Source organism: Typopeltis vanoorti, chromosome 13, assembly GCF_054136105.1.
Source record: "Typopeltis vanoorti isolate ZY-2024b chromosome 13, IOZ_Tvanoo_1.0, whole genome shotgun sequence".
NCBI classification, from domain to species: Eukaryota; Metazoa; Arthropoda; class Arachnida; order Uropygi; family Thelyphonidae; genus Typopeltis; species Typopeltis vanoorti.
In genome coordinates, this window is record NC_143561.1 from 105783430 (window position 1) to 105844377 (window position 60948).

The 60948-nt window shown below is 35.7% G+C and overlaps 1 protein-coding gene across 1 annotated transcript; it reads left to right on the top strand.

Moving 5' to 3' along the window:
- The first annotated feature begins 21781 nt into the window (after positions 1-21781).
- LOC150100440 (vasoactive intestinal polypeptide receptor 1-like) lies at positions 21782-53800 on the top strand. Its single transcript, XM_090402654.1, has 14 exons — positions 21782-21829; positions 34224-34341; positions 36698-36808; positions 37187-37329; positions 37642-37736; positions 39276-39396; positions 39766-39922; positions 41210-41270; positions 41503-41572; positions 44490-44581; positions 45456-45600; positions 48413-48454; positions 51629-51767; positions 53320-53800. Exons 1-14 carry the CDS (start codon positions 21782-21784, stop codon positions 53553-53555), a joined length of 1578 nt encoding a protein of 525 aa, XP_090258780.1. The 3' UTR covers positions 53556-53800.
- Positions 53801-60948: the final 7148 nt, after the last annotated feature.

Below are 60948 nucleotides of genomic sequence, written 5' to 3' on the forward strand. Positions count from 1 at the left end.
GGTGGGTTTTAGGATGGACTGCAAAAGGGTGCTGGTTAGCAGTGGCTCTTGTTCTAATGATATTTTAGGGGCGTGGAGGAATAATAGTGGCCAATTCAGCAGAGATTCCCATGAAAGTATCTGTAGAAGAGGCACAAAGTAGAAACTGACCATCTATGAGAGAGGGATCATTAATTGGACGGACTGTCCTGCTTTTTGTTAGAATCGAGAAGTTTTGAGAGGATTTTGGTGCACCACCCAAAATATGGGAGCAATGTTCCATGGTTGGGAGGAATTAGTAGACAAAGGCTTTATATACACAGTTCGGATTAACTCTGGTAAGAGGCGTTCACCGGGTATCCCCCACACCCGTCCATCTGCATGGTAGAGGGTGTAGCGTGATGCTCCCTAACACAGCTTTCCAAACTTCCATGTACCACTGTGCATGCTCATTGCCTAGATTCCGAGTGTTTGTGTGCAAATTCGTGTTCCAATCGATGCCTGGAACTCCCGTTCAACGTATCCACCGGCAAATGGAGGTAGCACCCTACTGTCACGTTCGGTGAGTATAGTGGGTCATCCACTGCGGGTAGTCCTGCAGTTGACTTTCTGTGCTTCCATCTCAGTATGACATCACTGATTGCTGACTTGGGATGACTCAATTTGTCAACAATTTGCCGAACTGATAGTTCTGCAACATGACATCTTATCACAACGCCTCTTTCAACCCCGTCAGTTCCCCTTCTCGCAGCTATTTCACCAGGACTTGGGAGCATAAATATTACTCCAATTATATCGGCTACAAACACATGATTCGTTACATGCCACGATGCACCTTGAGGTGTCCGTTAACTTCTTTCCAAGCAGTGTATTAATGACCGAGTGAGTAACAATATCGTGGATAAAAATATTTTCATTAGCTGAAATGCTGCTTGTTTTAAGTGTCATGATCAATAGAGGTGACCGAAATATGACCCGCTAAAATGCAAAATTATATGATAATGAAGTATCGCTGATATTCTTACACGCATGCGTTAAGCTGTGCTTGTAACTTTTATAATTCCACGCAAAGTTACACCACTGCTCGTCTTTCATTAAATATATTTGCTGTTCTTCCTCCCCCCCCCATGAATTCACTTCTACTACGCTAATAACGTTCCAAGATGCGCTTGTATTAAAAACATGTAACAAACATTTAAAACGATGTCATGTTGTCTTAAATTTGTCTGAATTTAAGATATGTAACACTAAGAAATACGGTGGGGAAGTGGTCTAAGCAAGAAAGATAAAAACATGAAATAACACCCTATCGTTAGCACAAAAATATCCACAGAGATCAGTGAACAAGAAACCATTCACATGTCTGCCTTTCCTGGAAGATATCTTAAAATATTACAATATATTTATGTCTTCTTACCTCTAATATACACGGCAAGCAACGTATTCTCAGATTTCATAAAAGGCGTATCCTTCTATCCATGACATATTTCAATTTCTAATAGACACACACAAACCTGGCACCAGAAACATCAATAGTAACGACACCACGAGTTGCTGACTGAAATAAAAAAAGAAGTTATTTTTCAGTTTCACATTTTAACGACAGAGCGCGCTGAACAATACCTCTTTCCCATTCTAACATTACTAAACAAAATGGACAGATTGTTACGTCACACTTGATGACGTAAACAATGACTAGCCATCTCATTTAATGTAAAATCCAACATGATTTATGCTATTTTAAACTAATATTTATAATGAAGAGTTAATAAGTCTGGGAAATATAAATAAAGGGCAGATGCGGAACTTTCCTAATTTTATTTCCTTCTAGATCTACAAGAATCGCTTTCTCATTGTTACTATTTATAATATATGGTCCACCTAAGGGACAAAACATTTTTTTTGTCCCGTAGGTGGGCTATATTTTATAAATAGTATTTTTTTAAGAGCAGATATCCGTGAAAAATGTTCACTGATAACTGCGCTTAAAATAACGAAATATTTAAGTACCAGTGATGATGAGTTAAAAGACACGTAAAGAAAAGGTATTTATAACATTCATAGCTCATTTGGTACAGAAGATGTCCTTTGGTTGGAAATTGAAATCTGTATAGAGAGCAAAGAATCTTGATCAGGGTTTTTAAAACTGAAGGTTAGTTTTGCGGTCTCATATAAAATATACGATTTTCTCTCCAGTTAAACAGATAATACCATAAGAAAGTATGCACTGAATTAAAAAACATGCTGTACACATAATCTAAGATGCATATGCCATAATTTAAAATAGTAAGTCGCAGAAAATAAATCAAATAAAGAAATAATGTGAGACACTATTAGAAATCTAACTTATATTTATTATATGTAAACCACACGAAAATTTTCACGCATTTTGCATTTTGATGTCGTTGTCACTGAGTGGAGCCAACGCTGAGTTGGACGGTCTTTCAGCCAGTAATGGGTGATCTAGGGGTCGTCCTAATTTTTAGAGATAGCTTTACTTATACAGTAGCCAATGAAGTTCTAACTGAGGCTCGGCTATTGCTGTTACCCTCCTGCCATGATCAGAGCTTTAATAGCTCAATAACGCCTTATCCCTACACTGTCCTCTACGGATAACGAGGAAGATTAAAAGCATTCTTGCTTCTCCCCTTTAAGCCAGTCCTTATAAGGATAATAAGGACGAACATCAAGGGTGGAATCGACCGTGAGATGCGGTGATTAATACCTTTGGAGGGTAATGGATGGCAATGCTGTAGCCAATGAAGTTGTAGCTGAGGCTCGGCTATTGATGTTATCCTCCTGCCATGATCAGAGCTTTAACAGCTCAATAACTTATCCCTACACCGTCCTCTACAGATAACGGGGAAGATGAAAAGCATTCTTGCTTCGCCCCTTTAAGCCAGTCCTTATAAGGATAAGGTGTTTTAACTCTTCATTAAATTTCGAGTTTTACAATCTTAGAAACAGTGAAAAATTGTAGATTTTCACTGTTTTTAGTGCTAACTAAGCGAATGTTATAGTTTATCTATTCGGAACTTACCAATATTCTAGCATACATATTTTATCTTTATGTTTGATCTTTATTTTCTTTTAGTGAACTTTCACTAGTTGAATGAAACAGCTAATAATATTATTTAATCTGAACAATTATGTAAAACTTAGACACAGACGACTTGTCCAAGCTCAATACCGCAAAAGCACTCAATCCTTTTTGAAAGCTGCTGACGATGTTTCAGGTCGAGTGGCCGAGATACTTAAACCTGTATTCATTAACATCTGATCCTTAAGGTGACGTTATAGACAGAGAAGACATTAACTTAGCAGTCTCTCCACTAAAGGAACTTCACCAGTTGGAAACACAAGACGAACATGTAAACAAAAAAACGCAAGACCTGGGATGTTCACACGGACGATGAAATTTCTGAAAAAGATATTCCAAGCACTAATAAGGAGAGGATTCCTCCAGTCATTCTGCGAGACAAGGGCAGGTGGACTTCGAACACCCCGATTATCAAGAAATAAAATATCACGTACTCCTGGGCAAAACACACAGATGAGGGTATAAAAATTCAACCCAATACAGATTGGGGTGAATTTTTATTCAAAGTTGAATACTGATTCACAGATTACCGTAGTATAATCAAACTTATGGATGGTTTGAACTTGCAGCTTTGATACTTGTGCCCTGAGTAGCGAGAGAAACTTGAAGATTGTGCTCAGAGGAGTCACTGAGCACAATCTTCAGATAAGTAACAGTCAGAAGTAAATATATGACATAACTTCAATCTGTGGACTCCAAATTACCCCTGAACCGCTTCGGAAGAGCATCATCTGGGCAATGTCGCAGATGCCAGAGATTTAGTCATACCCACGCGTAGGGTGATTACAGATGTGTGAAATGTGGCGATAGTGATCCAAACCAAGTCTTGTATTAAGCCTAAACTTCACCTGCCAATTGCGATGGGCCTCCTCCTGTTAATTATAGCGAGGATGCAGTTTTTATCCAAATAACTGAACTGCTCCTAGAAGAAATACACAAGACTCCCTCCCAAACTTCCCCTTCTGTTAAACAAGCTGATCATACATCCATTCAAAGAAAACCTAATAAACAGGACGGTAATTTAAAACCAAATAAAACTCAAGGAGATATTGTACGTTCAACGAACATCGAGTCTTAAACAAACTAATCAGAACTTAACTGTAGTCATAACCAGTTTATTAGCTACCATGTGACAGAACTTCACCATAGAAACAAAATCCTTCCAAACTCACTACTGATCGCCGCTTGGAATACCAGCGGCCTCACCAACAAATTTCTTGAACTGCAAAAATTCGCAGTCAGACGGAACCGAGAAGTAATCCAAAATAGCGAGACACTTTCGGCCAGCAAACAATCCAAAATTAAGAGGTTACAGAAACGACAGATTTGATGCCGGAGGTGGTGGCACTGCCATTTATCTTACAAAACGTACCCCAAACCTAATGCTACAACAAACCCTAAACCAAAAACATACAAATCACGGGAATTGAAGTTCATGCCAACAATGCTGGAAAACTATGCAGCCTACAATTCAACCTAGCAAAACGCTATTGATGCCAGATCTAGACGTCATTCTAGGCACCAAACATTCTACCATCACAGTTGGTAACTTAAATGCCAAAGCCAGCATGGAATTGCAATAGAAATGGTCGTATACTAAATAATTCTATGATTTCCAATTACACTATAGTAACCGGCCCCACCGAATCCACTTATTGTGGTCCTCTTGGCAGTCCAGGTGTTTTGGATATTGCTATCGGCTACAAACGATTAATGAACTATCATCAGACCACAACCTTATCTTACTTGAATTAGGCACTCAGGAACTACTTACTCTGGGAAAAATTATCCAAAGTAACAGGGGAGAATGCTGGTCTTGAAATTCACGCTTGCTCTTGTTATCATTCAGGGAGTGAGAGGTGTAATTGAAGTCTGATTAGCGGAATAATGAATTACTGACCATTTAAAACTATATGTTTAGAAATTTATGTACATTTAATCATACAAATACAACATTTATTTTACAAATGATATTCTATCTTTTTTAATTTAGCTACTGAATACAAATTCTACCCTACGGTTCTTCTTTATGAACTGGTCAATAACATCGTCATAAAAAGTTGGTTGTAACTTAATTTTCCAAAGCAACACGCACACTTGTAAAGCTGGCTGAAGCTCACTGGCTAGAGCTACTTTGACTGCGTATGGCCTTGTGTTTATGACGACATGAAGGGAGCGAAAATGGCTATGCGCGCGCATGAAATTACAGTGCTGCAGCGAGGACCTGGAAGCTCCTACAACCGAGCAAGCCAAGGTAGCTTTGACTAGACGAGCAAGCATCGGCCTTCGATACACAACGCAAAGCTCAATTATTGCCGCGCAAGCTTAAAACGTCTTCTGTCTACAAAAATAAAAGCCTAAATGGAATGCTTATAAATGCATGCATTTATTAACAAATAAATAGTACTTCTTTCTCAATTAATGAGCTTGCATAGCAAGCATGGAGAATTCGCCCCTTGCAAAGTAATCTCTGAACATACTGGTCCAATGCCCAAAATAAGAAAAAAGGATGAGATAGTGGAAGCAATAGCCAACATCACTAATCAAATCAACAAAGCATTAGCAGCAGTCACCAAGACCAAATCTCTTTATAAGCTTCACTCCCGGTTGACATCATGAATTTAATCAGAAAAAAAGAATAAAGCCCGGAAAAGATATCGCAATACACGACCTCCACAAGTTCTCAGAAACCACTGAAATCATGAGTGGGAAAATACTCTCACATCTCCTAGTCCCGAAGATCAGTCAATATGAAATTTCTTAAGACTCTTCGTATCAAACACAAATCTACTCCCCCCCCCCATTGCAGGTCAACAGGGCATTCTATTTACCGATGCAGATAAAGCTCTTGTCAGCGATCTTGTAAAACAGGGTTTCCCAAACTGTGTTCCACGGAAGGTGAATAAATGTTTCGCGAGAAGTTTTCCTGGAATTTGTCATTTTAGTTTTTCTAAGCATTTTTCATGAATAAATAATTTATAGTGGAAATATTCTGAGGAGAATAATATTCGTGAATATGTCGAAACGCTCAGAACCAGAACGTCTAATAACATCTGCGTAGCAAATGTTAGTGACCAAGCCGTGTATTTTTAAACGTGGAAGTATTCATGAATTATTACGTTAATTTTCACACATCGAAACCTTTCAACATTTGAGAAAGGGAATACCGCAGTTTATGCGGTATTCCCTTTCTCAAAAAAACCGGTCATAAAAACTGCCTGCAAGCGGATTATAACAATGGGCGGCGTATCCTCTGTTCTCAAAACTGAAGGAAATGACATCTGTGTAGCAAATGTCAATGAACCAAGCGGCATACAGTATTTTTAAACATGGAAATATTCATGAATTATCGTTAATTTTCACACATCGAAATCTTTTAACAATCGGGAAAGAGAATACCGATGTTTATGACCGAACATAAACATTGCCTGCACACCGATTACAACAATGAGCGGCGTATCCTCTGTTCTCAAAACTGAACGAAATAACATCTGTGTTGCAAATGATAGTGACCAATCAGCAAGGAAATATAAAGAAACACTTTCCACTGAAATTGAGGATCAAGGTAGTCTGTATCCGGTTCTCAAATCTATTAATACTGAATACTTTCTTCGCAAGTTCGTACTGATACAAAATTAATAACGGAAAACTCACGTACAAAGATTATTTAATAGTATAATTTTCGCCTGTGTGTCACAAGCATATTCAGTACATTTTAAGCTCAAATTAAACAATAATTTGACAATAAACAAAAACCACCACCTAAGTAGTTGGTGTAAGATAACTAAAAAGGTCAATAAATTTCCTAAAAAAAAAAAATCAATACGATAAAAAGTTAGGAAAGATTAGCTGATTTGTAAAGTACTATCTCCCATAAAGGGGATAGACGTAAGCCGTCGGATCTGTTTAAGTTAGGAGAATGAAGTAGAGTTTCACATGTTTCTTTATAGAGGCGTTCCATGAGGAACCGACTTTTGTGAAGAACTCTTGTCTTTCTCCAATGAACTCTGTGTCTAGTGAAGATGGCATGTTCTGCAAGTCCATACTTTTCAGGTTCAAAGTATTCAATATAAGATTGGTGTTCTTCTAGCCGAATAGAGGCAGATCTTCCTGTTTGTCCGAAATAAGATAATCCACAAGAGCACGGAATCTGGTAGTCACCTGGATGATTAAGATGTGGAAGCTTGTCCTTAGGAGAAGTGAGAAAAGTGAAGATTTTTCTAAACGGTCGAAATGCAACAAAAATATTCCGTGGTTTTAAAACTTTTGCTATACGTTCACTGATGCCTTGTACATAAGGGATAGGAATGCGCGTTATTTCTTCTGTGTTTGAAGAGGAAGACATATTAAAACTACTCAAAGTTCTTTTAATGAAGCAATTCTTATAACCATTAGATAGAAAGGAAGAAGTTATATATTGTAGTTCTTTCTGTAAAAGATCGTCTGAAGAATAAAAGGAGTGTGCCCGATGAACCAGTGTTTTAATAGTTCCTGCCTTTTGACTGGGATGGTGATGAGATTCCGCATGGATATAATGGCCTGTATAGACTGATAAATGTAGGTTACCATCTGGTTGACGAAGAATTAAAAGATCTAAAAAGGCTAACTGCTTATTTGATTCTACTTCTAGGGTAAACTTGATCCTATGATGAAATGCGTTTAACTTAGTGATAAATTGTTGAAGTGCATCCGAAGATCCATTCCATATAGCAAAAATGTCATCGACATATTTGAACCAACGAGTAGGTGTGGGAGAAATGTTCTCAAAGATACGTTGTTCAAAATGTTTCATAAAGAAGTTGGAGATAGTAGAAGAAAGAGGATTGCCCATTGCTGTTCCTTCAATTTGTTGATACAACTTATTTTTAAAGGAAAAATAACCAAAATGTATTACGAAATCAAATACGTTTACAATGTCTGAAGGAAATTCCTGTTGTAGTAATTCAATGCTTTCAGAAAGAGGCACATTTGTAAATAAAGAAACAACATCTAAACTGATCATGTTATCAGAAACGTCCAAATGAAGATCTGAAATTTTATTTTTGAAATCCGAAGTATTTTTTATATAAGTATCAGTTCTTCTAGTTGAAGAGGAGAGTAAATTTGATAAACATTTTGAGATTTTGTAAGTGAGGCAACCTATACAATCTACGACTGGTCTTAACGGAATGCCTGGTTTATGAACATTCGGAAGACCATACAATCTAGGTGGACGACCGAAGAAGGTTTTAAGTTTTTTCTTTTGATCTTCATTCCATGTAGATACATTATCTATAAGAGAATTTAGTCTCTTCAATTGACTCCCGGTAGGATCCGATGTAAGAGGCCTATAAGTTGAATAGTCGTGAAGTAATAGACCTTTTTCTCTCATATTGAATATGAGAAAAATCTCCACCTTTCTCACTTCTCCTAAGCACAAGCTTCCACACCTTAATTATCCAGATGTCTACCAGATTCCGTGCTCTTGTGGATTATCTTATTTCGGACAAACAGGAAGATCTGCCTATTCGGCTAGAAGAACACCAATCTTATATTGAATACTTTAAACCTGAAAAGTCTGGACTTGCAGAACATGCCATCTTCACTAGACACAGAGTTCATTGGAGAAAGACAAGAGTTCTTCACAAAAGTCGGTTCCTCATGGAACGCCTCTATAAAGAAACGTGAAACTTTACTTCATTCTCCTAACTTAAACAGATCCGACGGCTTACGTCTATCCCCTTTATGGGAGATAGTACTTTACAAATCAGCTAATCTTTCCTAACTTTTTATTGTATAGATTTTTTTTAGGAAATTTATTGACCTTTTAGTTATCTTACACACTACTTCGGTAGCGCTTTTTGGAATGGTCAGTTATTGTTTAATTTGAGCTTAAAATGTACTGAAGATGCCTGTGAACACACAAGCGAAAATTATACTATTAAATAATCTTTGTACGTGAGTTTTCCGTTATTAATTTTATATCGATATGTCTACTCACGGTATACCTCTTTTAAAAAAGTTCGTATTGTAGGGTGAAAATTTCGAAATTCCGTAGTGCCGTGATTGTTTAAAAGTAACAGGCCTGCAGATTTAAATTTCAATATGAATAAGAGACAAGGGACGTTGTTTAATTTTGGTATTAAGAAATCTCTGATTGAAGGTGTGTTTGAAGCAGCAGATAGTGAGTCATCCACCACCAACCTACAAAGCGATCTCCAGGATGTACAAAGGGAGGGGAAAACTACCCAAACACAGGAGAAAAAAATCTGCATTCACTCCTAAGTACTTATAATATTATAAATTTTTGGTGATCAGAGTGGGATATGTCAAATGAAAATCAGCACAAATTAATTTAATGATGTTTATGTTTAATTGATGTTTAAGTAAAATAATTAATAATTAATGATCAATTATTAATTAATAATAATCACCTAAATTAACAATTAATTATTAATTAATACATTACAAAATAACCAAGGTGTTCCGTGTAAATTTCAGGATTTGTGAAGTGTTCCGTCGTAGGAAAAGTTTGGGAAACGCTGTTGGAAAGCACTGCAGTCCAGTATATGAAAACATAAATATCAACCTTGTTTACAAGGTTTCATCAGTATGTCAGACACAACTTAAGACAATCCAAAAACAACTTGGAAGTGATTCCCTCTACTTCTCTGGAAGAAATAACGAGTATCATCGAGCATCTTAACAACAAAAAAAGCACCAGGTCCGGATGGAATCACAAACAAAATCATCAAACTGCTCCCATGCAAAGCTCTAATGCACCGTGTCAATATAATAAACGCAATACTAGGATTGAAGTATTTGTTTCTCCAACATGGAAAATTGTCGACATTATTCCGATACATAAGCCAGAAAAAGTTCAGCAGTTTCCTCAAAATCGACCCATCAGTTTACTATCCAATTTAGGGAAAACTTCAGAAAAAATTATATATTGCAAGAAACAACAGACAAATTAAACATAATTCCAAATGAACAATTTGGTTTCAGAAAAGGCCACAGTACAGTTCAGCAAATTCATAGACTCGTCGAATATATTACCACAGGATACAACTGAAAACAACACGCTGGTGCTGTATTACTGGACAATGCAAAGCCTTTTGATAAAATCTGGCTCCAAGGTCTTCTGTGTAAGCTTATTAGAGCATATCCTAATAAACATTACACATTTAATCAAATCTTACTTCGGTGATAGAAAAATGCAGGTCAAGGTTAATGGCACAAATTCAACCCCCCCCCCCCCCAAACACACAAAAAATATCATCTGGAGTTCCACAAAGTTGGCTTCGGTTTTACACTGGCAGATATCCCATAAAATTCTTACGACGACCATCACAGCTCTATACGCAGATGATACTGTAATATTAACAAGATCTCTTCATCCTTGTCTGGTAACCAACAGACTCTAAGACAGTATCCTAACGTTGAAAAGATGGTTCTCCGATTGGAGACTTCAAGTAAACCCACAAAAAAGCACAGCGATTCTCTTCAACAGAAGGCTATCATCGCCCAAAGGAAATAGTAAACTGTTTAATGCTAAAATCGCGTGACAAACAGGAACAAAATACCTAGGTATACAATTAGATAAAGGACTTCGATTCACTTATCACGTCAAACTCATCTGTATCCAAAGCTATCGCCCAACTTTATCCCATGATGAACCGACACAGTAAACTAAATATAAGAAACAAACTATTACTTTATCCGATGGTGATACTTCCCAGCTTGGAGCCACACTTTCAAATGTAACATCTTAAAACTACAAAAAGTGCAAAACAAAATAACTGAACAGATTCACCGTGATACCAACATCCCATATCTCTTCTTTTCTTCAATCTCTAGCAAAGTACTTTTCAAAGGTGGCCACTCACTGAAATCAACTGATCAAACAAGTTGCAGACTACAACAAGTACGATCACTACATGCATAAAAGACCTGAGGCTATTTTACTGTGCACTGACTGCACTTTAATCTCACCGCTCCCAAAGGGCAAGCTTAAAGCTCACAAACTACTCATACCAGCGTGACTTCCTCCACAGATAAAGGGGAATATGAAAAACGTACGCTTCACTCATCATATCAGTAGCGTTGTTGATGTATTTTTACTCAGATATTTACTAAACATTTGGCTCTGGTTTCTGCTAAAGTTCATGAAAAATTCACGAGCTTCATTAGTTTAAATTTTAAAAGAACATTTTTCTGTAAATTTTTAGTTTAAATTTTTTAAAAAAGAGAATAATGTTTTAGAGTAAACATTTAAAAACGACAAACGATATTACCATACAGTAAGTGATTTTTTTTTCCAAATTGCCATCTTTTCTCTAAATAAATCCTTTATAATACCTTATCCTTTTTAGAGATAGATAAGCAGCGGTGTCTCACCACGTCAGTTGAATGCATTTTTGGTTGTGCTACCTGAGAAGAAACCTATTAGTGTGTGTTCTAAATCAGACCCCAATTTCGGAGTGAAAACGCGATTTTTTCTCTCATGAACGTACAAAAAAAAAAAGGAAGTCAAGAAAGTGTTCCTGTTACGTAGAAAAATATTTGGTGGCGCGAGAGTGACAGATGGTTGCTTTTTTTTAATTTATAAAATGATGAAAAAATATAAATTCTAGTAGTTGACAAATGTGTTTGTTTTTCAAATGTAATTATTTTGTTTGTTCAACTTTCGCGAGGATACCAATGCATTTCTCGGAAAACTTAAAATTGCGTGCGATTGTTGTCTCGCGTATTTTCTATTCCTTCCTGGAAAATTTCTTACAAGGGGGGGGGTGTTTCTGACAGTACGCATTACTGCTTTAGTAAGTTACTATGCAACGTTGAGGGTTTAGTAAAGATCTGCATCGATCGACGTAATCCATTTTTCGCGCGCCTGCTCACATAATTTAATGTAACATCAACATTTCCTTTCATTTGGCTTCTAATTTCTAATTATAGTAGGCCGTATATGATTTTACAGGCCACTCAGACTTTAAATGTAGTTTATTAGAACGAAAAATGAAATTCTGAGCATAGTGATATTTCATATCAACAAAAAAGAGCAAGAAGACAGCTGTAATAAATCCTTGGCTTCCATAAAAAAAAAAAAAAAAAAAATGCAAACTGCTTCCGATGCAAAAAAAAAGGAAAAGCGACATCTACGAGTCAGATACTGAACTATTATAGAAATGGTAACCCTACTAATTTAAAGTTGGTATAAATTTGAAAAATAATAAAAATGAAAACAACACATAATTTCATTTTCCTTTGATAAGTTTGGAGAAATAAAAGACAAACTCATCCATTTCAATACGGTATGGATTAATTCTATACCTGAAGTGAGTACTTGAATACACATCTTCAGATAAGAAATCGTGCATCTGCTTATCCAAGAAATCTTTTTTTCTTTTCTCAATATGCAAAAGTTCCAAAAAAAAAAAATGCGAGCTAAGAAACAAGATCGCTTTGAATGCAGTTAGCTTTTTTTTTCTTCTAAGGATGACTTTTTTCTTAAGTTCAAAAAGAGACAGAATAAGGTTGCGATGTCTTTCGATTAAAATTAAAAGAATTAAAAAATTCACTCATAACTTAGAATAATTATAATCGATCTGTTGGGTTCTCTAGTAGAGATTAATGTGTGACACAATTTTTTTTTTTTTTTTTTTTTTTTTTTTTTTTTTTTTTACAGAAATAGCAGCATTTTTAGTTGGAGTGGAATTTATGCAGAATGATGGAATGATACATAGTTTCTCTTAATATATGAATGCATAGACAGAATTCCCAACCTATTAAGAGTGTTCAAAAGAGTTAAAACAACTGTGTACTTAATTAAAATAAATATTTTTAATAATACTAAATATAATAATATATATAATATAATAATATAATACATAATAAATATTTAATAAACAACTTTTTAAAAAAATGAAATAATAGAAGAATATTCTTGGACACAATTTATTTTAATTAATAAAAAATCTAGATAAATTTTCAAGTGGGACTGATGAATGCTGATTAAGACCCACTTAATTTTGATACTTCTTATTTTGTCATAATTCATATTTCTATAATTTCTATAATATCGCTTCTGATAAAAACTGATCTTAAAATTGTAATGTTTATACAGTCAACACAATAAAATCTCTGTTTAGTTATTATCTCAGTGAAACATGATTCTTTATTTGAATTACACGGGTTTAGTATAAGATTGCCATTTCGCATATTCAGTATTGTCAAGTAAATATTATTGTAGCAATTTGTGTGCAAAGTGTGATTTTAATTCGGAAAATTACACGTTTAAATAATCAAGTTGGATAAAGTTCAGTGTAATTCGATTATTTCACGCTACCTCAAGATAACATGTGTGATAGAATGGTTAATTCTTTTATAGCCACAGTAAAATGGCCGTCATCTAGTATTCTTGGTCACGGACATGAAAATTTGGATTACAAAAAAATAAAAAAATAAGGACTGAATCCCTGAAGCATTACATTACAGATGGTGAGTTCTATTCTTTACATAGCTTTCCAAGAATTTGTTGTTGATTAAACAGGTGAAATTTCTTACAAAGTGGGTGCATGAATAGTAAGTGGCTATTATTCGCTATGCATTCCATAATCTGAGCATGACGGGCCAGGTTGCAGCTGCAGATCACGTTGCCTCTGAAGAATTTCATGATCTCTTCAAAGCGATCATGAAAGCAGATATTTAACTTAGACGAATCTAGTCTGTTTTGGGATAGCCGGTAAAAAGTACGGAATAACATCCCAGATCTTCAAGGAATAATTTTCGTTGTTAAACGATGTATTAATCTTGAAAATACAGAACTACTTTATAAGTTATTTGTTTCATACATACACAATATTTTTATTTACTACTATCATGCCTTAATATGCGTGAAAAATAGGTGCGCGTTTTCAATTAAATTAATCTTGAAAGATCGAAATCTCGCTGGTTATACAAGACTCCCGTTTTGTGCGTTTTCGTTAGACGCAGCGATTCTCTAGAACGCAATTTCTACGTATAACCACGTAAGTTACCAGTAAAAGTATTGATGTGACATAATGAAGAATGAATATAACAGACAACATATATTATTTCTATAATTCATTATTGTTATTAATATAATTTATTATTGTTATTAATATATTATTTCTATAATTCATTATTGTTATTAATATAATTTATTATTGTTATTAATATATTATTTCTATAATTCATTATTGTTATTAATATAATTTATTATTGTTATTAATATATTATTTCTATAATTCATTGTTATTAATATAATTCATTGTTAATATAATTTATTATTGTTATTAATATATTATTTCTATAATTTATTATTGTTATTAATATATAATTTATTATTGTTATTGATATTATCTATATAATTTATTATTATTAATAATATAATTCATTGTTATTAATATAATTTATTATTGTTATTAATATATTATTTCTATAATTCATTATTGTTATTAATATTTATTTATATAATTATTTAATATTATTACTGCTGATTGCTTGCAAATACAATCGCAAAAACAATGTAAAAAAATGCCTCCTCGATTCAACGGATTCACGTTGATATTGTAAAACATCAACGTGAAAATTATCCACCTATATATCTAATCAATGAAACTTATATTATAAAATAAAAGGTGTCTTTGTAAAATGCAAAATATAACTGAAATTTATAATTTTTATTAAATTTAACATTTTATTGAAACGAATAGTAATAGTTCCAACATATATATAAGTATATAATATTTTCTAAATAATTTTTATTTCGTAATCACAAGCCAAGTTAAGATGGTCAGCTTTATGCGTATATGAATCCATTGCATATAAACTGTGTCTTCTCCTGTCAGGTTTATCATATTTCATGATGAAAAACCCGAGTTTCCAGGAGGGAAAAAAAAAAAAAAATTTCGCAATCAGTTGACCTTGATAAGGTATTTGCGTCCTAGACAGGATTTGAATCTAGGTCCCAGGGTTCTCTTCGGTAGATGAAGCCTTTGGTTGGAAAAGGACTGATATACGGAAGCTCTGTTGAAGTATTACTGTTTAAAATAAAATTAGTTTTTGTGTATAAATCGATCATGATTAAATCATGTCGTAATTGCGTGGACTCATTAACATGAGCCTAGGTAATTACGAACGAAAGAATCGCTAAAATCTATCTTGCAGGCTGATTACTTCCATTTTTAAGGAATATCTGATGGGATTAACTAGATGTTTCGCAATGAGATATCAGATATACATCATTTGCGGTAAGGATCACTAAGAACACTTAATACATTCCCACCGGGATGCACCAGTTAAGCTCAGCATGCAATCTACCCAATTCCAGAAACATCTGTTCATTAGTTTAATTAAAAATGAGTTAATTAGCAACGAGTGAGTTTTGATTTATTACTGAGGACGAGGATAAATTTTTCAAGCATGCGCTTGAATAGAGAACGCTACAAGAATGGAGATAATTGATTGACCATTGTTGACATGGTTGATGGTGTAACAACAAGTAGTCAGCTACTAATACAAACGTATAAAGAGAATTTACAACAATAAATAACTATTTTTTTTTCTTTTCCTAGCAGATCAGGAAGAAATATTTAGGCACGTTTCTGCTTCTGCTGAGGGTGGGGGGGGGGGAAGGAGTAGGAGGCAAGCATGGAAGAGGAAAGCTATCGATAAATAAAATTAAATCCGCAGTTGGGATTCATATTTGTCACTCTTTCTGTTAGTTCTTATGCTTAGAATACGCTATAAAAAAACATGAAAAATCAAATACGAGATGATTTAGGACGAAATAACAATACAAGCAAGAAAAAGTATATTAATACTTTTTCTTGCTTGTTAATAGCTTAACAAACATCACTAAGTTTTTTAACATGAATATTAGTTCTATGTGGAGTATTTCTATGAAGTTATATTTAAATATGGATTACTTACATCAACACACACTCTCCATCGTGTTGGCTTAAATTTAAGCCAACACGATGGAGAGTGTGTGTGAGATTTGTTAATAAATATAAATGACTATTAGTGTGTGTCCCATTTCTTAATAAATGGGACACACGCACTGGACAAATGCAGACCGAACTCTAGTTTTCACAGGCTAAGTGCTAGCATGTCGGAATAGATGGGTTGGCAACGAAAGATAATGCAAGTCCTTCACTTAGAGTGTCTTTCATCTTTGACACTTGAGATGAGACAAACAATAAATACGCAAGACATTTTCTTATTTCCTTATGTAGTGTTTGCTCATGGGCTTAAGAACAAACATTAGACAACATCAAAGCGCCAAAGAAGCTATTAGCTGACTACAGTTGCTGATAGTGGAGAAGAAACAGGAAAAAGATGCATCTGTTTATCTGGACTTTATTCAGAGACAAGAAAAACTTCTTTCATACCAAAGTTCTAGTTTTACTGTATTAATCTCTAGAGCTGCATCCTACAGCAGGATTTACAGATGTAAAAAAATGGAAAAATTTATAAAATCAATACAAAAAATAAAACTAATCCTTAACCCATCCACTGTACTAAGGTAGGTTAACAACCTTTCATACATAAAAATGACATAAAAATATTCAATCACTTAAAAACAATCATGAAATGTTTTAGTAATAAGCATTCTCATACAGGCGTGTCATCCGTTATTATCACGACAAATAAATATGTAATTAAGTACAACAGACACGTATTTGTCGGCAATTTGTAACACAATGTTATGTCGTTTCGCCTAACTGTTACGAAAAATAGTCAGGTAGATTTCGGATATCAAATTGTGCAGGTGTATGCTCGATATTTGCTGCACGATAAAGGCATTATTAGAAGAGTTGAAAGACTATCTTAAAGTAATAGCACTATTAGTAAAACAAGAAAATAATGACTTATAATATCTTGTTTTTTTATTCGTTTGTGTCTGTATTGGAATGCTAAGGCAACTAGTGGAAAAGGTGGAGAAAGTTCCATAGCATGTCACAAAATTCGTTAAAATGATTCCTTATCTTTGTTGACATCCCTAAACAACTTAATTTTAGACACTCGAATAAATTTGTTAATGTATAACCGAAGAGGTCCGCGCGGTAACCGAGTGGCTATACGCTTCGCAACGATATGCCTGGGAAACGGGTGTCCTGGGTTCGATTCTTCGGAGACGTGAGGAGCTTAGGATCTTTCTCAGACGTGGCCAAGTTAGCCGGTCTTGGGGTAGACTGCAGGGTTTTTCTTCCCAATTTATCTGGGGTTTTTCATCCCGTAAGCAGGCGAACCGGCCTTGAGAACTCAACGCTTCTACAGACATAGGACACAACGGGAGGCATAGGGCTAACCACTTTATCCTTGTGTACGGTTGGGGTTAAACGAACAGGAAACCCTCGACACTGCAAGGAAAAAGAGGGAAGAAGAAGAACCGAAGAGGCTTTAAATATAACCTATACAACTAGCTCCCGAATTTATGCTAGTTTTAAAAATAACCATAACCTGCTAAGAATTTATGGCGTTTACGGCGACGTTATACATGGAAGCAAAGTTTTTTTCCCTTGTTTTTAATTCCTAAAGCATTTAGTGTAGCTTCGATTTATTGACGCAATAACAGGGAGCTGGGCCAAGGTCACAACTCAAGGGGATATTGACGAAAACACGAGTATCGAGTGGGTTGCAAACAACATTGAAGAGCAAAATGTGGTCGAAGAAAGTCAAATCAAATTGATGGTATTAATTAGCGACAACACGGCCGACGCTATCTACAGTTGTAAATCACCCACTCGCGTCACTGCATGCTGGGTGATTGTAATGCACGCGAAGTGTGTTTCTTTGGAAGGAGACTCCTCTGTGGAATAAACTTTCGGTCAGGCTATGTGAGAATTGTTTATTGGAGTAGATCGCTTACCGGTACTGAGACATCGGGAGTAAACATAATAATAATATTAAAGATTAATCTGGTCATTCCCCTCTAATTAATATATTCCGAAAGTGTAGGCATTCGTCTTTTAGATTGCGAGAATAGTCTTGAGAACGATGAAATCGCAGTTATGAAGAAGGTACATGAATTCCATGAGGTTGCCTAGCAACAGTGGTTAAATTCAGCAGGGGCCCGGACAAGGAACATTCTTCTGTTTTGTGACTTTTCTCCCTTTACGGTAATTAAGCCTACATTATTGTGCTATTATTCAACAATTGTTTACAGGTTTGAATGTGTATATAAAGTCAGTATCAACAGTCGCCTGATTACGAACGCGTGATGAAAGGGACGGGGAGGTTTGGAGCTTCCTGTAATGGGTTATCGTGCAGCGATTGACAAGCAAACATTATTGCAGCATAGAGTAGCGAAAGTTTGACAGACTCGTAGCGATATTTTGTCTTTTCTGGTTGGCAACAGTCAGCAACCAACAATAGAACAGTACATTAGCAGTTGTTTAACACAGCTTGTGTCTGTGTGAAGCACAAAGAAAATCGTATACTTTTGCGCTTATGTGGGCCTACTATTTCAACTATGAATAAGTACATTGGTACCTTCTTTAAACGGGAAAATAGTTCGGATGACAGTGATAATAAAAAACGAGTTTGTAATGACAATTTGTGTGTAGTTTCTGAAGACGTCTGTAACGAATCCACAGAAACACAGAATTCCCATCAGTTGCGATAATATTAATACGCTGAACGAAGAGAAAGATTTGCCGACTTGCTGGACACTCGACCAGTAGATCGTATACAAAGGTAAATACAATTGGTTATTACGTAAGGACGGAGGTTTGGAGTGTATAACATGTGCAGAGGTACAGACCCTGGACAATAATTGTTCAATGTCTCTACAGTCTAAATAAGTTAAATTAGAAATTTACTAAGGAATTTCAGTTATTCCATCATTATCGTATTTCCATTTTTTTTCTTTTCTGCATTTACGTAACAAGCTGAATTGGCCAACTGTTTTTTTCACAGCCCATATAACCTGTTATCTTAAACTGAATTATCTTTTAATATGTTAGAAGCAGTGGCGGCTCGTAGCTTGAAATTGTGGGAATGCTGCAACTTTCGAAATATACATACACACTAAATACAGTATATACGTGTTTGGATAAAATATCAAAATTATGATAAAAAATATTTTTAAAAATTTAACATGAAAAAATATTGTTTATTATCGATAAAATTATACAGTTTGGTATAATTCAAAATTACTTAAAAATAAAATCCATTAGCATAACCCCTATAATGTTCTAAAATAAAAACCATAACAAATGTTATGTCTTTAATTGTAATCCAAATATTTAAAGTGATGGAGTAAACACGAGAAGCACTACGAACACTCTACTACTGGCGCAAACTGTATATAAACAACAGTGGAACTGCAAGACGGACAGTGTTGCATTACGCTAGTAGCTCACATCTCACTATGACGTGCGCATGCTTGCGCGCGTAGCAACATGACACTGGAAAACACAGTGCCGCTAGCGTCCTTCGCCCTCCTGAGTTCTACAAGATGGATTTTTATTATTTCTTATACAAAATAAGAGAATCGTGTAGGATTATTGATGATAAAATTAAATATTACAAGCAAATACAAATGAATTAATAAATATATTTATATATCGAGAAAAATTGGGGATGCTGCAGTTCCGCAGTGACTATGCACGAGCCGCCCCTGGTTAGAAGTATCATATTAATTTGTAATTTTGTATTTTTATTTGCATTTAATGTTTCTGGTGGTGTGAAAGAGAAGGCCTGATGGCTTTAACTCCACCAGAATAAATAAATAAATAAATTTTTTTAAAAAATGTGCGACAATTCAACCACTGCCTAGCAACGAGCATCTACCTGAATACAAAAATTCAATAGCCATACTTCAAATCGAAAATCGTAATTCTTTAGCTAAACGGAATAAATTAAACATTTTGTTACTCTCAAGGTTTATTTTTGTTGATAATTGGTTCGACAGAAGTTCTTTGTCTTATTGCTTTAACAATCAATGACACTAACGTGCTGTAGGTTGTCTAAGGCAGCGCTTCCCAAACTGTGGGCCGAGACCTCCTTGGGGGCCCGTAAGTTTTGTTGAGGGGAGCCGTGAAATTTAAACAAATTTAAAATCTTTCAAGACTAAGTGAATTTTTTTAATCTTAAAAGAAACGTATTTAATTTTTATTATTTATTATTTTTTGTAATTTTTTATATTTTAATGGAAAAAAATCACACATTGGTGCGGGTTCACAAATTTTGCTTCCTGCGTATTTCGACGCTTAATGAATATTAGTAAATATAGGCTTATTCGTATAAGTTCCATTTCAAAGCAGAAATCTAAGATTTGCAGTTTCAAATATTCAACCCGATATTGGTGTAGCAGTAATGAAACACATCCATCACATTAAATTATTAAACTTCTTTTAAGTTTTTAATTCTTTCTTTATTACTAATCGTTTTACGTTTCATGTGCTAGTACTGCAAATGTACAATAACGATATTACTATTATTACGGGCAACTCCAGGGAGTCATTAGACTCATCGAGGGAGGCCCCAAATCATATTCATCACAACTATCTGGCATTCATACAGTATCTATCATACCTTGCCTTAAACTCATTCACTGTCACAGCATCCACTACAGACTCAGGGAGCGCATTCCACTCATTCACTACTCTAAAAGTAAAGAACCCAGCTCTAACACCTTTACTAACCACACTTTTGCCCAGTTTCCATGGATGTCCCCTAGTCCTCCCACAACCAGCCCTGTTCTCAAAAATATCTTCTGAATTAATTTTATAGAAACCCTTCAGTAATTTGAATGTCTCAATCATACGATATGTCTATCTATATAAAAATATGAGATAATGTGCCATGTTAAATGTGTATGTAAGATGCTAAAAATGTAATATTTGCATTTGATTTTTGCAATATTCGCTGTGTATGTTTTGTATTCAATATAAATACAATAAATATTATAATAATATATATCTATATCGCGATTTTGTTTCGAGGGGAGGCGTGAAATATTTTAATTTTTCCAAAGGGGGCCCTGAAATCCCGAAGTTTGGGAAGCACTGGTCTAAGGGTTAGGTCATTTCTGTCCACCATCAACCAGGGTTTTTAAAAGATTTATATGGCTGCAGCATTTTTTTAAATCGATATAAGATGATGCAAATATAAAGCTGTTCTGCTTAATTTATTAAACCTTTAAGCTTTCATTTAGTTAAGACTCGAATTAACAATTACTGCTCTAATATAAACAATTAGTTATTTATATTAGAACAATTGAAATTTTAATTAACCAGAGAAATATAGACGATTCCACTCACCATAAATTGAATATCCAGTTCGATGCTTGTCGAAGTAACTGTCAGAATATATTTCATATTTTTCATGTGTTTTCACTTTATGTATTTCACATCACAAAATTGTCTTCCTACTATTTGCCAGGGTTTGGCATTACCAAAGGACACCAACGTATACAGGTGTCCAAAACCAAAGGACGAGCTAAAAATGTTTCTGTACATGAAACATTTTTCATGAACTACAGCCAAAATGTAGACGTAAGTTTATTGGCACTAATAAATTATATTACACAAATGATGTGTTATAAATTTCGCACCAATTAAATTGCAATAAGTTTTTGGCAAAAGTTGCAAATTTCCTAAGGACCTAGTTAAGGAATTAATATACGGTGCTTACAGAAAACTATGCGGAGAGACATTTCAGAATGGAATATGTCCGCCTCGAACTGCGATGCGACACTGTGAGAACTTAGCACCAGGCGATTCAGGAGTTCTTGAGGTAAACTAGCTCACTCCTCCTTCCTTCAGAGCAAGGAGGCTTTGTTTGTTTTGTGGAGGGGAATTTCGAGCAGCAAAGCGTCTCATAATTGCGTCCCAAACGTTTATATGTGGCTGGGGCGAGTGCTGGCCGCTCAATTCGATTAATATTCTCGGTCTCCAGAAGTATCTCTACTGCTCGTTTACGATGTGATGTGGCATTGTCATCCATAAAAATGAATTCTGCGCCTACAGAACAATCGAACACGACGTTGACGAACTTAGTTGCAATGTCGTTCACCAGTCATAGTCCCTTTTTCCAACACTTGTCGCTCGTGCGTCCATTAAGCATAGTGTCTCCTCACACCATGACCACAGCATCACCGTGTCCATCCCTTTCAAGAACATTCTCTGGACAGTAAGCAGTAACACTTTCGCGACAGATCAAATGTCGTCTAGAATCATAGGAAAGACTAAAACTATCCTTATATGTAAAGGGTGCATCAGCCGATTGGCGTCGTGTCCAGTTTTTATGGGTACAACACCACTGAAAACGTGCTCTGCGATGAGCAGTGGATAAAGGGACACAGACTACAGGCCTCCAGAAGTATAAGCCTACTTGTCGCAGACGTCGCTTCTGCTCCGTGATAGAGTAGAAGCGACCTCTTAGCAAACGTCTAAACACATCAGTAATTCTGCGACCTTCTTCGAGCGTTACAATAATTCTTCCCCGCGTGGAATCATCTAGAATCTAGATGATGTCTTTGAGACATCCAAGTCTGCAACTTTATTCCTTCACGAAAATAGTTTCCTTCAAAGACAATTCGCTTAGCGTAGCCTTTTATCCTGTTGGGGGCTACCACGTGACCATTCGCGTGCGATTCGAAAATTTGAATGTGTATCCACTTTCTACTCTAAATCGTCAGTTATACAAATTGACACAAGCTGATTCACCTGCATTTTCTGTTTTAATCTTCAGAAATAGAGTTAGTCCTTACGTTTGAGACACCAGCATTTATAAGTACATATTGAAATAAATTTTTAATTGGAAATTTCTTGATCGGGATATTTCTCGGCGGAAAATCTCAATTCGTTACCTTGTTCTTTGTATTAGATAGTCCTAGCGAAGCCCCACATCGTGTTGGTTGGTATACAATGCAACGGAACATTTGAGATTTGATTCCGTCTCTTTTCAGCAAACCTGCAACTCCGATACTTTCTCTAAACATGTGAGGTACAAAGTTACGATCAAGCGGTCAGTAAAAAGGGCATATATCTGAAAATGCACACAATTATTTGCGATGAGGTAAATATTAATTACCTTTATTAAGAAAAAAGCACGGTAGGCTGTTAAATTGTGATTGATAAAATTCCTAAGAGAATTTATTCTTTCATAATTTAACGAGTAAAGAACCCATAATAGAAAACTTGCTTGCATCTAAGAGTGTAAATTAGATATATGTGAACAAAATTGGGATACATTAAACAAAAAGATAATAATTGTGAAAATGCATACGAAAAGAGTGTTATTCCATTATGTAGAAAGATTGCTTAAGATAGTTAAATATTGGTGGTGACATTCTAGGGAAATCACGTATAACCCAAGAAACCCAAAAAATCTATGAAACGTCAATGTATGATTAAAGCAGCATACCATTTCTAGGAATTAGATAGACAAAGCTTAGATGAATGACTCACAATTTTTAATGATAATTGTAGTGTAATCCAAGGCCAAGAGCACAGGATTAAAGGAAGTTGCCGCAAGTGTATCGTGTGCACACGGCACATGATAAGTAGGCAGAAAAGAAGAAATCCTCTACCGAGAGATATCGCGTTGAGCGCTATCGACGAGTCGGGGAGGGGAGGAAGAAGATTACGGAAGGTGCCGATAGGGTGCGGAGATATAAAAGAGTTAGGACCCCACACACACACACACACACGAGGCTTTTTTTCCCTGGTGGTTTTGGTTTTGGTGGGAGGACTTCACGAGTGGAGGGACGGTTCGAGAGCGTGAGGAGAAATCTCTGCCCTGATGCCCGCCAGACGCCGCGTATCCACGGGAAAGGTTATGCGTCGCAAAGTCCGAGTTGAATCACATTACTCCGGAAGAAAAGGGTAGTCTGTGAAGAGGACTCGGAATCTAGGTAAAGGGGCAACACGTGCGAAAGAGTGACTTTGCCCCAAGAATCCTATTGAAAGGAAGGCATAACCGACTGAAACGAATGGGCAAGCATACAATCGAGGAATTCCAGGTACCAATCCCAGCACAAAGAAATCAATTTGAGGGTCAAAGGATGAGTAAAGAGAGGAACAAGCACAGGAGATAACTATAATAGTGTACCGTGAAATTTTATTGTTAAATAGTAAATTAATGATATGTGAATCAAGATCTAAGGACTTAACAAAGATAAAACTTAGGACTGTAGCAAATTATAAGTTGTGAAGGTAGACAAGTGTAACTTAAAGAGTGATAACCTTAGGATGTGTGAATACAAGGTGATAATGTATGTTTACTAGGTTTTAATTAAGAGAGCTGTTCTATTGTCCTACAAACAATAGAACAGCTCTATTGTTTGTAGTTTAGAAATGATCTTTCCCAGACTTCCATGAACTGTATATATATGTTAGAATGTTAAATAAATCTTTTGCTTACTCTGATTCAGTTGTTTGTTAGTATTTTCCGATGCACCACTTGCTAAACATGCGAACCTAAGCGGGAGATTTGAGTAGTGCGTCTACGGTCACGATTGCACGGTTGTTAGTCACTGAGGTATAGCTGGGTGTTCACTTCTTGTTTAAGATTTTTTTCTTTAAACTAATTGTCCTAAGTGGCGCAAGGAAAACAAATAAATGTCTTAGGATTTTATGAGTAGAAGAACCTCAGAAGCTTTGTTACATTTGGATTTTGGGCAATTCCCTTTGTACTTAGATAGTACCATGTGACACCAAGGGACGAATAAACGTAAAGAGCATAGATATCAAAGTTATTCAGAAAAGGTGACACAACAAGGCGTATAATCATGCACCGTTGATTGATACGACAGAGGCTGCAGAATATTTACTAGAAATGATAATATAGGGGATAAATTTCAGAAATCTGGTTTATTCTTCATTTGGAGGTCGCAAAATTTCGTTTCGTGGGCAGCACGCTGCCAACTGGAATAATTTTTATATTTTTTAAAATCAATTTTTGTAAATCTTCGCATTTTTCATTCATTTTTATCTAGTATGGAAACCCTACTCTAGTGACCAACCTTGGAACGAGTGACCACTTCTAGCATCCAGTAAGCAGGTCGATGGTCTTGCAAAAGGCGATGAAATTCCACCTAAAATCAAACATCGATGCTCACGGCTGAATTTGAATCCACAGCCTATTGGTAGAGTGCATACGCTAACCCCTCGCAAATTAATTGGCCAAGTTCAAATAAAATTGCAACACCTTGAGTTCAGGATATTCTATAGAATGAAAAATTAGTGCAAAATTCTTAAACTTAAAAAGCATGCATAAGTTTCGTATGCGTTTGTTTCTCCAGACTCTTAAATACAATCAATAAAATAGGCTTTCCAAGGAGCATGACAGCACAGATTTTTTTCTGATAAAATAGGTATCAATCTACACATACCGGCCACTATATTAGAAACTTTTATTTAATACCATGTGGGACCTCCTTTTTGCGACTGCCGACATCGATCCTCTTCAATTCCCTGTGCATGGTTCAGTGAGAATTGACACCGAAGGCTATTGGCCTTCGGTGTCAACTGCTGCAAATACACGGGAAGTTCTGTTTGTCCGTACAAGTCTTCTCAGACGAGGGCGATCTATTTCTTGACAGACTGTCAGGAAAGAGATTTTAGAAATTTTTAAAGGGGTTTTAAGACGCCTTTAATTTTTATTCTAGATAAACCGTAACAGCTGATTTATAAAACACCTTCTAATCTACTCTGACTTCAACTTCTTATTAACATTAAAAGATAAGTCGCTTCAAAAACAAACAGAAAAGAAAAATCTCAATCTTTGTATCGATTTGATTTCTCTTAAAGAATATACATCCCTCTTTATCGGATTTCAAGTAAATAATTATTTCCTCATTTCGAATAGCGCCCAGCAACAGAAAAAGATCCGTTATAAGCTGGAAAGGCTTCAATCAATTCTCTCTTTTTTTTTATCGGATTGTGTTATCCGATTATCATGATTACCGATTCTTGAAGAAATCCATTTCCTGATGGCTTTCTCTGGGCTCATTATTTATTCCGTTACTTGTACATTTTTAAGCTGTTGATCTTCTCATACTAATCCCACTTATCCTTTTAAATTGTTTATGTAAGATCCAGGCAAGCATTTTTCCATTCATTCTCCTAGGCTCCGAATCTCATATCTTTAGTTTACATATTTCATAAATAAATAAATGAATCAATAAAGGCGTGCAGCGAACGAAGTGTGTTTGTCGTGTTCAGAAACATATTCGACAAATACACAAAAATCCTTTTGTCAGGAGCTGTAAAGGGTATTGAAAAAATCCCCAAAAGCTTAAGGAAATCTGCATTAAAGTTTGAACATTACTTGTAAGTTTTAGGAAAGAAACAACAAAAATAAAATATAATTTAGCTCGCCTCTCTAATGAATACACGTATAACCACAGTAAGAGATTGGGGGGGGGGGGAGAGCTCGCCTAGACTGTTTCGTTCCATTCTACAAACAGTAATCTGCTATCTCCTAAAGAGAAAGCTTCCCATGATGGTATTCGCCTCATATTAACCCTTAGATCGTCTATCATATGCTTAATTAATCTCGACACACGAGGGATGAGCCGCTTATACTTCTTAAAGCATCCCCATGTTGCAAAAGATAAACATCCTCAATTTACTGCTTACTGTAACTCCCATCCGCTGTCACCCAACTCTCTCTCTCTCTCTTTGAAGTACTTTATCCAGGAGTCATCAACGCAAGACACACTGACGATGGTTAGTGTTTGCGTGAAGCGCGATACGCCGGAAGGGAAAGGGAAATGAAAAATCACCCTGGCGAGAAATGTAATTGGTTAAACCGAAATAATGTTTGGAGATGCACTTTTGTCACACTACAGTTCAAATAAACAGTTGCTTATCTCCTAGTGTCCTTAACAAAGAAAAGAATCTGCTTGCTTCTACAGCGTGTATGAAAACCTAAGGTAAGTAACATTTAAAGTCATATATATAATATAATCTATTCTATATATATAAAAAGATAAGCCGAAATTTGAAACTTTTTTATGTCACGTTTTTGTCTCTTCATTGTTTTGAAACTTCCAACAATGTATTTGCCTTCATGAGACAACAATTTGTTGGACGTTTCAAAACAATGGAGAACCGGCTTACCAGCCTGTAACTCGAGAGGTTGGGCGCTGTAGGCGCCAGGGGGGGGAAGAATCCCCCTAGTATAATATAATATAATTTAATATATTCTATATATATAAAAAGATAAGCCGAAATTTGAAATATTTTTATGTCACGTTTTTGTCTCTTCATTTTTGAAATGTCCAACAACGGACATTTCAATTTCAAACACATTGTCTCATGAAGGCAAACACATTGTTGTCTCATGTCTCGAGTCATCAGAATTGAAGGAGAACCGACTTACCAGCCCGGAACGCGGGAGATTGGGCGTCAGATCCCCCGTCCCCTAGTATAAAATAATATAATATACCGACAACAAGAATTATTTTATCAGTAGAACTGTTTCTGAAAAAAGCGTATACATCCTTAAAAGGACTGAGTCCTTGACTCTTTATCCCGTCATCTGAATGAAGAAAATCTGTGTGGATGGGGTGTTATTGAGCTAAAAAGCTCTAGTCATGGCTGGGGAACGGCAATAACCGAGCCTCAGTTAAAACTTCATTGGCTACAGCATTGCCATTCGTTACCCTGGAACTAAATGTGCATAGTCCTTAAAAGGACTGGCTTAAAGAGGCGAAGCAAGAATGCTTTTCATATTCCCCGTTATCTGTAGAGGACAGTGTAGGGATAAGGTGTTATCGAGCTATATAAAGCTCTGATCATGGCAGGAGGGTAACAGCAATATCCGAGCCTCAGTTAGAACTTCATTGGCTACAGCATTGCCATCCATTACCCTCCCAGGGTGTTAATCACCCAGGTTAATGAAGAAAATCTGTGTGTATGGAATGTTATTGAGCTAAAAGCTCTAGTCATGGCTGGAAATAACAGTAACAGCCAAGCCTCAGTTAAAACTCGATTGGCTACTGCATTGCTATCCGTTACCTGGAAGTCCTAAAAAAAGGACTCTTTATTCGCATTTTTAGCCCACCACCGTTGAAGCGTATATATATCTATCAAGCGGATATATCTATCTATCTATCAAGCGGATATATATATCTATCTATCAAGCGGATATATATATATATATATATATATATATATATATATATATATATATATATATATATATATATATATATATATATATATATATATATATATATACTTAAGTATGCAATTATATATTATTATTGATAATAATTCTAAATTGTGTGCGAGGAAATTTTTTTTAAATTTATAATATTAAATTTTATAAAAATTAAAACTACAATTTTATTTTATAAGAAAAAGTGTTATTCATTTTTATGCGATTTAAATTTAGTAAATAAGTTTACATTTGAATATTATCTCGTTTTCATATGCATCATACAGAATGTTCGTTAGGTTGCATCTAAATTAATGACTCGTTTATAATATACTACCTTGAAGAAAGTAACTTTTACTATTGAAAATAAACAAATGACAAAAATGTATTTCGTAGATAGAAAAATTAAACGTTTTAAGAATTAAATGAATATAAAATATCCCTGAATGATTGTGTTACATGGTAAAGAAATTCGAAATATCAATCGAAAGGAGTTCATAATTAACTTTTAAGATGCTAATGTTCTTTTTTTAATAAACCATTTGCGAAATAAATGCAACAGAAAAGTTAAAATGACGCACATTAACATACGAGATCTTTTTGCTTCCATAATATGTTTATTTTTCGTTACCCACACCCATGTATCACATTTCAATGGCTGTTTGTGGTTGAGTAGCAATTATCTTGATGGAGCATCTATCATTCTAATGAGAAAGAAAGAAAAACAAATACCTACCTACCTTCTTTATTATATTTGCAAGGTGATCACACATTGACGCCTGTCCGATTATCAATATTACGGACAGAATACAATTGCCGTCGCATCATAATAATTATCATTATCTCCAGAGAACCCCTATTGAGTGTTATTTCCTCTTAGATAGATTAGAAGACACAATCGTAGCTGGTGCAGGTGTAAACAACTCGCCTTTCCTCAGATATAAGTGATCAAGAAGATTAATAAAATGGTGAAATAATGAAAAGCCACAATGCATTAATATGCAGTTCTATTTGTTCAAATCAGGCTTCACATATATGCTTTTGTTTAAAGAGATACTAAATTACTCCCTGAATGATAGTAAGTATAACTGAAAATACACAAAGCTATGCACTAAATGATAGCAAGTATAACTTAAAACATACTTGCTATTACTGCCGATATTACGTTTAAACGTTACACATTATTAATTGATATAATAAACACATTTGAATTAAAAAGAGGTGTTAGATAAAAGTTTTGTTTACCGGGAAAATTATGAGCATGATATAAACCTTAACCAATAAATATTTATAAATAAAATCAAATTCAATTTTTTTACTAATAAATAAAATTATTAGTGTATAAATTGAAGACCATAAATGGAGAGTTGTAAACATTCTACTTCAGATGCAGTTTTGCATAAATATGAACAGTTTTAAACGGGTCGCAAAATACCTAACACCTATTTGATTCGTTTATGTCAATCCGTATGCAAGTAATTACGAGACATTGGCTGGACAGATTTTGATGAAATTTAGTATCTCAAATCCTTACAAAAATTTGTCGCGGTCTACATCAGGTTTTCCTTTGCTAAAACTAATGGCTGAGTAGCAAAAGGACAGAAAATAGGTGTCGAAATTATATACTGAAGTAATTTTACTGGTTAGAATTATTGCAATATGTGACCGTAAAGCATATAATGGATTCTCTCTATATTTAGGATTAATTTATCTGTGCATTTATATAAATGAAATATTTTTTGGATAATTAATTGCAAAAATTGTTTAATATGAAAGAACATTTAAAAATTGTTTAGGTTTGGGAGTGATTGATGGATATCAGGTAGAAGATCGCTGCTGCATGCAGGAAAGTTATGGAGAGAAGAGACATTTACAGGGGCAACGTTTCGTATTCTGAGCTTCATGGGTTGAAAGGGGAAAAAGAGCGTTAGTTCAACTCATAATTGTTTATTTCTCACATATTCTAAACAGACTAATTATACGTCTCCAATATCTCGTTTAAAATATAAAAGTTTTAGAAAACTCCAACGCTAATTGATAAAAGTTGCTGATACTGGAATGCTTGTAACTAGAGAACCCGCAAAATTAAGTCTTAAAAATTAATTAGAAATAAAAGATTTAAAAAAAAATCAATCGCTTAAGAGAGCAAAATACTTATGTTACTATATTACGAAGAAAAATCATGCAGAAAAATATTACGCCTACATAATTTACGAAAAGTTTATGTTAGTGAATCTTATTAGTGTCCAAAATTAAATTAGAACTGGAATGACTTTTAATGGAATTATATTGATCAAGTGCATATAATAAATAACTATGTTATACCAACAACTAGTTTCACCAACTAAGGCTGTTGGCATCTTCAGGGTACATAACTGATGTAAGGCACTAAAAAGTAAAAAACTGTTACAAACTAAAATCAACCGATTCCAATTATATTAAACAAAGAACAGAGCGCGTACAATAGTGCCAACTATAGTACGTTCCTAAATAACAAGTGAGATCATGCACGCTCTATGCATGTATTGTACGCGCTCTGTTCTTTGTTTAATATAACTGGATTCGGCTGATTATAGTTGGTAACAGTTTTTTTACTTATTAGTGTCCTACATCAGTTATGTACCCTGAAGATGCCAACAGCCTTAGTCGGTGAAACTAGCTGGTATAACGTAGTTGTTTATTATATGCACTTGATCAATATAATCCCATTAAAAGTCATTCTAGAGCTTTTTGGTCAAGAAAATTAAACGTTTTTTAACAAAAATTAGAACTATTTAGCGACTAAATTTCACATAAGTGCTAAACTTATCTCATAAGTAATCCTGTATGCACGTGCATGTGAAATCGGTAATCTAATTTTTTAATAACGAATACCTAAATTAATTATAATATTTATTTTTTTTTTTTAATTTGGAAACAAAATTCCACGGTGTATATACAAACCAAACCCAAAATGGGTCGATGTTTCATAAGCGCTTTATAATTTCCTCCTCAAAAATGAACTGATTCAGACTACGAACATATAGGTTTCCTTATAAGGACTGGCTTAAAGGGGCGAAGCAAGAATGCTTTTCATCTTCTCCGTTATCTGTAGAGGACAGTGTATGGATAAGGTGTTATTGAGCTATTAAAGCTCTGATCATGGCAAGAGGGCAACAGCAATAGCCGAGCCTCAGTTAGAACTTCATTGGCTACAGCATTGCCATCCATTACCCTCCAAGGGTATTAATCACCGCATCCGCTCACAATATATAATATAATATATATTTTTTGTTAAGAATACCAAGCAATTTTTTAAACCTGGTTTTACTCCATTTCCCAAGTAAGCAAACAGACAAATAAGTCAAATTTGCGCCTGCAAGTCTAGCTGATCCTACAGGTAGTGCAGGACCAAGGCAACTCGTGGTAAAGGTGGCATGAGCTCTGCCCGTTTCGACCTTTACTGAGGTCTCATCAGTGGGAGCTAGGCTAGAAATACCAAGATTTAGTAATACAAAGCTCATAAGTATTTTACCAGAACAAGTTGCCATAAGGTGTTTTAACCTTATTAAATAAGAATCTCTGGAGGAGATATAAATGTAGAAAGTATTTTACCTTGGGTATAATCTTAACATTTATTATACCCAAGGTAAAATACTTTCTACAAATATAATATATAATATATAATATATATAATATACATGACTGAAACAAATCTAAGAATGATTGTTAATCATGAATGGCGTAAGAAGGATTGATAGTAATAATGCTAATAAAAATGATATTCATACAATAATGATGTAATTTTTCTATACGTTATAAAACTTCCCATTTTTATTTTTATACTATTATAAAATTTTAAACAAATATTAATAATAAATACAGGAATAACATTTCATAGTTATGGTACGTGTCATACAAAATATTTGCATTTCACAACGCACTGATGTTTTGTGTAATGTTTTCCATTTAATAAATGTTCTTTGTTACTCTATTCTTTTAACACATCAAAATATATAAAGTTAAAGTACATGAAATAAAGGCAGATTTATCTACGCTATGCAACTTAATAAATGATCTTTTCCGATTTACTTAATTTAAAAAATGTGTAATGTTCGGTGTGCTCACAGCTGCTAGACCCGTTGCCTAAAAGAACTTTTTTTTTCAGAAAACTATCTGCTGCTTAATCCCTTATTCTGTTACCTCTACGTCATGACAATTCTGAGAAGCATACTTTTGGGATCATTGTCTACTTTGGCCATAACTCGAGTGGTTGTCATGGTAATGATGACGTCTTCTCACTAAATACAACACAGGATTTTGTTTTCAGTTTAGGACGATCAGCACGCCTATTCATATGATAGATGTCAAATATTCTAACAACAAAATAGCGTATTTGTTCGTACTGCTGTTTCCAGGAGACACACACCTACTTTAATAGAAACGCACCGAATTTTTCTTGTTTTTTCAGAGTTTTCACTGAACTGTTTGTTTTGTGTATTAAGACTTGGGCGTTAATTTTCCTTCCTTTAAGCCTAAAATATCTAAAAAAAAGTTACCCTCCTGTGAATCAACTTTCTTTACATCGTTGCTCGCTGCATTTGTGTATTTAGGTGTTTCTCTGTGAATTATAAACTCTTTATAACTATTATTTTATTTCATTCTTGTTAATAATGGCAGGAATTCAGAAAATAGGCATTATCATACCTGGGAACAAAATATATATGAAAGTACATGTAATTAGCTTTAACATACGTATGTTTACGAGGGTGCTTACAATTGGTCTGCGAAAGTCACTGTCACCAGAGGGCAGTAAAATTAACAAACAAAAGTATGGGGTAAACTTGCTTTCTTGGATTATTGGGCTAATGGAATTAACTGTAATTTTAACAGACGTTTCATATTTAAATAAAATCCATATAATAGATTATACGAACTTACCAGCAGCCTACGTGCTTAAGTATATTTTAAAAAAAAAAACCAAAAAATTATCCCAGATAAAAATAAAATGTCTATTTTAAAGTGATTGTTTTTATTAAATTTGCCTCTAAATAGTAAAAACTGCAAACTCACTTATTAATCAGCTGCAAAAGAATATAAATTATATTATTATTTTTTTAATTCGACCATAAAATACTGATGGATCTATAATATTCTCTAAATATCCTTAAAAAATCTTCCAAAGTAAAAATTTTCATTCTATACTTTACAATTTTCATTATACACCTACCTCAAGTTCACTTATGGTGAATCTAACCATCTGACATTGCCATGCGGCGGTGATTAATACCCTTGGAGGATAATGGATGGTAATGCTGTGGCCAATGAAGTTCTAACTGAGGCTCGGCTATTGCTGTTATCCTCCTGCCATGATCAGAACTTTAATAGCTCAATAACACCTTATCCCTACACCGTCCTCTACAGATAACGGGGAAGATGAAAAGCATTCTTGCTTCGCCCCTTTAAGCCAGTCCTTATAAGGACTATATAAGGGCATTGGCAATGAATAGAGCCGAACTCTTTTAAATTTAAATAAAATATCATTTTGCTAATTAACCTAGCTCCCTATAAAAAAACATATAGAAACTAATTTCGTGAGTTGGAGTTGTATTTTTAACTAATTTTACTTGTGTAGAAAATCTTATGGGAGCGTTACTAGTATTTTTATGTACGAGTATTTGAGAGTATATCAAGAAGAGTATAAGGTGTAATCGGAACCAAAGTTCGATTCAATCCAATTAAGGTGGCAATGGAAGGATTCCCACCCAAATCAATTTTTTTTACCTCCATGTGTACGTGTTCAAGATCATGTGAGGGGGGAAACAGAGCACTTGAAGGAAAATTAATTCAACAACCATAATCCGATGAGGACTACTATGTCGTTTTATTAATTAGTACTTTGTCTAATATCTCGTATGTTGTAAGATAAATATTTGTTCTTTAATTTCGTAAAGTAATATCCTTTATACATTTTCAAAAAATTATAAAACAACGACAAAACCATTCTCGTGTAAATTTATTTTCCTTCTATGAATTTCAGGCTAACGAAACAGAAATACCTCCCGATTGGGAAAGATTAAAAGAGCAGCGTCATATTCTGGAGAGGAGGTCCCAAGAATGCAACAGTACCCTTCTATATTCAACACCACCGAGTGACGGTAGGTGTCGCTATTAGTAAATAAAATTTTCTTGCTGTGTGCAATCCAAAAAATTAGTTTGGGGAAAATTAAAAATTTTCCAAAAGTTTAATGAAAAATGTTGAGCGATTATTACCTAAGGTGACCATAGCGACATCTGTTGATAAGAAAAAAGTGGTAAAAACAAGAAAACCATTTCAAAGAATAAATTCAAACCATTATTGTAAACAATGTCGTTTGACACTATACACATAATCTTAGATATAAATTATCGATCATTCTCTCCAGTCCAGTGCTAGATCTGTTTACACAGTGAGAACCCAATTTCGGTCGACCATCATTAAAGAGTTTGTTAGTTGTGCATCAAGCAAGCCGAGTTTTGCCCTTTTTAATACTGATGGGAAGGTATGAGAAAACACCAGAGAGAAGCAAATTAATTTTCTTGGTGACTTGGTGCAAGGCAAACAAGGGCAATATTAGAGTAGTGGAAACAACCACATCAACAGTTCGCCTCAGTATGTTGACTCGCAAAGCTGCACGTGTGAAAAGATTAAAGAAAAAAATCCTAAGACTAAGAATAAAGTGTGATATGCGTCCTCTTGGAAATATTCTTAATGCCCTTTTAAAATATTGTCGCAGTGCCTCAGAACCGAACAAATGCATTTTAAATTCTGATATTACGTTTAGAAACAAGGCAGAATAATATTTTAGTTATTTGCCAAGATCAATTTGCAAACTTGCTCCATGGCCACTTTTAAGATTTGGCCTTTATAGATGTTCCGTTGTTCCCAAGGTGGAGATGACTTACCTATAAAAATCGTGCATACTTCTGGACGATATTTTAGAGAAATTATGAAATAATTCAATAAATCCTGAGTGTTAAATTAGATATTTATATTCAGCACCATCCTTCAACTTTTTTTACACCTGACAGCTTTCATTTCTAGCGAAGTAGCTTCAGTCACAGCACAAAATATGAACTTTTCAAAGACAAAGTCCGTTATAAAAAGAGATCACAATGGTCAGAAAAGTTATAATTGCTCATTATGAGAAACTGTTCATTCCCAGTATCAGATTAAAGCAAAATCAATCAATTACAGAAGAAAATATCATACATAAGCAGACAGTGCTGGACGAATAAATGCAAAGAATAAATCCATATGTTAAAAATATACGTATTTTATATTGTTGAATCCAAATGGTTGCGATTGTGAGTGAGGGCGGTTTCCAGAGTGATATCGATCAATACTTAATATTAAACTGAACTGTGGATCAACAATCCTTGTTACAATTGAAGACAAAACCAATTGGTGAAACAAATTGCAGCGCTTCGGACTTAGGCCTCTGTCTGCATACTATAGCAGTATACACAGTGCGGTCCATATGTTTTAAGACTTGATTTGTTGAACGTATTGGAGCGATCTATTGAAAAATGTCGCTGAGTAATACCAACTAATGTCTACATCTCCAGAGAGTGATGTCAGCTTATGTTCAGTAGTGTACAAGTTATGATATGTAAAGTGCTTTTTCTTTGTATGACGTGGATATGAAAAGTGAATAGAGAACTGCGATTAATGCGACTCTTTCTGCTACAAAAACCCTATAAATCGTACAAAAGGTATGGAAATGAGGCCTATGAACAGACCGAGCTAGAATTTCGCGATGGAATGGAGTCAGCAGAAGATCACGAAAGAAGTGGCCGTCCCACATCAACTCGAACTCAGGAAAATATTGCCGATATCGCTGAAGAACGATGGTTGATTCACAACACAGATGATAGCAGAGGCTTTAAACATCCCTAAGAGCGTCGTTCACTCGATATTATTGACATAAGTTTGTTTCCCTTCATACAACGCGTCATTTGTGTAAGCAAATGGCAACCCAAGTATACTACGGTTCACAGAGTTGTTGAAATGCTCCACTACTTAAATATAAGAGCCTTGAATCACTTTATTATTCATTGCAATCGTAATTATTATGTCGACTGTCTATTTTACAAATTACCGGAATATCCTGGCGTAATTCAATTGTCCGTTATTTTACTTATAACGAAGTAAGTTAACAATAAGGCCATGTTTGGAAGTCTTTACAAATGGTAATTACCTTCACTTTCTTATAGTAAGCGACGCATATCCAGTTAGCTATTTGCCTTTCTGAATGCACTTAAGAACTAACGGCCTAGTCGCAACTCAGGAAAGCTAAACTAATTCGAGAATGACTACATAAGTAAATAATACATTCCTTACCAATTTTATAATAAGATTCATCTAATAGTAATTATGTGTATCAGGAGCATCAGCACTGGATAGCAATTTTAGAAATCGTATTAAATAGACGTTACTTTTGTATTTCATTCGTTAATCCCATTATTTTCCAGGTGTACATTGTCCAATTGTATGGGATGGTGCTTACTGCTGGCCACACACACCAGCTGGAACTGTTTTGAAAGTATTATGTCCGTCTTATATTTATGGTTTCAATCCTCAAGGTGAGTTGCTGATTATATTACTTGAATTCTTCTCATCTGAAATCGATTTTTCCAGTTCAGAAGACATCATCATTGACTATATTTGAATAAAGTATAAATGTGTGACATCCTTTTATGTATGTGCATAATTTGTATCCATTTGAAATGCCATTGAATTCGCTAATCTGTTGAATACATGCATGCTTAATACTACATATAAAAAGGTCAATCCGTTCTTCTAAAATGACTTAGAAGAACGTATTCTTCTTTACGTTTCCTAGATTAAATGAATATTTTTGTTTCTTTTTTAAATTGAACTTTTGTGTAATTTTTAACGATATTTTGTCGGTCGCACATTCATGTTTCAATTCTACACTGAATTTCTTTTCTTACATTCAGAGTTTGCTTCTCGAACTTGCACAGCCAGTGGAACTTGGTGGATAAATGAAAATACTAACACCACATGGACAAATTATACTTTGTGTGATAAACCTTTGTATGTAATCCCAGGAGACACGACACAAAACGACAAATTTTGGGATGTAAGTATTCGTTTATGACAAAATCCTGCCTTAGGCACAGTCAGCGTTTCGAACTATATGAAAAAACGCATATATAATTCAGAGTAGTTTGCAATATCGCATGGAAGTTAATTGTATGATCATATATATAATGTAAATAAAAACCAGTTTACATTCATTATTTAGAAAATGGCGTAAATTCTTATTATTAGCATTGCCAATCCTGCTATTTAGCTAAAACGATTACGATGGTCAATAATGTACGGTAGATACTTGCCAGAAGGCTACATGAAGTCCCAAATTAATCTCATCTCGCATTATCCCATCTTCTAGCCTTATATCCCGAGCATCAAGCTAATATCAAAGATAGGCTACACAACATCGCTAATAACCTTGCTGATGGCTTTCTTCATCCTGGCTTTTTTTCGGTAAGTAAGCTTAAAGCTTATAAAGTATTTGTAGTATATATAATAATAGTCCCCCCCCCAGCAACGAAAATCTTGATATAAAATAGATTTTAGTTTATCAGTTTTTGTAGCCATTTGGACTTTCTTATATAGAAGGGCTGTAAAATTTTGAAATTGTATTTAAGGCCTAAGTTAGATTGATTTATACGAGGGTGGTCTGAAAGTTCTCGGCCTAACAATGAAAAAACGAATTTATAATTTCAAAATTATTTTTATTTTTCAACATAATCTCCCTTAATACATTTATTCCAGCAATGCTCTAGCGCCATTATCCCGTCCCTGTAGTGGTTCTCAGTAAGATCTGAAAAATGTCCCTTCTACAGCTGCAATCGCCTCTTGATTCGAAGAAAAACGCTCACCAGAGAGGAAGAGTTTTAGTTTTGGGAAGAGATAGAAGACAGAGGGAGCCAAATTTGGGTTGGAATAGGTGGATGTTCCAATAATTCATAGTGCAGACCCTTAATTTTCCCATTGCCAAAACATCTTTGTGGGCAGGTGCATCGTTCTGATAAAAGATGATTTTTTCTTCTGCAAACCGGGTCTTTTCTCACGAATTTTTTCATCTAGTCTGGTTAAAAGATCAGAATAATATTCCCCCGTTATTGTTTTACCCTTTTCAAGATAATTAATAAACAAAATGCCTTTAGCATCCCACAACACCGATGCCATGACCTTTCGTGCTGATGAAACCGACTTTGTGTTCTTTGGCGATGAACAACCGGCTTCTGTCCACTGTTTTGACTGCTGTTTGGATTCTGGTGTGTAATGGGTGAATTCAAGTCTCATCCATAGTAATAAATCGATGCACCAAATCAGTTTTATTCTTGTTTAAAACGCTCCAAACACTGTTCAGAGATTTTCATGCGAATGCGTTTTTGATCTGCAGTGAGCAAGCGCGGCACTCATCTTGCACAAAGCTTTTTCATTTGCAATTCTTCATGCAAAATACAATGAAAATTCCTAGTCTTTTGAAATTCCTATAGTCTCAGCAGTTTCACCCACTTTGACTCGCCGGTCATCCAATACCATATCGTGCACTGGATCAATGATTTCGGGTGTTGTTACACTTTTTGGACGTCCTTCACGTGGATCATCTTCAAGGCTGGTACGGCCACGTTTAAACTCGGAAGCCCATTTCTTAATTGTCTGTCAAAAATGAAGGAGAAGAGTGCCCATAAACTTTTATGAATTTCGAATGAATTTCTTTTGGCGTTAAACTTTCTTTTACAAAGAATTTTATAACCGCACGATACTCAGTTTTATCCATTTCAAGACAACACTTTTGCTTCAGTCAGCTGTGAATGACTTGCAATTTCACATCGATACTTATGACAGATGGACCAACTTTAAAAAAATCTCACTCATAGTGTTGCCATCTATGGTCGAGACTAAGAACTTTTCAGATCATCCTCGTATATAATCAATCACGATTCAATTAAATAATTATTCTTAATTGAAATGCGTGTTTGGTTTTTAGATAATGTTAATGTTCTATTTCAGAAAACTACGATGTCCACGGAATAACCTCCACTTGCATCTATTTTCATCTTTCATCATAAGAGCAGCCGTTCTGTTATTAAAAGATACTTTGTTCGGCGATGGTGTCGGATTTAGACCTCAGGTCACGTCTACAGGTGGCATTCTCGCCAATCCAGCCACCAGTGATCGAATAGTAAGTACTGCTTTCTTTTTTTAATTTTTAAATCATTAAAAAATAATAAAACAATATATATACCATCACTCATTTAGGCATCATTTTGTACCTTTGTTTAGTAAAAAATATAAAAAAAAAATTTAAAGCGTGTTTTGATTCTGTCCATTAACTCACCTCATTCAAATAAATACAATATAAAATGATCCGACATATGTGTCTCTCAATACATAACTTCTTATTAGTAAAATTACTCAAAATGTTTTCGGTAAAAGCATATAACCAGAGAGAATCTGTAACTATCACGAATTGTTTTCTATGAGTTGTTATTACTTACAGAGTGTGGAATGTAAACTGTTCACGAGCGTCTGGCACTATTCTCTGATGGCCAGTTACTTTTGGATCTTCATGGAAGGACTTTATTTGCATAATCTTGTTTTCCTGTCCATGTTTAGCGATACCAGTGGAATAATCAAATATGTCATCCTTGGATGGGGTAAGTAACTAACAGCTTTACCTGACGCATTATATAATTCGTTAATTATTTATAAAAATATTATTAATTATATTTTATGATTCCACACAATCATGTTAATTATATGGTATACACAATCTGATCAAAAATATCCGAACACCTACTCATCTCACTCTAATATGAAAGACATCATTATGGTTTTGCAGCTATAACAGCCTTGAATCTTCTGAGAAGGATTTCCATTGCTTTTTGGTGCGTAGCGGCGATAATAATTTTGGGTGATTAGGCCTAGCTGGCAATCGGTTTTCTATTTTATCCCACAGTCGTTCAATTCGATTGAAATAAGGGCTCTGTACAGGCCAGCCAAACTCTTCAACACCCGTCCCATCAAACCGTTTTTGCATAGACCTTGTTTTATCTATCTTTTATCTGTGTGTATGTGTCTATTCTGCGAAGTTTCAGGTACCTTGGAACACACATATGTAACCTGTCTCCTGCAAACAAAGCGATTATCACCAATGTCCCAAATACTGCCTCTAACACCTGTAACTACGCACACGGCCAAGAAGACTGCTGGAATTTAGTTCATACAAAAGAAAGCAGACATTATATTTTATTAAGATTAGAATCCAGAGATCTGGATTCTAATCTTATTAAACGCATGGATTAGTTATAAGAATTTTTCAGTTGAAACCTTTACAAGTTCCTCTGAACCACAGTTTGCGGACTAAGTGTCTCAAAACAGTGTTTTTTTTTCGCCCTACGTTCGTGATTTTGTATTAGTAAAGTAAAAATAAACAATACTATTAAACTGCGGTTACTTACAGGCCTTTAAGATCCACGACCTACTCTGGTTATCTTTCATAACCATAATTTTAGGAAGAGATGTTTAGTCTTATGCCTAAATACATATTTTTGGGTGTAAATTGTGTGTTCGCATGACCAGGGTGTCTGATTATGGGATGAAAAAATCCAAGTTTCCAAGAGGAACATTTGCCACGTTTCTACGAGGCCGGCTAACTTACCTTTCACAGGATAAGACAATCCCAAACATCCATGCACGCAGCGGTATTCGAACCGGCGACATGTTGGTTGAAAAGTGGGCATGCCGAACCATATGGTGGTATGCTAGTTGGGATTAGGAACACAACATGGCGGTCGTTTCGTTCTTGTAGCAGGTTTCAATTCTCCTTTCAGTACAGTATTAACGAATCCAAACTGAAGCAAATAATTGAAGTCTGCTACTTTAGATATTTGATACAATGAATACGCTTTCCGAATTTATTTGAAGTTTCTTGTTTTCTTTAGGAATGCCTTTGCTCTTTGTGATTCCGTGGGTGATCGTCAGGGCAACTTTCGAAGATAATCTGTAAGTAGTGCTATTACTAAATAATGAAGAAATATATAATATACTTAATTCAAATTTAATACAATTTAAATAAAAATTGGTTGGTTTGCATTTTCAGCCACCCTAGAAATCGGTACGAATGCGGTAAAAATGTCGTTCCAATTGGCTTATTTGAATATTAACTAACTTAACATGTAAATTCTGCTTCCACAACTAACACGTGATATCGTGATAGAATATTATTGTCTTGCAGATGCTGGACCACCCATGACAACCAAGCATATTTCTGGATCATACGTGGACCCATCACTGCAACTATTGTGGTAAGTTTTTACACAGGATTATCTTTACTTAAAGAAACAACATTGAGTGGTAAGTAACTGGTTTCTGTTGGGAGAATAAAAACGTTGGATTTATTTATAACTCCTGTCTTATTTCTACTTAAAATCAGTCCTGCTTAACACGTTCGTTGCCAACTACGAGTATACTCGTAGTTGGCAACGCAGAGTTGGCGCGGAGAGTCAATTGGAAGTGCTGTCCATAGTGGACGACCCACCATACTCACTGAACCTGACGGTAGACTGCTACGAATGATAATATGTAACAAATTGCCATTCTTCGGCCGACACCTTAAATACGGAGTTCCGGACATCGACTACAACACGAATCTGCACAAATACATTCGGAACCGAAACTCAACAACATGGGTTTCCATGGTAGGACCGCAATATGCAAGTCCCACATTACTCGAACTAACACGCAGCATCGTCTTCAGTGGTGCAAGGGGGGGGGGGGTACAGTGGAACCATGGAAAGCTGTGTTATGGAGCGGTGAATCACACAACACCCTCTAGCCAGCAAATGGAAGGGTGTGGCGGGTGCCTGGTGAATATCTTACCATAATGCGTAACCCCAACTATGAAATTTGGAGGTGACTGTGTGATGGTATGGTCGAGTTTTTCCTGATTTAGTTTGAAACTTTTGTTTGTGGTGCCATGACACTGAACTCTATAAGGAGTACGTGAACAGTGGTTGGTGAGTGGAATGTATTGCAGTGTGTTGTGGATGTAGACACATTGAATTAGTTTAAGGTGGATGAGCATTTTGTGCAACAGTGTGTACCTCCCACGATGAGTCTCTGACTCCATGGCCTTGTAAAAAGGTAAAATGACATCCTTATCTTTACATGTCAACATTCGTTTCAGCACTGCAATTGTCTTTGGAGTTGTATTTGCAATCTTTGCTACATGGCCCCTGAATTTCAACTTCCTATCTATTAACATTCCAAGATCCCTGGCCTCATCAGTTTCTTCTAACCTAATACGACATTGGATATCTAATCACGGCAAAGTGAATGACTAACATTGAACTCATGCCAATTTTCCTATGCCCACAATTCCAGCCTATTCAAATCATTCTGTACATACTGTATATCAGAAGCATAGCATTCCTGATCTTTGCATCATCAGGAAATAGCTGTATGCCGCTTGTCAAATCCTTTCCAATATCATTAATGAATAGATCGAATAACAGTGGATCAAGCACTGATCTTTGCGGTACACCACTGGTTATCTTAAATCTTGCGGACTCACATCCCCCATATACCACTTTTTTGGCATCTGTCAGTCAGCCATTCTCATATACACGCTACTAATGTACAGATTGAATAACAGTGGACCAAGCACTGATCCTTTTGGTACACCACTTGTTACCTTAAACCTTGCAGACCAGGATCTCCGTATACCACTATACGTGGATAAGAGGATGGCTGATTGATATCTGTCAGTCAGCCATCCTCTTATCCACGCTAATATTTTATAATCCAAACCCACATTCTCCAATTTATGCAACAGTCTACTATGCTGTATTATATCAAAAGCCTCAGCAAAATCCAGAAGTATCATGGTGTATCCATTCCCCTCATCTAGTTCGATGGTAATATTGTTATAGAATGTGAGCAAGTGGCTAAAATATGACCTTCCCTTAATAAATCCATGTGGCTCATTGCAAAGTAGAGATTCACTGTCAGCCCATTTCTGAATGCGAGTCGTAACCATTTTTTTTCGAAATCTTCGCCACCACTCCTGAGATACTAATTGGTCGATAGTTGGATACATCGGTCTTTGCACTACCGTTGATGAAATCGCTTCCTTGGCGATTTAAAACCACTTGAGCGCTAAGAATTTGAGCCGCTGCCCCATCTATACATCTCTTCAAAGGGCGCAAAGGTGCATGAATTTGATTTCATACCCGGGCTATTAACCCACATATATATATATACACACACACGTGAAGTCCGACACAAAAAGGAGACTTATCGTATAGCTTGGGAAAGGGGAGTGGGAGGGGAGAGACAAAGATGGTTATAGTGCATGTTCTAACCTGTCAGCATGAGGCAAGACTCAACTCCATCGCTTTACTCAGTACGAGTGGACACATGTTCGAATATAGACTGTCACTTTCTTACCCTCGGTCGGAAAATGTTGGATTGCAAGCGTGAACAGCAAGTTAACATCACGTTTATCGTGAAACTGAAGAAATCCGCAACGGAAACTTTTCAATTGACTGAGGTTGATGGTGAAGAGCGCATGTCTCGTGCATGCATTTTTGAATGGCACAAACGATTTTCGGAAGGCAGAGAAAGCGTGAAAGATGGATGACCGCCACACGCACAGCAGTTACCGATGACCTCAAAAATGTTATACGAACAAAAGAACGCTGCGAGGAACTGTGTTTGGACCTTTCGCAATGCATTAAGGATAAACTAGATTTGTTGCATTCAGTAATTACTTGCGATGAAACTTGATTTACGTATGACATCCACTTGGTTTCCGCAGGAAACCAAGCGACAATCAATGCAGTGGAAGTCAGCAACAATTCCAAGACCAAAAAAAAGCACGCATGAGTCATTCGAAGTTCAAACCCATGTCGACTGTTTTCTTCGATATCCAGGGTGTTGTTCCTAGCAGCCAAAAGGTAAATCAGCAGTATTACCTTGAAATCGTGACGAAATTGCGCAAATGCGCGAGAAGAAAACGACCCGAACTGTGGAGAAACGTTTCGATTTTGCACCAAGACAACGCACAAGCCCACAACGCTTTGTCTTAGCTAATCACATCATTGTGCTTGAGCACCCACCCTATTTGCTACACTCCTTGCGACTAATTTCTAATTCCACTAATTTATAATTAATACTTTTTATCACCCAAATCTCGAACTATTTTTTTGTTTTCGATTTCAGGTGAATTTCTTCTGTTTTCTCAACATAACGCGGGTCCTCTTTCTGAAGATGTTCGATTCTAACACGCTACAAACGAAAAGATATCGTTACAGGTAAGAAATATTCAATGACCGTGCACTTATCTAAATGCAAACAATAATACTCCGTTGATTATTTATATCGATTGATGAGAACTGTTGTGAAAACAAATTGCCTAAGCAGCTTTTTAGCAGATCATTTTTTATTCCTTAAAAAACCATTTTAAGAAACGGATTATACTATTTTATTACACATTTCTGAAATCGAGATGTCCAACGAAGGGATGGACAGAGCTATTCAGTTACTCAAACTGTAGGAATATTCCAAATTTTTCATTCTTCACCATGTTAGGAACCAATTCAAATCTGTTCTTATATTAAAGCCATATATAGGCCAGCTTATCTGATTCAGTAGACAATGCTTTCACTCTTCAACCAACAGGGGAGGGAGTGTTTGTTCAGCTGAAAAAAACCGGTGGCCACGTGGGAATAGATATTTGTGAATGTCGCAAGCCTGCAACGTTTTAAGTTTGTTTTTCATCTCTATAATAGCGTTTTTAGATTACCTAATCGCATCCCATCCGAATTGGTTTACATTTCGTGGGTAGGAGTTATGTGCGCGCGCTCGTGTGTGTAGTAAAGGAGGTTCATAGCTGGTATGAGACGATATCCGGAGAGTTCATCGCAAGACAATTCATCGAAAAACAATTCACCGAAATATTTTAATTTTTGATAATGTTATGATAAAAGTGATCCATTTAGAACAAAATCCGAATTCTGCATAGGGAGATAGCAATGCTACTTTAATTGAAACAAATTATAGAACAATAGGGTTTCTTATAGTTTCTTGTCCGATAACTGTTTCATGTCTGTTCATAGGACTGATTTTGAATTTTGAAACTAGATAAATATTTAAGACAGCCAAATAATCAATCTGTTTTGCTTACAGAAAGTGGTTCAAGTCCACCCTAATCCTGGTACCGCTATTTGGAGCACACTACACCATCCTGTTAGGAATGTCCTTTGCAGCGTGGGTTGGGGATATGTTAGAAGTAGTTTGGATCTATGCTGATCAGCTGTTTTCCTCATTTCAGGTACTGTTCTCTCAGTTACCTTTTAATTGTAAATGATAAATTTCAATGAACGAAGCGGCCCATTTCTCTGTACGAAATGTCTCTGTCATTGTGACGTCACTTCCAACTTCGGAATTCTTAATTTCACGTCATTTTACATATTAAAGAACGGAGTACAACAAGATTTCCAAACAGCGTAAAATTAAAAGGATAAATCACTAGCAGGCCATATTTATTTATAAAACAATGGGGAGCCGAGGAGAAATTTTTTTCTAAAGCATTTTTATATCAACACATGCACAGAAATGCGCACAACATAAAATCAAATGAAAAAAGTTTTTTTTAAAAAAAAATAACACCAACTTGGGAAACACTCAAAGGCCCCAACAAAATCAACAATATCATAATCGTATACGGATGTTTAAGATATGCAAGTCTAGTCGCTGACTGGAGGAACTTTTTCTAAGCCTTTCTTCGACCGATTCCCGAGTTACTCGATCTCTGGCACGGGCAAGCGAATTTTTCCTCCCGGGTTTTTCGTCCCGTAAACTCAAGAAAATCGACCGTAGTACCCACATTATTTCAGACAGTAACATATCTTGTAAGGTTAGGTACCAAGAGATGGCAGCACTTGTCTGCCAGTCTCTTCATCGGTGGCTGCTATAATTAGTGATAGACATGAGCCAGCTATCTCTGATTGGCTACCGGTGAAGAATGAATTGCCAACTCAGCCTCCAAAAGCTAAATAGGGTATAAAGGCCTCGCCTACTCCCATTAAGGAAATAAAAGGCTAACGCCTTTTATTTCCCATTACTTCAGCTGTTATCACCATCTTCTGAAGCGATGCAGATTGTGATGTTGCATACTTCAGAATCTGCATCATGGTCAGTTTTTTTTTCAGACTTACTAGCACTTGGAGAGTAAAATTTCTGTTTTTTTTTCCCCGCGATTTTTTTGGGGAACGAAATAATATAGACACGTTTTGCAAACTGTGTATCTGAACATACCACCATTTTCAAATACATTTCAACAATTGAAAATGCTTGTATATGACAGAAACGACTTACAGAGAAAATAGTGCAATTTCTTTTGATCGATCTTATGTCGTTTGATGCGTAAAAAAAAGGCACAACTTCACTAGTACTACACATACCGACCACTGAATTAGAAACATTTATACAGGTATACATAAACTTCATTAACGCAGCGCATTTTCAAAATACTGTTACATGCGTCACCACGTATTCTAGGCAACTATTTAAGAATGTTTTCCAATTGTGATCAACATTGTTGATCACAATGGGGGAAAAACAAAGGATCTTTCGGAATTCTATAAAGGGGTCATTGTGGATGCCCGTAGCCACGATTTTGAAAACAGCAGAGCTGACTGGCTTCTCAAAAAAAGTGTAATATCCTGAGTGTTTAATCAGTGGAAAAATAACCTACATTACTTGTCTAAAAAGCGAAACTATGGCCCCAAGACCATAGTTACGGACGAGACCAATGTCGTCTGAGACTTGTACGGACAAACAGAATATCTTGTGTGCAGCAATTGATCAAAGCATTTAAAGAAGGCTGTTCCCGTCGCATGAAGACTTCGATATGTCGTTAATTTCTGCGAAGAACCAGAACGTTCGTCTACAGTGGTGTCAGGAACACATGTGACTTAACACTGGAAAAGAGTCACGTGGTCTGACGAGTAACGATAGACCTTGTTCTGTACAGACGGTAGACAGAGTTTGGCAAACCCCATAAAGCAATGAATCCAGCCTGCCTTGTAAACCACGGCTCAAAGTTCTGGGGGTGGTGTCATAGTATGGGTCATATTCCGTTGGTACGGAACGGGTCCCTTGATATTACTGGGTCGGGTGTCCTCCAAAGAATATCAAACATTGTTGCCGATCAAGTACATTCTGCAAAGTTGACTTTGACTTTTTATCCAGTAGGCGACTGTTATTTCATGGACGACAATGTCGGCTGTCGACACTACTGTCGGCCACCCAAGAATTTTTCGGCAGTGGTTCAGTGAGCATGACAGCGACTTCAACCATCTTCCCTGTTCACAACAAAGCAGGATCTGATCCCATTGAGAATGTATGGGAGAGGTTAGAACAACAGATCCTGGAGCACAGTCCTCTTTCGTCAAATCCGAGCCAGTTAAAGGATCTGGTGAACGCCAGGTAAGTTGTAGACGTACATGCAATCCCACACCTTGTGGAATCTATGCTAAACCGCATATGTGCTGTAATTCGGGATAAAGGAGGTCCAACACTGTATTAAACAAAAGTTTCTAATCCAGTGGCCGGTATGCGTATGGCAGATGCATGTGTGGTAGGATAATGGAAGTATGAGTAATGTAAGGATTTTTTTAATAAGAGAAAGAATGGACAAAATAGTTGATTTGTTTAAATAACATGAAATTTGTAGTAAAGTGTTACCTATAAAAATCAAATAGCAAAACACTTTTTAAACGCCCTAATCATCTACTAAACGTAATGAACTACCTATTGTTTACACTGATTATTGAATTCAGCTGAAGTAACACAGTTTTTGCTTTCTGTTTTTAGTTTTAAAATTTTCTTTGTTAAACAACAAAATCTTCACAAAACACGTTTCTTAATTCCTCTTCATTTTCGACTAACAAAATGTTCTACATTCGTAATGTTTGAAATCTAGTCAATGAGAAGATCAAAAACTATGCAATTTATTACCTAGGACTTTAAAGCGGCATGTTTGGAAAATTAAATTATTTCTAGATGCATTTTAAGTCCATTTAGTTTTAATTTGTAGATATTATAAAATAAATCATTCAATTGTTTTTTTTTCTTCGCAGGGGTCATTTGTTGCTCTGCTATACTGCTTCTTTAATGGAGAGGTAAGTGTCTTGGTAATCTCACCCTAGTAGGCAAGACTACTATCACAAACTTTTAGACCTATGATTTGTAAGAGCTATTTCTATAAATGTTTATATTTCCTTCCAAACGCTTTTTTCACTATTTTCGTTTCTGAACTATAAGCTAAAGTCTACTTTAGAATGCTGAATATCCAGTCCTGCTTTAAAAGTCAAATACCCACTTCAAAAATATACGATGCGATTCCAACTGTACTAACGTGAAAGGAATAAACAACAGTGCGTTGCTCTTATTGTTATTGCGAAGGCAAATATAGGGGGCGCTAATACCTCACAGTAGAATTAGGTTTCTTGGTTTTTCGCTCAGATATAAACACATCGTTCGTTGGTTGTAACTTATTTCTTATTATTTCTAAATGACAAAACGAATACTAAACTCTGAAAAATAAGGACGTTCTATGCTTTCCAAGGAAGTATTCTTTGCAGCTGAAGGAGCTGTTAGAAATGCTGTTGTACTGCGCATTACCATTTAGTTTCCTGTAAAATATGGAATTAATCCGAGCTGTACTTTACAACCGGTGGATCTGCGAACCACGATTACAGCGCTTCCTGCTTTGGTGTCAACTGTCGCCATATCAGAAAGAGTCTGAATTCCGTGAGAGGTGTTTATCGTATTCCACCGAGAAGAAATAATTCCTTTATAATAAACAAACAAAAGAGCCGAAAAATTGGAAGTCAATTGCTCAGGAATACAAAACCATTGCGGAAATAGTAGGACAGTGAAGAACAAAATGAAATATTCATATTTCAGTGGACAAAATATTTTTACTCATTTACTCCTTCCTAATTCTTTTGATATAATGCCTTCTCAATCCATCAATTCATTGGACATCACCGGATGCCATAGCGGTAACTGTGCTCCTCACAAATGTGCCACATCAGTCCTCTCCATGAGGTCGTTTTATGCTCGTCTGGAGACTTCAACTCTGTGAATATCGGTCACTCCAGACGCCCATCCACCTTATTGACAGTTTACACCTTCCTCTTATTCCAGAAACTTTCTGTTACTGTTCTGCGAAGACCTCCTTCCATTCGTTCAATACGTCCGAAGTATTTCGGCTTTCTTCTGTCGATATGCTTATTCAAGTTCTGCCGATCCTTTCTATCACATATCCACTTGTCTGCCTTTCTGTAAATGAGATCCTCAACAGCCTCCTGTACACCACATCTCAAACACAGCTATCCTTTTCCTATCAGACTTCTTTAGATTCCAAGTCTCACATCCATTAGTCGCTACTGAAAAACAACTGCATTCAGAATCCTCAACTTTGTTTCTGTGGAAGTAGATCCATCCTTCCAGATGATTTTAGACAAGTCTCTATAGTTCTCCCTCTGCACAGTTCGTATATGGAGAATTATAAAAGAAAACTACGACGCAGTTATGATGGTTTAGCCATTCGTAATCTTCCGAACAGTTCTTCACATTAATAATGAATCCCCAGTACTCGAACTTGTTGACTTCACGTATTTCTCCATTAAGGTACTCTTGTTTCTCCAAATTTATATTTTCTTTCAGAACCATAATCTTTGTCTTGCTCACATTGTGTTGACGTTTTCAGTTCTTACTGATCTCATTAATTTTGTCAAAGATGTATTCTAGTTTTTCCTTCTTGTCATAACTAAGGAGTATTTTATCATTAGCATACCTCAAATGACTGATCCATCTGCCACTATCCTAATTCCTGTCTTAAGCGCATCCAATGCTACAATCGCGATATCCTCAGCATAGATAAATTATCTCCCATGAGAATAAAGTAGACACCTTTGCCTAACTCCCCAGCTTACCTGAAGCCAATCAGTTAATTGGACACCTGTTCTTACCGTGACTGCTTGTTCACAGTACATGTTAGCTTTCAACTTGATAACGTGTTGAGGAAAACCCATTATTTTTATCACCTTCCACAATTTAATATTCTGAACAAAAGCAAAAGCTTTGGAGTAGTTTACGAAACACATTACCACAGGGATTCAAAATTCTTTACACTTTTCAGTGATCTGTCGAAACAAATGATTTGATCTCTTGTACCCTTGCCTTTCCTGAAACTTTTTGTTCCTCGAGCATCTCCACCTCAATCATATTTAGAATGACCGTTAATAAAATCTTGCTTGCATAAGAAATTAAACTAATAGTTCCATAGACGTCTCCTCTTTTTCAGCGTCATTGAATTGGAACCAACTCAGTAAGTGAAGGTGGTTCCAATTCAAAATTCTCCTGATAAGAAGGGAATCAAATCGAAATTCTCCTGGCAAGAAGGGAATCAAATCGAAATTCTCCTGGCAAGAAGAGAAACAAATCGAAATTCTCCTGGCAAGAAGAGAAACAAATCGAAATTCTCCTGGCAAGAAGAGAAACAAATCGAAATTCTCCTGGCAAGAAGAGAAACAAATCGAAATTCTCCTGGCAAGAAGAGAAACAAATCGAAATTCTCCTGGCAAGAAGAGAAACAAATCGAAATTCTCCTGGCAAGAAGAGAAACAAATCGAAATTCTCCTGGCAAGAAGAGAAACAAATCGAAATTCTCCTGGCAAGAAGAGAAACAAATCGAAATTCTCCTGGTAAGAAGAGAAACAAATCAAAATTTTCCTGGTAAGAAGAGGAACAAATCAAAATCTCCTGGAAAGATAGCCCTTCCAAATTTTTCTAATCCTCTCTACTGTTCTTCACAGTTCTCTTTCCATCTAGTTTCGATTTTCAGTTCTTCTGTGCGTACTGCTCCATTGCCCTCTTGGATGACTTTCAATCTGGGCTTAATCAAAGGGAGAGGGAAAAGGTAATTGAAGTTGCCTATCATACACAAATGTATCAGGGGATTATGTGAAGGAAACTAAGGGTTTCATCCTGCAAACTTGAGCCAGAGAACACACGTGATTTACTTTGAAAACCATTAACAGATGACAGATAGCTCAGTGTGCAGATGGAGAATTATAAAAGAAAAATACAACGCAATTATAATTTATAGAAGAGATTATTGTGGAAGAATAAATTCGGAAATAAAAATCGACTTAACGGACAGTGTCCATTAAAACATGTTTTTTTAAACTTTTTCTCACATAAATACAAAATGCTAATCATTAATATAAAAAATGTACCATTGGCTTTAAATATTTTATTCTTTTTCTTTTTTTTACCAACCATAGGTTCAAAGCGAGCTTAGAAAGGTGATACAACGATGGACAACAAAATCCAATCAACGATCGAATCATTCATTCTTCACTCACTCCCTGACATACTTCAGCAGAGGAAGAAGTTCGGTTCAGTCCTTCCATTCTGCTACGGGTACGAACGACTATAAGGAATAGTAAATGTACATAAACTTACTTAAGTACAGTTTAATTATAAATACACAGTCAATTATAAATAAATCACATTATCTGTGATCCCTGCTCTAAATTTATTTAGAAATAGACTTCGCATGTAGTGATGATATTCTGGTTGCTTTCGTAAACAGGTTGGCCGAGTGGTTAGCGTATCCGCTCTCCAGCCAAAAGGCTGTGGGTTCGAATCCCGCCATGGGCATAGATGTTTGTGATTGTCCGAGAAAAGTACTAGTGGGGGTGGTATAGATGATGGTAGTTGTGGTTTGTTGTAGTTGGTGGATTGAGTGGTGGAGACAGTTGTGGAGTAGGTGCCCTCCCTCGATGAGTCTTTAGACTCCCTGGAGGTGTCACGTGATAATAATACTGTAACTGAAGAGGTAAGTACAGCTATAAGAAGAGTATCTGGTAAATAACACTGACCTATTTGCGGGGATAAGTATTTAAAGCGTGAAACGTCATATTAACAGAAGTGTGCTTGCCAATCAACATGTGGATAACTGGGTACACTGCTCAGACAGCTGTTCCCATTTCTACATCTAGTTGTGAGATGGTGGTTGATTAGATGCTAACGAAGATACTCGAATTAGATTGAGTAAATGTTTAATTTTATTTTGTAATTTAAGCAATATAACTATTTTATTATTTAATATTTGTCAGTGATTTTAAAATTTTAATTTATTTATCAAAATAGTAGAAATCATCAAATATCATAGTGTCAGTATATTGGGTTTTCCATTTATGTTCTCGAGACGAATGAGCTATAAATGCATCAGTTGGTTAGGACTGCAGGAGGTCTGCCTCCTCCCTTTGTTCTGTTTGCGAGTACAATCCTTCTCAGACAACAGCGATCTCGTTCCTCACAGACTGTCTTAAGCACACAGTTACGCCTCTTAGACGAGCAAAGTGGGTTATTTTTCCACTGGTTAAACACCCAAGATATCGCGCCATTTTAGAAACCAGTCATATGTACTGTTTCAAAATCGGAGCTGCAGCCAAATAGACACCCATAATAAGCCCTTTATCGAACTCCGAAAAATCCTTTTGTTTTTCCTCATTGTGATCAACACTATTGGCGATTACTGACCAGTAGTATTCTAGAACACGTGGTGACGCACATGACCAGGAATTTTGCAAATGCACTATGCGTTTACGTACATCTGCATAAAGGTTTCTAATTCACTTTTTAATGTTTGATTTCGTAATTTCTATCAGTTATTTATATTTAGATGACAAAACAAAGCTTATTATATATAAGAAAGATGGCATAATGTGGATGGTGTATATTAAAAATGTGAAAATGAATATTTTGATCACACGTGATTTGTGTGCTATACGTTCGCAAACCTATTGTGTGTGCGCGCGTGTAGGATTAATGTAAAATGTATAGTTAGAAAGAAAACGAACCATTGCAAAAACGTTGACTCTTATCTATGCTGCTTAATATTGTAGTTTCTCGATTTTATTAATGGTAACTCTTAAAATGGATGTTTTTTGTTTTCCCATTTTTCCAGATAAAAAAGGTGTTTTGCAAAGAACAAGTTCTTCTCCACACATCATACAGATGGAATGCAAACATGGAAATTTGCCTGCAGCTATGACACCCCATAATTCTCTTCATTCATCCAGAGTGTTAGCACAGCATTTGGACAATGAAGGCGAAACTACGCATAATGATTATAGCAACACTGCGGACATCTCTTTCGAACAAGACCAGCAACTGGCCAATGGAAAATCTATTTTCAGCTAATCTAGTTATTCGAAAAGGGAGTCATGAAAGAAAATGAAAAAAAATAAGAAAATCTTGTTGAATCTGTGTCGAATAACCAAATATCAAAAAGAAAGCTTTCTTTAAATAGAAAAAAATAAATAAAATAATGCTATTAGAAATCATTTCAGAACCCACCGAATTATATAATGTTATTCACCTCATCAGTGTATGTTTGTATCATATTTATAGAAATCTATATATCTGTACTATATATAAAACGTTTGGAAATATTTCTGGCTATTTTATTAAGAAACTTTCAACTAATTTAAAAATCGTGCAAAGACTTAGCCTGGTTCAAGTAAAGATGTTGTAGCATCTGTGATTTCCACGCAAGTTGCAAATTCTAATTCCATTGCAACATAAATATCTTAAGGTGATTAATGATATTTACCGCCCAGCATGATTACCATCCTGTTTACTGCGGACCTGAAGCTGCTTGAATCCCAGATTCACGTGATCTCAGATACTTGAACACTTCGGCTAGTCCACACTATGCTAAATAGCTTTTATAACCTTTCTTCATCAGTCTAATACAGAGGTGGACAGAGCTTGTCTTCCGGATACTAGGGTTTTTCATCCCACAGACCATCAAGAGAACACATGCACTTTACAAAGATAAAAAGTTCCCCTCATAATAGAAAGAATATAAGGAATTAGTAAGCATCTAGGAGGTTTCGATAGCAATTGTATTGAGTTGGAATAAGCACATGCTATATTCTTTGAAGGCTATTTTTGATTGAAAACAGATGTTACAAAAAAAAGGTACAAATGCCTCAGTCATAAACACAGCAGTGTCATCTCGTGGTTATATCGGATGAACATTTACATATCACGAAATTTTAGGCCCAACGTCAGTAATACATCTCATTAAGTTTTGTTTACAAGTCAACCCTAATCTTGAATATTAAAAATGTTTGGTGTCAACAGTCACGTGTGTCAATCACGTGTCTTCACGCTCTCAATGGCGAACATGCTGTAATTACTGCCGATAGGGCGGTATGTCGAAATTTGTGTAGGATTACACTACCACTTTTCGCCCAACCAGGCTGAGCACACACTGTAGATTCAACCATACAAGAGCTTTTAATATTCTTGGATGTTTGCTAGATGGGGTTCGAATTCATGTTGCTGTCTTCTCGAAGAGTAATAGGACGTTATTTCTAATGTAATTCCATAGCCCATCATAGTTACGTTTAATGTTATATTTTGTTAAGCCTACTTGGATAGCATCGGTTCCGTTAAAATATACATAGACGTCATCAGAGATGAAGTTTTGATCTTTGCGATGTTGCAGTCGCATTCAAAACAACTGTCAAGTGATTGTCGTTTTGACAATGAAATGGTAATATTTCGTCTGACTGAAGATTCTATGATGCAACAATGAACATGTGTTTTGGGTAAGAAGTTCGAAGTATCTGCAACAATGATTATGTAGCTCCCGTTATGCTGTTGTTTTTGATTCGTGCAGTCAATGGTCACGCGAATAACTCAGTCGCCATCAAATATCACACGCTTTAACAATGAGGTGCTACATTGCTGCTTTCAGCAGAACAACAATTTAAAATTTAATCGCTTGAATAGATGCCCACTAAACAACCATCTGTATAATTGAATTGTCTGAGTTCGTTAAAGATGGATGTGACTTAATGCTTCAGAATTACCATGGCAACAAATATCCTTGACAAGTTTTCAATGCTAATATGAAGAGGTTTGAGGTTCGAGTCCAATTTGCTTTAGAAATAAGTTAGAATGTAGAAAACTGGAATTAGAAACCACCAGGCGTGTTGTTAAACGTTTTTTTTTTTTTTTTTTTTAAATGAAAAAAAAAAAAGATAACAATTGGATGAGTTTTTATCCATTTTCATTGGCGTTATGTATGACAAAACTGCAGTTATATAATTTTTGAAAAATTAAATAAAAGTAGCAGAAATCATGGCATAACTATCTCGGAACGTAAACGTTATTAGAATAAACTAGAAACTTCCAAATTCGGCACAGTGGCATGAGCCTGTTCATAGCGTGTTTGTCTCTTATAGTAATCAATTGGCAGTTATGGCTATCGACAAACCTTTCCATTGGCATTCTTGTAGTGTAATTGTTGACGTAACTCAACAATTAAATCGATAATCGTTTTTTTTTTACTTTATTATATGTATATTATAAATGCATCGTTATAATTAACAGACCATAATGCTAAAATTTTGATATGCTTAACACAATAACTCTGCGTGTTGAGGCTTAAGTGCTGCGAAGAATTCATGTTAGAGGTTTAATGATATATTATCAGCACTGAGAAAGAATTAAAACTAATTTTAATACTACCAATATTTCGTATCCGTCAGAGAGACATTTTCAGGGATTACAAAAAAACTGTAAAAACAGACACAAATACAATCCAATAGTCAGTGAAAGTAAAGCCCTATCGAGGTGGTGCGCCCTCTATGGGCATTTGTAGGTGACCTAGGATGTAAAGAGGGATCACTGATAATTAATGTTTCCCAAATTTTGAGAAGTTTAATGCAACTGTATTTGTTTAAATAAGGTTGATTCCTGAGTGCAGATGCAGATTCAAAGAACAGTCTTTTTTGCATTTACTATGGTGGAGCATGGCTTTTTTCCAGGAGATCCTGTGGGTTGTATCCAAAACATGGTGTGCAAGGCCAAATTGACCATAATCGTGATTGCAGATGTATGATTTGTGTTCTTCTAACCAGATGGCTGCTGATCTGCCTGTCTGTCAAATGGATGGAATTCATGTCGGAAGTAAGCCAGTTTACAGCACAAGGTACTCTATATACAAATACGGTTGCATTAAACTTCCCAAAATTTGAGAAACATTATCAGAGATCCCTCTTTACATCCCAGGCCACCTGCAAATACCCATAAAGGGCGCACCACCTAGATAAGGAATTTACGTTCACTCACTATTGGATTGCATTTTCGTGTGTGTTGTTACAAAACGTTTTTTGTAATCCCTGAATATGTCTCTGTGATGATTACGAAATATTGGAAGTATTAAAATTAGTTTTCATCCTTTCTCAGTGCAGATAATATTCCATTAAACCTCCAACATGAATAACACAATAACTCAGTTGGGACTGGAAGGGGGGGGGGGGTATGGAAGACCAAACACTCGGGCTTTTCATAAAGAAATGCAAGTATTCAATTACAATAACTGGATTCGAATTTATGACCTAAAGTTAACACGCATATTCTAAACGGTATTAACTTCTTTGGGATGCCTCAATTTGGTGGACGATGCAAATATTTCATAATCGCATCCGCTCAGAAGATTAAACACTAAGGGCAGTCTTCCTTCATCAGTGCTAATTACAAAATGCAGACATCGAATTGGCAATCAGCTGCCTGACATATTCTAATTCGCAATATTATTAGCATGCAAAGCTAAGATACTTCCCAAAAGGAAAATGGGTATCTTAACGAGAGCTTCACATTTCATTTCCGAGTTTTGCTCATCCCCTTATTAGTAGTCATTACCAAATTATTGCTAACGAGTCTGGCGAAATCAAATTACAGCACTTAATGTTATGTTAGTACAACAAATTAACTCTAGATGGAGCCTGCAACTTGTTGGATTTATTTGTTTGTCGCAATAATGAATGTAAGCTCGTAAACATATTTGCCCTAAAGTTATGCACTATCTTATCAAGTTATGGAAGACTTAAGAAAAGAGAGAGTTAAGATATATTTAGTTATAAATTCCATGCATACAATTGAAACTTAACTTACAGATAACAGCTAATAATATTCTTATTAAGAGGATACCTCATCTTTGTACTCGTAAGCTTCCCTTTTTATGTTCTTAAAGCCGATGACCATTTTGATATTCCGAAGGTGGATCGTTCCTCATATTTGTGATGCTAAGGGATGGGAGAGAACCAATCTACTTCTAACAGATCCAGCTCTTGCTTCTGGGAGAAGGTTCTCCTCTGTAAATTTTCTTATTCCGTTTCTGCAGATTTTTGTTTTCAGGTATAATAGAAAGTCTTCTATTTTATAGGCAACAATAACACATCACAATAAAAAAAGTTTATTTATTTTTTATTATTCCATTTCTTTTTGTTAATTTAAACTTTAAACCCACTTTAAAGTAATTTCTAGCGACCAAAGAGTTACGTAGAAGCCTAACTTGTACTTTGTAGATTGAAAATGATGTCCACAATTCTTATTGTGCACACGTTGAAAACACGAACCATGAATTTGCGATGTAGACTCACACCAATGGCACGTGCCGGACGCAATTTGAGAAAAAAAAAAAAAAAAAAAGAAAAAAAAAATTTAAATCTCGCATGCGCTAGTAATTCTATTTGACTAAGCACATCACTAAAATGTGGTTTTCTAGATTGAAAAAAAAACTAAAAAAACTTATACCTTTGATTATGGATGTGTTGTTAGGAACTGTAGGAAACAATCACGGAGCATTAAATGTATTTGGGGGGGGGGGGGTAAAGTCAAGCGTAGTTACAAGAGTGGAATTCATTTCGGATGTTGTATCTGATTAGAAGTTACACACAGAAGTCATTAATTGATCCTTGGATTCAAGAGATTAATTGATCCAAGAGATCCTTGAATTTTAAATATATTGATGCATTTATGCTTTTACGTTTTAAATAAACGAATGTTAAACACTGTGGTCTTATTAACCTGCCTTAAATTTGTTACAAGTTCCGTAGATAACATTATAAGAAATACGTGGGGTTGGGGGGGGGGGGATTGGATCAGATAAGGGCCTCCAAAAATTCTTACAAAGTTGGAATGAGAATTTGAGATCTACCGAGCTGCGATTACGCTAATCGAACCAACCTTACTTTCAAAGAAATACAACACCTCGCTAACACAATAAAACTGAATTGAATTAAATAAACTAAGCAAACTATAAGAACACCAAAATGCTAAAGTAAACACTACTAGTTGCATAGAAACATCTAAAGATGAATGTACAATGAACAGTTCAAACGTCTACCTTTCCTTGAAGGTGCCTTATAAAATTACAATTTATGACTTCTTACTATCTAATATGACGACAAGAAATGTATTCTCACGACTTCATAAAGGCAGATCCTCCTACTAACTCGCATAAGAAACAGGAACGGAAACACTGTACAGCTAACTTGTATCGACAATCAAGACACCACGAGTTACTGACAAAAGAAAATGAGTTCTCATTTTTTAGTTGCACACTTTAACGCACGAGTGCGCTAAAAACAGTGTCATTTTCCTTTCTAACAACAGAAGAATGAATACATTGTTACCTCAAATTTGATGGCGTAAACAATAACAAGCTATTAAAATAGATAACCAAAACATGATATACACTATTTTTTTACTAAGTTTTATAATAAAAGGTTAACGTTTAGGAAATATGAATTCAAAAAGTTGTTCTACAGATAAAGTGATGAAAAGAGAGAGAGAGTAGAATTTGTGCTATTTTTAAACTATGAAAGATATGATTATGTTTTTGTCGTTTTAAAAAGAAAATTATAAACAAAGAACTAAGTTCTAAATAACTTTTATAAATCGCAATGAGCTACCAGAAAGACTCTTCTGAGGATTCGTTGAAAAAGGCAGAAAATTACGGGAGTGAAAGCTTACGTAGACGAAGGATGTGGTTGAGTGCTGATAAATATTCCATTACTTTGAATAGGCCAGCAGTAAGAACAATGGTTCGATACGATAATGACCAGATTTGCCTCCTAGTTTAAAAGAATGGAAAGAATATGAAAACCCGACTAATAATAGCAGGTGCTTAGAGAGCAAGATTTTGAGCACAATTAAGACAGTCATCCCAACAACACTTTCGCATCTACAATGATTAAGATCAGTCTATTCTTTTTCTGAGGAATATGAAAACAGGAATTCGCAACGATATATATTTGAAGTAGAACGTTTATTATTATTATTATTATTATTATTATTATTATTATTATTATTATTATTATTATTATTATTATTATTATTATTAAGAGAGACCTCCAGGGAGTCAGAGACTCATCGAGGGAGGCCACATCCTACACGCACCAGCTATCATACTTATTCTTGAATTCATTCGCGGCTCGTACATACAACATCCACTGGCAATCCAATCTAATCACGCACCATCCAATGAGAGAAAAATCTAGTCCTCACTCCCCCTTCTTGGTGGCCTTCATTCTCAGCTTACAAGGATACCCTCTTCCTTTCCCCAGCCTCCACAAAATAAAAAATTCCATCAACTAAAATCCAGTATGATCCCTTTCAGAAGTTTGTATCATATCACCCCTCTTTCTCCTGTTTGCTAGTGTCTGCAGTCTACAAATTCTCAATCTGTCTTCATAATCAGTATTTCATAACCCTGATATCATTTTAAAACTTTGTCCACTATCAGAATCACAACGGAAACCAGGAGACCAGACCTACTCACAATAGTCCAAGTGAGATCTTATCAAGGCTTTGTAAAAAGGCAAAATGACATCCTTATCTTTACATGTGAACATTTGTTTCAGCATTGCAATTATCTTTTGAGTTGTATTTGCAATGCTTGCTAGATAGCCCCTGAATTTCAACTTCCTATCTACAAACACTCCAAGATCCCTAGCCTCATCAATCTCTGCTAATGTAATCCCACCCACACAATAAGACATTGTTTATCTAATCACGCCAAAGTGAATGACTTTATATTTACTGTTGAACTGACATCCATTTTCCCATGCCCACAATTCCAGCCTATTAAATCATTTTGCAAGTACTGCATATGAGCCGCATTCCTGATTACCCTACCTATCTTTGCATCATCAGCAAATAGCTGAATGTCGCTTGTCAAATCCTTCCCAATATCATTAATGTACAGATTGAATAACAGTGGACCAAGCACTGATCCTTGACTTACACCACCACTTGTTACCTTAAACCTTGCAAACCAGGATCCCCGTATACCACTTTTTGATATCTGTCAGTCAGCCATCCTCTTATCCACGCTAATATTTTATAATCCAAACCCACATTCTCCAATTTATGCAACAGTCTACTATGCTGTATTCTGTCAAAAGCCTTAGCAAAATCCAAACGTAGCATAATGTATCCCACTCGTCTAGTTCAATGGTAACATTGTTATAGAATGCAAGCAAGTTGCTAAAACATCACCTTCCCTTAGTAAACCCATGTTGCTCATTGCAAAGTAGTGATTCACTGTCAACGTTGACATTTCTGAAAACGAGCCCTGACCAATTTTTTCAAAATCTTCACCATCGCTCCTGAGATGCTGATTGGTCGATAGTTAGATACTTTGGTCTTTGCAGCACCCTTGTGCAATGGAATTACCATACATTCCTTCCATTCCTGCGGAATCTTCCCTGTTCTGAGACTCATCTGTTTA

Bases quoted from the DNA above. Each gene is read 5' to 3' on its own strand.
- LOC150100440 (XM_090402654.1), top strand. From the start codon at position 21,782: ATGCGACACTGTGAGAACTTAGCACCAGGCGATTCAGGAGTTCTTGAG. The intron at 34,342-36,697 runs GTAGGTGTCGCT...ATTATTTTCCAG, and splicing joins TTCAACACCACCGAGTGACG to GTGTACATTGTCCAATTGTA. The intron at 48,455-51,628 runs GTAAGTGTCTTG...TACCAACCATAG, and splicing joins ACTGCTTCTTTAATGGAGAG to GTTCAAAGCGAGCTTAGAAA.